Raw genomic sequence first — 72089 nt, 5'->3', positions numbered from 1 at the left:
GGTATTATTCCATTTTGCCATATTACATACTCGTACATTCCACGTACTGATGTCCATTTGGACCTGCATTATTTCATGATACAGAAACAGGTTTAAGAGATCATCAATAGGCGCACCATTGAGGATCTATTCACACTCAACTTATTGGTGAGTCTTCCCCTACATTCGGAGGACACCACTTATGTTATTCTTGCGTTGAGTTTAGTCTTTTTCATTCTGATTTGAGGTAGCCATGAACCTATCATTGACACCAATTAGATAGTAGTGATAGAGGCTTCATAGACTAGATAGTGATTATAACACCCCGAATTCTTTTCCGCAAAGACTCAAACATTTCTTCACGTGTGTGTAGACTCGAACCGAAGGACTTGTAATTTTATATATGAGTTAGGATTAATTTATAAGTATTTGAAGGGTATTAGATGTGGTTTAGGGTTATAAGACATCTCTAACACCAAGTTGAATCCAAAGAATTAGTCTCGACTAAGTTTTCGAGTGAGTTCGTATAAGGGTCAACTTCCAACAACCATATCTCCTTGAATATAACGAACTGGTTGTCTCCTACCAAATTAAAGGTCTTTGAGTCTTCTTTCCAACGTAACCAAGATTGTAATTTTTGGAGTTTGGAGTCAAAAGTTATAACCCTTTTTCTACAGACTAGTACTGCAGAAATTTCAGGCCTGGGCGATCACTGCAGGAATTTCAGGCTTGGCGCCGTAGTGGCGCCCGACGCCACTATAGCGCCAGCAGAATTTTTGCCCAGTTTTCCAGATTCTTTATGAAGGGCAATTTGGACATTTTTCCTAAACATATATACACTAATATAGGACGTTTTGGGGGAAAATTTTCAGTCTTCTCATTTCCCAAAAACCCTAATCTTCATCCCCTCTTCTCTCAAAATCATCTCCAACAAGATTTGCCCTCAAAAAATTTCAAGGATTCAAGCTTTCCATTGAAGACCCAACAACAAGGTTTCTTCAAAATCTACTCTAAGGTATGTAAGGCTAACCTAAAATATGGATTGAGTCCTTCCATATGCCCCATAGATGTGTTAGATGAAAATGGTGAAAAGCTTGAACCTCCCATGGAGGTATTCTTGAATTTTTCCCAAAATTATAGAAAGATTTTCTTTTTACTATTAATTGATTGATGATTTTCATGACTTGAATTACTAAATAGTTATCTTTCATATTATTGACTACAAATGAATTCTTGTATATAAATTCATATGTATTGATGGTGTTCTTGAGTTGAGTTTTGTTGAGAGTCTGGATTCATATATTCATTCACATGAACCCAAGATGAGATTTCTTTTGTCATAATTGTCTTGAGGTTGAGATTGATGATTTTTGTGTATATGTATTGATTGGAATGAAAAGAATGAATTGGGATAGTTATGAATGTGAATGACATAAAAAGAAATGAAACCTTGGTAGAGCTAGAATGTCATTTTTGTTTCTATGAATGGAATATATAATTTAAATAAGAATTTTGGAGCAAGATATTTGATAATGATGTGAATGACGATGTTTGAACTAAAATGGATTGGAGTCTAATGTGACTACATGATATGTGATTTGCAAAATTTGATTTGTTTGGAGTCATATGTGTAACGCCCCTAATTATTTAAGCTAATTTTTCGCATTAAAGTGGGTAATTCTTGATGATATGATCAACTGCTACTGACTCGAATTTTGTTACGGGAAAAAAAATGTTTTTGTTTAGCTACATTTTCGGGTGATCGGACTTAGGGAGGCCATAAACCCTTTATAATTTGGAAATTTGGGAAAGCTTATAAAATGAAAGTTCTAGATAATTGAAATACCTTTGCAACCATAGGTCGTGGTCTTATAGGCGACATCGGGATAAAACGTTATGGACGTTTTAACACAGAAGGGTCAAGCAGGGCGATGATTTTGGGCCCAACCCGAATCCAAGTCGGGTCAGGCCCATTTTCTTTGACATTTAAAGGATAATTTCAGCTTATATCTTCCATTTTTAGACCATAAATTTCTAGAACATCATAGAGAAAGAGAGAAAGAGAGATCTTCTAGGCTAAGAAGCCATTTTTCTATCCAAATCCGAGTCCCGAATTCTGAAGCTCGTGAAGAGGAAGGCGTTGCACGTTACGTTGTCTTCACTTTGTGCTAAAAATCAAATAGTAAGGAGTGTGTTGTCGTATTTGCTGCACATCTAAGGTAAGATTGAGGTTCTTTTTCTTGTTAACAAGCTTGTTTAGAGATTTAATGGATTAAAACGGAGGAAATAGCATTGTAAACTTGTTTGTTGCTTTGTTGAGACTTATGGATTAGGGGCTGTTTTGGTTGGATTAAATGAGTGGAATTAGTTAATTTATGATGTGTAATGATTGTTGATATTGTTGTTGATGTTGTTGATAAGTAGTTGTTGTCGAAATTGGGGGAATAAACTTTGTTTGCAAACCCGTTTTTGGAGGGTACTGCCGTTAGTGCGTTGATGATATCGTTTTGTACAAAATGAGTTTTGTGTTGATTTCTTTTGGATTGGAAACTTAAGACATAGATCTAGATGTTTTGTGAAGGGAATAAAATCCAGTTTTTCCGTTTTCAGGTTGCAAACTTAGATACAACCGGACAAGTGTGGCTGTCCAGATTCTCATTTTTAAGTAGCTGTTAGTATTTGGATGATATCTTTTTGTACAAAATGAATTTTGAGTTGATTTCTTTTGGGATGGAAACTTAAGAAGTATATCTAAAAGTTTCATGAAGGGAATAAAGTCCAGTTTTGCTGTTTTGAATTTCGAAATTTAGATTCAACCTGTGGTACTTGACTTTCCGAATTTACTGTTTTAGTAACATAATTCGGGTCGAAACATTCTAGGCTTATTTGCAATAATAAATCTTGTTCTATGTCAATATTATGGATATTATGGAAAGTTAAATAAGTCATTTAATGGTATTTTCAAGGTTGTTTATATCGTGTGCAAGTTGAGGAACTTGAGACATTTGATGGCCTACGGTTTGAACTTTTGAAGTCATGTTGGATTGTTGTATGCTAAAAGGCTGAGGTTTGTGTATAAACTCTTGTTACCTACTAATATATTGAAAGCCTATCTTGGTATGGTTGCTATTGTCTTGAAATATGTCTTGTCATGTTGGTATCTTGGGAAATTTGCAAGACACTTGCTTAACTCGCCCACTTGTACGGATTGCTAGATCACTTGACATTCTTGTGGACCTTGTCCTTCTTGTGGCTGTGACTTTGTCACTATTGGCATGCATCTTGTTTCGGACCCTTTGCCATCTTGATTATGGATTTTTAGTTCGTCTTAAGTATGGAAGTTGTCCATTTTAAGTACGAATTAGGAAGCCATTTTTAATATGGTTCTTGGTTCTCTTGATTATTGGGTCTTTACCCTTCTTGATACAAGGCTACGGTCCTTCTTGATACTTGATCATGTTGGTGTGACGGCATGACGTACATATTGGGCAAAACTTGGTGCTAAATCTTGTAAATGTACTTCTATGAATTATTTACACTTAAGCTTTTACATTTAGAACTTGATACTCGTGATATAGTTGTTGCCTTGATTTAATTATTATTGTACATTGGTGCGGCTCATGACTTGAAAAGAATATGGTGGAAACCCAAAGGCTTCAAACTTGTAGTTTTGCACCACTAAGCTTTGTGCTTAGCGATAGTTGTTTCTATCGTAGGAAATGTCCGAGAAGATGCTTGAGGTTGGTCATTGGAGCTAAAGTTTTTGGGAGCTTAAAGGAAGATCACATTTGCATATAGACATCTATATTTTGTAATATGTTGGGACATGTATATGATCTATGGGGTGCTTGTGTATATGATTTATGGGGTGCTTGTGTATATGTATTTATGCATTTATTTGTGAGGGTTGATCCCGACATGACACCACGGGTTGTAACTTAAAATTGGTTGCTTGTTTGGTTATTTTGGGGCATGTAAGTTATCAAGTCTGATGTACTAAATTTCCTTTGGAGTCAGAATATTTGGATGAAGCATGAGTTAGCTAACCTTGAGTACTTATAAGTTGGTAATAATTTATATCATGAATTGTGGTGATAAGAAATAATACATGAATGTCTCGTAAGTTAGTTTCTTAAATTATTTTGAAACGTCACCCCCTAAGTTGGAACTTTTATTTGATTTAATTGACATCAAAGAATTTTAGACTAACAAAAAGAAAAAGAAAAAAAACTTACACCTTTAGATATATATTTTTTTGTGTGTCACGAGTATATATATATATATATATATATATATATATATATATATATACATTTTTTTTTGTAGCATCCTCCCTGGAGGGTCGCTACAATATGAGTATAAATTATTTTTTGAGGAGGAGTTTTAAATAAATGATTTGTGAACATTTTTATATAAACTATTTATACACTCTTTTGAGTTTTTAAAAAAAATGATTATTTTCATCTTTGATTTAGAAAGAGTTTAAGCATGATTTGAGTTTGAAAGGTCTCTCAATTATTATTTTGAGTATGAGTATTTGAAATATAAACGAGTTGATAATTTTTACATGAAAACATCTATTTTGAGATTGTATCAATATTAAAGAGAAGAGTTTGATGGTTTGAGATGAGTTGATTTGAAAGAAGGTCCAAAGAGGTCAGATTTGATTGAGTTTTGAAAAGAGTCCAATGAGACTAAATGAGTTGATTTGAAAATAAGTCCTAAGAGACTAAATGAGTATTTTGAGTATTTTACTCACTTGATAGATATGTGCATATTGAGTCTTGAGAGGAGTATTGAGCACCGAATTGGGTAAGAATACAGTCCAAAATCGAATCTCATAAACTACGCCACCAACGTAGGAAGGGATTAGACCGTTAAAGTCGTATGTTTCCCATTTTATTGTCCTGAAATGATAGGACTTGATAGATTGATGGATCCATGATTGGTTGATTCGTTCATGCCCTATCAAGGTATGGACGGACGTGGCAATGACGTGGCTCGTTTTGCATCACCTACTTATAGGTGGTGGGATTATTGTCGGTTAGAGAAACTCCCAAATTGAGTAGATTGTGCATGATATGATTGGTTTGATTGAGATTGTGATGATTGAGTTGGATTGTATAACATTGCTAAATTTTAAATTTCATACCTATTGAATTGAGTCCTTTGACGTGATTGTTGGGTTTATTGTATATGACTGGATTAGATTAGATGATATATGATTGGATTGGGTTAGATGATATAGGATTGGATTAGATCGGATTGTATATGATTGGATCGGGTTGAATGATTTGATTGAATTGTATTGTACATGATAGATTGGATTGGATGGTTTATGATTTCTCTCTGTCGAAACTGTGTTCTTACTTTAGACTTACGACACCTTGATTGAGTCTCCCTTATCTTTCTGATTTGAGATATTCAAACTAACATTATTCTACCTTGAGGTATGTTTCATTCTGCCATATTACATACTCGTATATTCCATTTACTGACATTTATTTGGACCTGCATCATTTCATAATACAGAGACAGGTTTAAGAGATAGTCAATAGGAGCATCATTGAGGATCTATTCACACTCAGCTTATTGGTGAGTCCTCCCCTACATTTGGAGGACACCGCTTATGTTATTCTTGCGTTGAGTTTAGTCCTTTTTATTATGATTTGAGGTAGCCATGAACATGTCATTGGCACTAATTAGATAGTAGTGATAGAGACTTCATAGACTAGATAGTGAGGGATCGATTGAGTATTTTAATTCCTTGAATTATTCTTGTCAAATTATTTAATGACATAGATTGGAGATTAATTTGTTGGCCCATGGACTTTCTTCATTAAGTTAGATTTGTGATTTTAGTTGCCCACTAAATCATTTCCTTATTTTTAAGCCTTCCGCTGGTTGATTGATATGAACGGATGTGTGATTGGATCAAGTGGTTCGCTTGGGGACCAACAATGGTCTTCGAGTGCCGGTCACGTTTAGAGTACCCTCCCGGGGCGTGACAGTGATGGGTCGATTGAGTATTTAATTCCTTGAATTATTCTTGTCAAATTATTTAATGACATAGATTGAAGATTGATTTGTTGGCCCATGGACTTTCTTTCTTGAGTTAGATTGTTGATTGGGATTGTCCACTTAATTATTTCTTTATTTTAAGCCTTCCGCTAATTGATTGAATGAATGGATGTGTGATTGAATCAAGTGGTTCACTTGGGGACCAGCAATGGTCTTTAAGTTCCGTCCACGTCTAGGGTACCCTCCCGGGGTGTGACAAACGTATCAGAGCACAGAGTTCAAGAGTCCTAGAGAGTCTATAAAGACGTGTCTAGTAGAGTCTTTCTTATGGGTATGTTGTGCACCACACTTATAATTAGGAGGCTATAGGACATTGGAAATTGTTTCACCTTTTTCATATTCTGAATTAGTGCGATAGAGTTTAACTCTATAAATGTTCTCTTCTAATTCGTGTGTTGCTCAAATCCTTCAACTACCCCTCATACTCAAGGTGGTTGGAACAGTAAATATGAGATTCTTGTTGATAAGTTAAGATAAAGTCTTGAGGAAGTGAAGAGACTTCACAAGGCTTGAGAGGAGCCGATTAATGTGCTTAACTCTATTGATTTGAAAGAATGAACTCTTATTCATATAGATCGTGCGTTGAGCTATAGCAAGATGTATCCCAGAATCTCATCTCCAAAATTTCATTTGAATGTTATGTTTGAGAGGGAAGTTGTGTATCTAAATGATAAGTCTCACCATCCAATGGAATGTGATTTGAGGCATGGTGAGCTATGGTTGGTAGAATGATTGTAGAGTTAGAAAGAGGAAATTAGAGGAGTAGAACTCAAATAGTGAGAATGGTGGTTGATTGAGTCCTATAACTAGAGTGAAGTATCTATGAGGTGAGTAATAAGGTGTAATGAATGATTGTGATAGTGCTAGTTTTAAGATTCTATTTAGTAGGCTTGACATGACGTATGCGAGAGATTAAGATATTAACTTGCTGGAGTGTGTGTTATGAATGGCAGGGGTATGTGACCCTCAGATGTAAATACTAAATTGAGGCTAAGTCATTGGTAAGAAGAGGCTTAAGATGTGTATATGAGATAGTATAGAGTTGTATAAGGCTCTAATTTTATGAGTTGCTTTGGGTGACTAGTTATTCTCCTTTAGTTGTTGCCTTTGAACTAAGGGGGAGATGATAGGGTAATGAACCAAAGTAGGCCTGACAATTCTTAGATGTGGTTGAGGTGGTTAGAGTGATAGGATTGAGTGTGTGGTTGTCGCTATGAGAGTGATGGTAGTAGGCTATTGATGACTTTTGGGGGAATGATTGTATGTACATTAAGGGTGTTATGAGGTTCAGAAAGAAAGGGAAGTTTGGGCACTAATATATTGGCCTTACGAAATTGTGAAGAGGATTGGGGATGTCACTCATGAATTGGAGTTCGATGGTTGATGATGTAGATATTTGAATGATTCGGTTGGTAGAGTTTTGATGTTCTATTCGTGCCTAATGATGAGAATGTTGAAGGTAATGTTCCTACTTTTGACTTAAATTGATTTGGCTATTCTTGAGTCGGAATAGTTGATTGTTTAGAATTCTTGATTTGGTTGATTGGTTGATTTGAATGAGTCTCGATTGTTATTCATTCCTCGACTCCAACTTTGCTTGATTTTCATTCGAGGACGAATGATCCCAAGGGGGAGATAATGTAACACCCTAGATTTTTCTTCGCCAAGACTCGAACCATTCTTCTTATGCGTGTAGGATCGAACTCGATGATTTGTAATTTTATATATCAGTTAGTATCAATTCCTAAATATTTGAAGTGTATTATATGTGTTTTAGGATCATAAGAGATCTCTAACACCAAGTCGAGTCCAAAGAATTCCAATCGATTAAGTTTTCGGATGAGTTAGTATAATGCTCAACGTCAAATGACCATATCTCTTAGAATATAATAAATTGGGTTTCCTATGACATATCAAATTAAAGGTCTTTGAGTCTTCTTTCCAACGCCACAAGGATTGCAATTTTTGGAGTTCAGAGTCAAAAGTTATGACCATTTTACTATAGACTATAACTGCAAAAATTTCAGGCCTGGGGCTACAGTGGAGCCCGACACCACTATAGCGCCAGGAAATGGTCTCTTTAGTTTGGTCCTTGGCGCGATGCGCCACTATTAGGCTTGCAGGTTTTTGGACTCATTTTTCAGATTTTTCTTGAAAAAAGGGCATTTTGGACCTTTCCCACCCATCCTATATTAAACCAATACAGTAGGGTTCACCATTTCCTCCCCTCACATCAATTTCTAAGGGTTTTCTCTCCAAAAAACACCCAAGAATGTTGAGAAGAAGAATTGGAGAAGAAGAAGAAGAAGAGTGAGGTTTCAAGCCATTCCTTCACGTCTTGATTTATTTCCAGGTATGTAAGGCTAACTTAAAATATGGATTGAGTTCTTTCATATGCCCCATAGATGTGTTGGATGAAGATTGTGAAAGGCTTGAACCTTCCATGAAGGTTTTCTTGAATATTTCCTAAATTATAGAATATATATTTTTATATACTATTAATTGATTGATGATTTTCATGACTTGAATTACTAAATAGTTATCTTCATATTATTGACTACAAATGAATTTTTGTATATAAATTCAGATGTATTGATGGTGTTCTTGAGTGGAGTTTTGTTGAGAGTATGGATTCATGTTTCATTCACATGAAAACCAAGATGAGATTTCTTTTTTGGTCATAAATTGTCTTGAGGTTGAGATGGATGGTTTTTGTGTATATGTATGGATTGGAATGAAAAGAATGAATTGGAATAGTTATGAATGTGAATGGCATAAAAAGAAATGAAACATTGGTAGAGCTAGAATGTCATTTTTGTTTCTATAAATGGAATATAGAATTAAATAAGAATTTTGGAGCAATATGTTTGATAATGATGTGAATGATGATGTTTGATGATGATGTGAATGATGATGTTTGATGATGATGTGAATGGTGGTTATTTAACATGGGTAGAATGATTGATGAAGAGGTATGTTGATGATGATGTTTGAGGTGAAATGGATTGGACTCTAATGTGACTACATGATATGTGATTTGCATAATGTGATTTGATTGGAGTCATATGAGTATAAATAATTGTTTGAGAAGGAGTTTTAAATAAATGATTTGTGAATATTTTTGCATAAACTATTTATACACTATTTTGAGTTTAAAGAATGATTATTTTCATCTTTGATTTAAAAAGAGTTTAAGCATGAGTTGAGTTTGAGAAGTCTTTTAATTATTTTTGAATATTAGTATTTTGAGTATAAACGAGTTGAGCATTTTTACATAAAAATATCTATTTTGAGTTTGAGTTGAGGAGTTGAAATTATATTTTAAATGCATCTAATATTTTCTGCATTCATTGAGTTGAGATGGTATCAAATATTTAAAAAAAGAGTTTGATGATTGAGATGAGTTGATTGTGAATGAAGGTCCAATGAGATCAGATTGAATGAGTTTTGAAAAGAGTCCAATGAGACTAAATGAGTTGATTTGAAAATAAGTCCTAAGAGACTAGATGAGTATTTTGAGTATTTTACTCACTTGATAGATATGAGCCTATTGAGTCTTGGAAGGAGTATCGAGCATCGAATTGGGTAAGAGTAAGTTCATAGTCAAACCAATAACTACGTCGCCAAACGTAGGAGAGGATTGGACCGTTAAAGTTGGATATTTCCTAAATTACTGTCCTGACATGATAGGACTTAATTGGTTATGGATCCATAATTATTGATTCATTCTTACCCTGGCAAGGTATGAACGGATGTGGCAACAACGTTGGCTTGTTGTACTATTACTTGTTCATATAGTGATGGTTGTCGGTTAGAGAAACTCCTAATTGAGTGGATTGTGCTTTATATGATTGGTTTGATTGTGATTGTAGATGATTGAGTTGAATTGTAAAGCATTGTTAAATTTTAATTTGCATATCTATTGAATTGAGTCCTTTGACTTGAGATGAGTTAATTGTATAAGATTGAATTTGATTGGATGATATGTGATTGAATTGGATCGGGTTGCATATGATTGGATTGGATTAGATGATATGTGATGGATTGGATTAGATGATATGTGATTGGATTGGATTAGATAATATGTGATTAGATTGGATTAGATGACATGTGATTGGATTGGATTAGATGACATGTGATTGGATTGGAATAGATAATGTGTGATTGAATTAGAGTTGATGGTATATGATTGTATTGGATCGGATTGTATATGATTGGATTAGATCGGATTGTATATGATTGGATTGGACCAATTGTATATGATTGGATTGAATCTGAATCGGATGATACATGATTGGATTGGATCGGATTATATATGATTGGATGGGAAGGAATTGTAAATGATTTGATTGAACCGGTATTATTTCATTCTGCCATATTACATACTCGTACATTCCACTTACTGATGTCCATTTGGACCTGCATCGTTTCATGATGCAGAAACAGGTTTAAGAGATCATCAATAGGCGCACCATTGAGGATCTATTCACACTCAGCTTATTGGTGAGTTTTTATATCCCGCATTTTGGTATTTTTGGATAATTCGAGAAAAACCGCGGGAAATTTAAAACAAGGCCATATTTTTTTCGTTTAGCACACAAGTTGCTTATGAAAATTTTGAAGTGGAAATATCAAGAATGGCTACGGGCAAAAAGGGAAATTAGCAATATGACTCATGAAAATATGGAGGAAGACTAAGGGCAAATTTAGAAATTGGAAAATAAAATTTTCATGAAGTGCAAAAAAAAATTAAAAAAAATGGACTTGATCACCACTTGGGCCTAGGTGGCCATCCATAGTGATGGCTAAAGCCCATATGGATTTTAAAAAAAAAGAAAAAAGAGAAAAAGGCCCAAAAGATGACTTATTAGTCATCTTGGTTTTTTTTATTTTCTAGAAGCTTCAAAAAAAAAGAAGAGAAAAAGAAGTAGAGAAGTCCAAAGATGACTTAGTAGTCATCTTATTTCCATTCCTAGAACTTTCAAGAAAGTTGGAGAAAGAAAGAAGAGAGAAATTAAGAGAGGAAAAATTGGCATAGCTAGGGATTTCATCCCTTGAAATCTTGTTTCAAAAATCATTTCTTCTAGTATTCCAAGCAAGTTGAAGGCCCTAATCAACATAGAGTGATTGTTGGAGCAAGAAGACTATTCATTCTTGCAAGGCACAATTCTAGCCAAGTTGAAGAACTAAGTGGGAAAGGTAAGGTTTCAATCTTCTTTATATGTTATGGATGGTTGGTATATGTTGTAGAGTGAAGAAATGGATGAAAATTCATAAAAATATGCATGTAGTTGTGTGGAAAAATATGGGGGTGGTTTGACAAGTTATGGTGAATTGATTCTATTTAGTATTTTAGTTGTTGTTATGGATTCTATGTTGCTAATAAAACCTTAAGGATCCTTATAAAGTTGTAGTAGTTGGAGACTTGTTTTAGAATTTTGTAAATTTAATATAATGTTCTTGCATATATGGAAGCTAATATTGTTAGTATGATGTGGTTAGTGTGTAAATTATTGGGTTGTGGTAATTGAATTTGAAAGAAGGGATTAGATTGTTATTGTTCTTATTGGAATTGGAAGGTCTTGGAGAAAGTAGTATATTGATTTGGTATGGTTGTTGGTAAATTGACTGAGTTGAAATTTCGGATTGTTGTTGATAAAATTGGCCGAGTTAGATTCTCGGGGATGGTGTATTTACAGGGGAAGTGCTGTCGAAATTTCGGTAGACAAAATGTTAGTTTAGAATGAGGTTCTTGGATACCTATAGATAATGTTGCCATTCATTAATCTTGTTACAGATTTTGGGAAGGCCAAGAGTTAAGTGGGATTGACTAAGGAAGCGGACAAGGTATGTAAGGCTTACCCTTTTCTTTCAAGGCATGATCCCGATGCTATGGTTTCATAAGTGCTTCCATATTTTCTTTGTTTTCAAAAGTTAGGTGTCAATGGTCCCAAGGAATGACTACTTTTTCTATAACCCGTCAATGTTTTCCAAAATGTCTATAGCTTTCCAAGACAAAGGTTTACAGTATTACAAGCTTTTATGATAGTAACGATAGATATGTTTTACAATGACATTGATGACGTCGAGAATGAGAATATGTTATAATGGTTGTGATAAGAACGGATTCATGTCTAAAGGGTTCTCGATATTACTCTCGTCTTGATTTTTAAATAATAGTCTCATCTTATAACAATTGTTCCTTCAAGGTGAGACAAAGCGACCATGATTAATCCATAATATAATTGGAGGTTACCGACCTTCCGTCACTCCGATAAATATGCGACTTTTGTTGGGCTCTCGTACATGCTGTCTATATGTATATGTATATGTATATGGGGGATATGGGGAGGTGTATATGTGGCGCTATAGACGCATTCCCACCTGATCAGTTGGAGTAATTTCCATCCCGGACGCGGGACATATGTGGGCGATATGACATGTTCTATTTTCTATGTATATGAAAAAGAAATGTTTTTAAAGGAAAAGACAAGCATGCATGGCATCCGTCCTAAAAGGCACTCATATGTACAAGTTACTCTCTTATCTCACTTTATGTTCTATGATTCTATGATACGGTTGTTCATACCTTATGTTCGTTATTATGCTGATTTTCATACCTTACATACTCGGTACATTACACGTACTGACGTCCCTTTTTGTGGACGCTGCGTTTCATGCCATGCAGGTAGGCAGGCGGACGAGTTCGGTCCTTAGGAGCTCCACTAGCAGTACACCAAGAGCGCTCCAGTTGTTTCGGAGCTTCATTTTATCGGTACTACTTTTGTGTATATATTTGGGCACGGCAGAAACCGGCCCTCCTTGTGGTCACATGTATCTTGTTTAGAGGCTCGTAGACAGATATGTACAGCTAGATGTTTTGCAACTTTGTTCGTTGCTGTGTAATATGTTAGCAAAGTCTGTTGACGCATGGTTATAATTATGCTATTAACAATGGTATCTCTCATTCGGCCCACTCAGTAGTAAGAATAGGATACGTCTAGTAGGTGCTCGGAATAACACCCTCGGGTACTCGTCGCGGCCCTAGTTGGGTCGTGACATGAGTCCTCCCCTACATTCGGAGGACACCGCTTATGTTATTCTTGCGTTGAGTTTAGTCTTTTTCATTCTGATTTGAGGTAGCCATGAACCTGTCATTGGCACCAATTAGATAGTAGTGATAAAGGCTTCATAGACTAGATAGTGATGGGTCGATTGAGTATTTTAATTCCTTGAATTATTCTTGTCAAATTATTTAATGACATAGATTGGAGATTAATTTGTTGGCCCATGGACTTTCTTTCTCGAGTTAGATTGTTGATTGGGATTGTCCACCTAATTATTTCTTTATTTTAAGCCTTCCGCTAATTGATTGAATGAATGGATGTGTGATTGGATCAAGTGGTTCGTTTGGGGACCAGCAATGGTCTTCGAGTGCCGGTCACGTCTAGGGTACCCTCCCGGGGCGTGACAAAAATACTATTGTACTCAATCTACAGTCAAGAAAATAAAATATTCCTTCAAAACACATCTGGTCTTGCATTCTTATTATAATGAGAATGTTAAAAATTATACATGTTCGAAAAAGTTTCAAGGAAAAGAATGAGAACAAGGAGTCATACATACATACATACCACTAAAGTAATTTGTTCGAGAACAAATAGTAATTCAGGATTGAAAAAATTGTATGGAGAACAAAGAGTCATACACACAGCTAAAAGTTCCTGAATGAAAATAAATATCCTAAAAATTGAAAACAGACAATCAAAGAAGTAGAGACAAGAACGAGGCAAAAGTAGGGGAAGAAGAAAAGGATGAGCCTAAAATATAATCATGAGAAGAAAAGGCCACATTTTGAACAACATATAAAAAGACCTTTTTGGGGATAAGAATAATGTGAACATGGCTGATCTCATGACACAATGTATAAACTCCAACGCTCCCTCTCTTTCTTGTATGTCTATAAAATGCAAAGAATGAGAATTATATTCCACAACAAAAGAAAGGAAAGCTAAGAGAGAAAAATGAGGAAACAAATACTTTGGGTTTTAGGTGTTGGGTTGAGTTTAATGATCAATAATGCTATTTCAACTCATTTGGGTAAACAATAACACATTGAACAGATGGAACAACCATTATCTGGAATTCAAATCCACAAGACTGTTCTTGCACTAACTAAATCTGCCTCCATTCATATTGAAGGACCTATACTTCTTGGCTCTATGGTAATTATTATTCATTATCTTCTTTTCTACGAACGCGGCGGATTTTGTGAGTTCAATTGAACAAGTACATTACTTGAGATTACGCTCTTTCTGAATCTACTTACTCTACTCAAAGAAATAAAAACAACAACATTGATAGGGGATCTTAATTTCATAGATTGTGATTTTGAAACATATAGAAGTACTATTACTTATATATTTAGTAGTTAAATTGTTTTGCTAAAAAATCTATACTATATTTTAAAGTAAAAAAAATATCTTTTTTGAACAAATTCAAAATTTCATGAGAAAATATTCGACCAAAATCTAAATTTTTGGTAAGTTCTATACGTAAATATTTAGATAATAGAGTAATATTTGAGAAAATATTAGACCCAAATTTAACGTTATATCGTTTATGTTTGCACAACTTATAGAAATATAAACGGTGGCCTAATCGTCCAAGATATATTAGTCCGACTAATTCAGATAAACACTATTATTTGTTTTGCTTTTTTGGAGGGATATTTTATGTGAAATTTGTGATTATGATATATAGGGTGAATATGTTGATGCAGGACTATTTGATTTTCGTTTTTTCTTTTTACAGTTCAAATATGCAAATTACAAAAATGCTAATTACACAAAGACTGGGAAAACTTCACTAAAATTCCAGCTAATTAACCAGCGTGGGGATTTCTCATTTGCTTTATTCTCTGGAGGTTTGTCAAATGTAAGTATATTTCCATGCTCTGCAAATTCTGTTTTTTTTTTAAATTAAAAAAAAATCCGCATTCATATAGGGTTTGGAGAAGGGGCGATAGAGAGTAGAGTACTCTATTTCCACTAAACTTTGTCATAAGTGATTTTTCGAAACATAATTTTTATATAGTAATAGTTTGGAAGGGGAGCCTTGGAGTAACTGGTAAAGTTGCTGCCATGTGACCAGGAGGTCACGGGTTCAAGCTTTGGAAACAGCCTCTAGCAGAAATGCAAGGCAAGGCTGCGTACAATAGACCCTTGTGGTCAGGCCCTTCCCCGGACCCCGCGCATAGCGGGAGCTTTAGTGCACCGGGCTGCCCTAATAGTTTGTGTTAGACCAAGGTTCGAAAAGTACTTTTTGAAAAAAGTTACTTTTATCGTCTTCCGAGAGACAATTTTAGCTAGGCCTTGGTCCCAATTAATAAGTTGAGACAATTATATGAATCATCATTTCTTCGTTTAAGCTCATATCATCATCATACTAAATAAAATAAAAGTGAAAAGCACGTTATATATAATTATAATAAGCACTTTTTTCCTATGAGCTTGCCCAAACACCTCAACTTTCTAAAATAAGTACTTTTGGCTTTCTAGAATCTTGGTAAGCAAAAACAAAAAGGTCACCCGGTGCATTAAAGCTCCCGCTACGTGCTGAATTCGGAAAGTGGCGGAGCCAGAAGTTCCACATAGGGGCTCAAAATCTGAACAAGTAAGTACATGAACTAGTCGAACGGAGTTCGACATCTACTATATATACATAAAAAACAATATAATATTTAACCACGTATAAATAATATAATTTTCTACCGAAGGAGGTTCGGATGAACCCCCTGACTTCATGTTGGCTTCGCCCTTGGGTCCAGGAAAGGGCCGAATTACAAGGGTTTATTGTATGCAGTCTTACTCTACATCTCTGCAAGAGGCTATTTCCACGACTTGAACCAGTGACCTCTTGGTCACATATGGTAGCAACTTTACCAGTTAATCCAAAGTCTTGGTAAACAAGCTATAAAAATTAATGGATATTGCAATGATTCAAACGGTAATTGTTTATATAAATAACTTCAGCTTCTCCAATTTGGTGCAAGTTTTGAGTATTGTAGGATATTTTACTTCATGCCAATGATCATTATGGTTTCTGTTTTCCCTATGTTTTAGAAGGAACTCTGATGATACTTGTATATGGACTTATAGATTCATTGTATGTTACAGCCTCAGTTGATATCCGTCTCAAATAACGTTGCATATTCCAATCCAAAAGCACCTCTTTATCTGCGTCTTGCTCTTGGGAAGTCATGGGATATTGTAAGTTTTTCTTTTGCTATATGCATCTATGATCCTTCAATTTAGAAACATTGTTAAATTGTTAAGTTTTTCTCCTAGATGACGGTTACTTGGACTAGTGGTTACAACATAGACGAGGCTGTTCCATTAGTCGAATGGGGTTGGAAGGGCCAAGAGCAAAAGCGTTCCCCAGCAGGGACACTCACATTTCATCGGAATAGCATGTGTAGTATGAGGATATTCTGTTGGTGTAGGCGTATCTTCCAAGATTGAACGATAGGAGAAAAAGACAATAATTTTTTGCATTCTTTATGCATTTACATACTGAATAATGTTATGAACGCGTTTGTAAGAACACCTGCAAGAACTGTGGGATGGCGCGATCCTGTATTCATACACACAAGTTTCCTCAAAGACATGTGGCCAAACATGTTGTAAGTTTTTCTAGTGGCCAAATATCTTTGACATGCCACACCGTGTTTTGAGCTCTTATTTTGTGAAATTTCAGGTACCCATACAAATTGGGTCACATATTAAACAATGGTTCAATTGTTTGGAGCAAGAAATATTCGTTTAAGTCTCCTCCTTTTCCGGGGCAAGAGTCACTACAATGCGTTGTGATATTTGGAGACATGGGGAAGGTAATCAACTAATGTTATCTGCTCTTCACCACAATACAAATGCTTTGTGTCCACAGAATTTGTTGTGAACCAAGCTAACTCCGTAAGGGCCTATGGACTAAAAATGGTGCATGAGACTGATTCAGTTGTAACTATTGGGTCGAGTACAATATTATGTCAAAGCTTTGGCTTTCTGATATCTCTCATCTCCCTTCTATGGTCTTCTATCTCATCCTCTTCTGGTTACTTCTTTCTCTGTTAATCTCTCCTTAGTTGATGTCTTATTACTTTGTTGTGCGTATTCTATGTTATAACTTGTATTCAGTGATTATAATATATACCAGTTCTTGTGTTGGAAATCGGGTTTGTTTCAGAATTCATGACATGATCTCTCTTAATTCTGTTTGTTTGTTGTTTCAGCAAGAATGCGATGGTTCAAATGAATATGCTAATTATTAGCCTGGATCACTTATGACAACTGACACCCTTATGAGGACCTTGATAACATTGACGCGGTTTTCCTTATTGGAGATCTCCCCTATGCAAACGGATATATCTCACAATGGGATCAATTTACAGTGCAAGTAGAGCCAATAACATCGAGAGTACCTTTCATGATTGCAAGGTCTGTTCATCATCAAGATTGCTTGCTTTTACATATTTGATACTGATAGTGCATCACATATATATATATATCTGCTAACAGAATTTGTTTTGCAGTGGTAATCATGAGAGAACTTGGGAGAACAGTGGATCATTATTCAACGGTCTAGACTCGGGCGGAGAATGTGGTGTACCAGCTGAAACATTATACTATGTTCCGGCAGATAATAGAGCTAAGTTCTGGTATGTGATTCATGTACTTTAATTTATCAACACTGAGAATCTAACTGTCTGCTTCCTTTCAAAGCCCATGTCTTTCAGTATATATTAGATAGTGATAGTATAAACAGTAAGACAAACTGGAAGGTAAGAGTATTGCACACTATTTTACGTGGAAAACCTCTTTGCTCAAGAGAGGAAAAACTAGGACCTGACCCTCAAGATTTAACTGTCAATCTTCACTAAGGTGCAAGAGCAAAGTAAACTATTACAACATATTGTACCTAGTTACTAACCCTCTTCACCCCTTTGCTTGTAACACTGCTATTACAAGACTTGAGTCTAAGCAATATCACTATTGCCCACTATAGAACTGCTTCTCGGTAATGTAGACTTTCCAACACATTCCAAAACTAACTCTAGCAATGAAGTTACAATAAAGCAATACAACTAGAAATAATTAAGATTCCTTTATGCAATAGAAACTGATTTTACAATGTCAAACATAAGACTCAACACTACAACAAAGCTACAAAGAAGAATATCTTGAACAACTCTATCAGGTCCCGTGCAACTTTTGTTGAATTTTTTTTTCTTGAGAGCTTGATTCCTTTATGCAATAGGAACTGATTTTATAATGTTACACATAAGACTCAACATTACAACAAAGCTACAAAAAAGAATATCATCTTGAACAGCTCTATCAGGTCCCGTGCAACTTTTGTTGAATTTTTTTCTTGAGAGAACACAAAATCCCATTCTTAATTGTCAATTCTTCAAGAGAGAAAACCCAAAAAACTTTGTTGTCCACGGTTTTAGTATTAACGTTAGAGACACACATCCTATGATTCATCTGATTGGCTGTTAGGTCTGCTGCATCTGCATGTTCTACCAACCACAACAGAGGATGACAGCTCTACAACTAGCTAGTCTGCAACTTGATTTACTCATGGGACCAGATCCGTGTATCAGGTTCCATAGTTTGTTGATCATCAAAACTAAATAACATTTCCCCTCTTTTTGATGATGACAAACTATGTAAGTCAACAAATGTTCCCCCTATCAACATTATGTGTTATTCCAACAATGTTAGCTAAAATATTCATAGTTCCCCATGCGTTTTTTCCCCCCTGCTTCTATTCCAACCAGATCGTCCTAGCAAAAACTTCTCATCCCAAGATGAATTACACCCTTCCCCCTTTTGGCATATAAAAAAGAAATATAGTAAACCAAACTAATACAGTATACAGGCAGGTAAATTCATGGCCACTGGGGCAACATTGAACATGAGTAAAATCATCATAAACACAACAAGCAGGCAGTAGAATAAATAACCAACATAGTCATATTAAAAAAGGACAATATTACATTATACTGAAGAAGAACTACAAAATATTAACACATAAACTGCTAACGGAGGAGAGAATAACAAGGGGCTAAACTGAGGAATTATGAGGAGGAGGATTTGGGAGTATGAGTATTGCTGTCAACATGAGCCTGAAGTAACTGTTGAGTTAGAGTTTTAATTTCAGCAGTAAGATTTGTATTTTAAACTTTCAACTCAGTAATTTCACTTGAATCAGGTCCCTCTGTCTGAGCGAGAAATAAATGGGCATTGAGACATGAAATCTCAGTATCTCGTCTTTCCAGGGTCACTGTCATTTCTTCCAATTACAACTTCAATTTTTCCTGCTGCTCCAGGAGATCAGACATCTGAGACTTTGCCTTGTTGTCGGTTCGACCTTCAACATATTCACACTCAAGAAGGGTGGATTGGGAGAACGCTTGCTTAATAGTGCCCTTAACACCCTTGCCCATATCAACTCCAAGAAGCTGGAAGACCAGGTTGAGCAAATACACATAACACAACCCATGTTTCCCATCTTTCACCGTCATTGTTTTATGATTATGCTCCAGCATAATGGCAGGAAGGTTAATAGGTTCAAATTTGCTAAGTGTTTCCATCAGAAACAAGTCAACTAAAGATGCAACAGTCCTCCTTTCTGATCTAGGCAGAAGAACCTTGTTCACAAACTCAAAGTAGAGTTGATATTGGCCTTTCAAAAACTCTTTAGGGACACTTGCACACAAACTTGGTAACTTACCAGCTTCAAGGATAAAGTCATGTGAGGGAACCATTTTATCCACTAAGGCAACCCCCTCCCTTGGAACTCTAAGAATGTTCCCCAAAATTTCTTCAGAAAGGTGGAACATGATGCCACCCACTATTGTGTTGAGACTCCATCATCGGCAAAGTCTATACTACAGTAGAACTCATGTACCTCATTTTCATGAAGAGTGGGAACAAGCCTCTCAAATAAAGATGTCCACCCTTGAATCTCAACTGCATCGACCAGGTCCCTCATTCCTGGATGATTACAAACTTCTGGATCAAAAACTCTACCACTCAAAACCTTCTGAGTGCGCAAAATTTTGATTCTCTCAGCCATGCTCAAAAGATTATCCACTTTTTGCCTTTTGTTGGGATGACCTGATCCCTTCTCAGGAGCATATGCCTCCATAATGATAGGCTTCTTTTCCTTAGTAGTTTCTTTGCATTTCTTTTGCCCCCTCTTTGGACACAGTAACTGAAACTTCACGTCTCCTCTTCTTTGATGCAGCAATCAGTCATCAAAAATGATATAACTATCCTTAGCAACTTTAGACATATCAATTACTTGATTATTTGGAACAATGTCTTTGTCAGTCATCGCTCGATGCGAGTTCCCTTCTCTGCATGGTCTTTGATTTGCTTGCCTTAATTGCATCACTAAGTAACTTCTTTTGAGTGCTTCGAGTAGCTTTCCAAAGAGGCTCAAAATGGCTTCCTTCCCTTTCTTAGACATCTCCATGAATTCTTTAGGGACTACACTTTTTTCTGGAACCTTATTTTCTCAACCCAATTGATAACTCACAACAGTTTCTTGATCAGTTGGACTCCCTTTATCTGCCATTATTTCTTTGTGCTGAGTTGTCCTTGTAAACCTAGTCATAAGAGGCATCTTATCTTCATCCTTGTCTTCTTCGCCAATTGATGCCCTAGGTAACTCTTGCATTGGGGTCTAGTCAAAGATGGGCTCCAATCCTACAACGGGAGCATTTGGTGATTTTTCTTTCTCATCAGAGAAAGGTGGTTTGATTCCATATACTCCCATCTAAGCCAGACTTTGGACAACCCATTCCTCCCCTACGCTAGTATGTTTGACCCAGCGGTGCATTCATCAGGTAAATCTCCATCAAAATGGCATTCAGACATATTTGAGGATACTAGACCAGGTTGAGATGAGGAAGTATTATCAACTGGAGGCTCATTCTCAGGGTAATGAAGACTAGTCTTGGCCACAGAGTGAACGAAACTCTGGGGCAACAACTCTTGAGATTTAAAGATCATAAGAGTTGGAGAACAAATGAGAGTACTTTCATGTAGAAGAGAGGATGGAGGAGATGTATATATGCAAAAGGTGATCGGAATTTACCTCGAAAAGTGAGCAATTTCAGTTTTCAGCATGGGTTCACTCATCAGAGTTTGAGAGTGAGTCTCAAGTTCAGACATTAAGGGGGGTTTCTAAGGGGGGTGGATCACCAGACATGCTTAGAGAGAAGAAACAAAAAGATAAAAAGAAGATTATATTATTTTTGAGAGAACTTGATGAGTTTGATTTGAGGAAGAGAGAGAGAGATTTGAAGGAGAATGGGCAAGAATTTGAATTTGGCAGGGGTTATAATGAGAGTAAAGAGAGGTGTCTGGTCCCTATGGTAGTTTCACTTAAGTGTTCAACTTGAAAAGACAACGAATCAGATTAGGGGTGCTTGACACGTGGCAGTTTTAGAATATTCTAGAAAGTAGTTCAAAATCAATATATAGAATGCTAACCTTTGAGTAGGGACCTGGTCTCTCTCAAGTTTGAATGTCAATTGTTTAGATCTATCCTGCCATTTCCTTCCATTTATTTGATCGACCATGGGTGTATACCAGCACAGGCATAAAACTGAATTTAGACCTCATGTATATAGTAGGAGTAAGGATACCTGTGTCCTGAATCTAGTCAATAAGAGGGAGTGAATGAATCACTTAGTTGTTCAGTTTGGTTTGATCATTCCAAGCTTTAAGAGATTCTTTTCAAACTGGTCCCTGCTGAACGCCTTTGTGAAGATGTCAGCAATCTGATCCCCAGTCTTGCAAAACTTCACACATATATTTCCTTTCTCGACATTATCTCTCAGAAAATGATGTATCACATCAATATGCTTTATTCTCTTGTGTTGGACCGGGTTCTTGGCCATTTTAAGAGCACTTGTATTGTCATACATCAATGAAAAAGTATCAATGAGTACTCCAAAATCCTCCAACTGTTGTTTGATCCACAACAATTGATTTCAGCAAGAGGCAACTGCAACATACTCAGCCTCTGCAGTTGATAGAGCAACTGAGTTTTGTTTCTTGGTTCCCCAAGAGATCAAGGAGGATCCCAGAAAGTGAGCCATTCTTGAGGTATTTTTCCTATCAACCAGGTACCCTGCATAATCAGTATCAACATATCATCCAGATTGAATGAGTCTCCAGCCGGATAGTATAGGGCCAGGTCCTCAGTTCCTTTTAAGTGCCTTAGAATCCTTTTTACAACCTTCAGATGGGATTCTTTTGGACATGCCTGAAACTTTGCACATATTCTCACGCTAAACACAATATCAGGTCTACTCGTTATTCAGATATAATGGAGACCCAATAATTCCTCTGTACATGGTTTCATTAACTGTAGGACTAGGTTCATCAGCATTAAGTTTTGAATTGGTTCCCATAAGAGTATTAATTGGCCTTGATTTTTTCATGTGGAACCTCTTCAGGAGATCCTTGATGTACTTCTCTTGGCAAATAAAGGTACCATGTGATGATTGCCTTATTTGCAATTCCAAAAAGAATGTTAATTCACCCATCATTCTCCTCTCAAATTCACTGACATAAGGGTAGTAAAGTCCTTGCATAAGGAACTTAAATTGGCTCCAAATATTATGTCATCTACATAAATTTGAACAATGAGCAATTCTCTTCCGCTTGCCTTCAAGAAGAGTGTGTTATCGATCTTCCCTCTCTTAAATCCGTTATCAAGTAGAAATTTTGACAATCTCTCATACTAGGCCCTGGGGCCCTATTTCAGACAATAGAGTGCTTTGTCAAGCTTGAGCACGTGATTTGGCTGATCAATATCTTCGAAACCAGAAGATTGTTTGTCATACACTTCTTCTTTCAAGTATCCATTCAAAAATGCACTCTTGACATCCATTTGAAACAACTTGAATTCTATAAACATGAGAAATGCAATTAAAATTCTAATTGTTTCCATCCTAGCAATGAGAGAAAATATGTCATCGTAATTGATCCTTTATTCTTGATTGTATCCCTAAACTACCAACCTTGATTTGTTCCTGGTTATTACTCTATTTTAATCTATCTTATTATGGTACACCTATCTGGTTCCTATAATGGTTCTGTCAGAGGGACGAGGAACCAGGTGCCATACTTTTCTTCTCTCAAATTGATGAAGCTATTCTTGTATAGAGTTTACCCAATCCGTATCCTTCAGTGCTTTCTTCACATTTTTAGGCTCAATGATAGACAAAACTGCTGAAAATGTCATTAGATTTCTAGTCTAAAACCTGGTATACATTCCAGAATCCAATGGTGAGACAAGATTATCCAAGGGATAGAAAGATTGATGCTTCCACCATGGATGATTTCATGGTTGTTGATCAGTAGAAGTATTCGTCCCTTCATCATCAGAAAAAGTCTCTTCAGATTGAGCTTGACTGTTAGCCACGTTGTCAATAGGCTGAACTGGTTCTTCTTCTCCTTGAGTTGAACCAGGTACCTTCTCTAGTTCCTTGTCTTCATTTGTTTCATCATCATTTTCAATCTCAATAGCTTGAGCTTCATCACTTGCAACAACATTGTCTCTTTGAATCTGAAGAAGCTCTTCAATCTCAGAATCATGTTTATTTTTGAGATTGTCTATTTTGCTAGATTTGTCAAAAATAACATGGACACTTTCTTCAATGCATAGTTTTCTCTTGTTGTACACTCTATAGGCTTTGCTGGAAGAGGAGTATACAACAAATATCTCTTCATTGTTCTTGGGGTCAAATTTACCCAGATCATCATTCCCATTATTCAACACAAAGAACTTGCACCCAAAGGCTCTAAGATAACTCAGCTCAGGCCTTTCGTTGTTCAGCAATTCATATGGAGTTTTGTTGAGTATCGACCTGATCATGCATCAATTAATTACATAGCAAGTTGTGTTCACTACCTCAGTCCAGAAATTCTTTGGCAGTTCAGAGTCTATCAACATAGTTCTTCCAATGTCAACTAGGGTTCTGTTCTTTCTTTCAACGACCCCATTTTGTTGTGGAGTTCTAGGAGCTAAGAAACTATGATGTATTCTCTGTTCTGCACAAAAGCTTTCAACCCTAGCATTTTCAAACTCTGTTCCATGATCTGACCTGATCCTTACTATTCTGTAGTTCAGCTTGGTTTGGATCATTTTTGCAAAAGTTATCAACAAATCAGCCGTCTCATTCTTGATTTTAAGAACATTGTCCAGTGAACTTGGTGAAATCATCAACAATGACAAAAAATTACTTTTTCCTTCCTCGACTTTGTATCTTGACCGGTCCACACAAATCCATGTGAATGAGTTCAAGAGGTCTGGTGGTGCTTACCAATTTCTTTATTTTGAAAGAAGTTCTTGTAACACCCCTCAAAAATTTTCTCTAAGATTCGGACCCTTCTTGTGTACGGGTAGGGTCGAACTCGAGTATTATGAAGTATATGGATGAGTTAAGATGCGTCCTTGGGAAATTAAGCAGTGTTAGAGGTGATGTGGGGTTACAAAGGACCCCTAGGACCAAGCTAAGTCCAAAAGATTCATCGTGACTAAGTTTTAGGATGAGTTCGTATAAAGGATCGACTTCTAACGACCCTACCTTTTGAAAGATGACAATCTGGATGTCCCACGACTAATTAAATAAGAGGTCATTGAGTCTTCTTTCCAACACCACCAAGAATGTAATTTTTGGAGTTCGGAGTCAAAAGATATGACGATCCTAAGACGAACTACCTCGACAGGAATTTTAGGCCTGGGTTGCAATTACTGGGAATCTGGGCTTGGCGCCGCAGTGGCGCGATGCGCCACTATCGCGCTAGGAATACGCCTCAGTAGTTTGGTCCCTAGCGCGGCGCGCCACTACGAGATGTGCAGGGTTTTCAAGCCTATTTGCCAGAACCCAGAAAATATGTCCTTGGCGCTGTAAGGGGGCGACGCACCACTATCACTCTAAGAACATGCCTCAGTAGTTTGGTCCTTGGCACAGCATGTCACTAACAGATGTGCTGGTTTTAGGCCTAATCGACCTGGCGCCGCAATAACATGATGCGCCACTATCGCGCTAGGAGCGTTTTCAGCCTATTTTTCAAAATTTTGGAGAAAAGGCAATTTGGGAATTGTCCTAAATTATATATACTCGAGCCTTGGGCATTTTGGGACCATTTTCAGCCTCTTCCTTTCTTTCTAAAAAGCCCTAGAAATCCCTCTCTCTTCTTCTTCTTCTTCTTTTTCTTCTTCTCCTCTATTTCCAACAAGGAATTGTTCCAAGAGCTTCAAGACTCCAAGTTTCCATTGAAGACCCAACAACAAGGTTTCTTCAAGAATCTATTCTAAGGTATGTAAGGCTACTCAAAACATGATTTGAGTCCACCCATGTGCCCTACACTTTCTTTGAGGTTAAATGTTCATAAGAATGGAGTTTCTTGATAAGCCTATGTCCAAAGGAGCATTGTTATCCATTAATATGATTCTTGTTGTGTTGATGTTGTTGAGCTAAGAAATTTCTAAAATCTTCTTGTTAGCATGAGTCGATGAAGATGAGTTGTTAAACATGCTTTATTGATTTTTCTTAACTATGTGAATTATGACAAAAATGCTAATTTTCTTAAATATGTTGTTTATCTTGAATTGTTGATTTAAAACCTTGGAGTTGTGGTGAGTCCCAAAAGATTTGTTAAATGAATAGAGGAACGATTGGATAGATTTGTATGTTGTTATAAATACATATTTAATCTACTCTTGAAAAATATGATTGAGATCGATCGGATTTTATGATTGGGAGAGGTTTGATTGTGATAGAGTTTATGAGTTGACAAGGTTGTAATAAGACTTGTCGATATGATTTGATTGAGTTGATTGGATGGAGTTTTATGAGTATTGAGTCTTGGTAGGAGTATCGAGCACCGAATTGGGCAAGAGTACAGTCCATACTCGAATCCAATAACTACGTTGCCAAACGTAAGAGGGGATTGAACCGTTAAAGTCGGAAGCTTCCCCAAAATTATTGTCCTGACATTATAGGACTAGGTTGGATTAGATCCATGATTGGTTGATTCATTCATACCCTGGCAAAGTATGAACGAACGCGGCAACAACGTCGGTTTGTTGTACTTTCACTGGCTCATAAGTGATGGTTATCGGATAAGAGAAACTCCCACATAGGTCTTGGTAGTACTCCAAGTCGGATTGAGTTGATTTGTATATGATTTGGTCCCGTCTAAACTATATTCTTTCTTAGACTTAGGGCGTTGTTGAGTTGTGTTTCCTTCTGAGTTAATATTCTCGAGTTGAATTGGTTCCTTCTGATGTTATTTCATTCGGCCATTTACAATACTCGTACATTCTATGTACTGACGTTATTTGGCCTGTATCGTTTCATGATGCAGAGACAGGTACTATAGATCATCAACCGGCGCACTGTTGAAGATCCACACATATCCAGTTACTTGGTGAGCCCTCCTAGTTTCCGGAGGATGCCAGACTTGTTTTACCATTTTGTTTGCTTTCTTTATCTTGCTTGTTGGTAGCCATGGACTTGTCATTGGCACCTCCTAGATGGTTATAGAGGCTTCATAAACCAGTGTGTGGGAAGGTTGGACTGTTATATTGAATAGCTTTTATTATACTTGTTTTGATGAGTTGATAGTGTTTGGCCTTCGGCCCTTATAATATGAATAGTGTGCTTATGATTGAGTCCCCCACTGAGTGAATGTGATTGAATGAAAGTGTGTCTGGACCAGGTGGTTCGCTTGAAGGCCAGAAATGACTTTCGAGTGCCGGTCGCACCTAGGGTACCCTCTCGGGGCGTGACAGTTCTGGTTTTCTTCCCTTTGACACACGCATCACAAACTCCGTTGTTAGTAAAGTTCACCTTTGCAAGTCCTTGAACTAGGTCCCTGGTTACAAGTTTTATTCAGCAAGGATGAACTAACATACCCCAGCCTCCTATTCTATAATTCTGTACTTTCATCTTGAACTCTGAGACATGTTAAATTATCTTCTTGAGTAGAGTTCAAATCAGCTATATACATGTTCTTACACTATTTTGTAGTCAAGATTATTTTCTGCGATGACAAATTTATGACAATGCATTTCTCAGAAAAGAATCTGACTTCATTTCCTTTATGACAAATTTGAGATATGCTGAGTATGCTGTACTTCAACCAATTTAGGTAGTACACATCTTTAATTGAATGCTCCAGTGACTTTCGAATTCTTCCAATGCCAAGAATATAACCTTTTTTTCCATTTTCAAAAGAGACAATTTCACCTTGAATAGCCTTTAGAGAGAGGAAATTTTCAGTCCTTCCAGTCATGTGCTTCGAGCAATCATTATCTATAAAGCAGCACTAATTGTTTTCTCTGGACCTTTCCTACACAAAAGTTATTGATTAGGTTAGGGAACCCATCTAAGTTTAAGCTCCTAGTATGCAGAAAGTGGTGTAATCAAGGCTTTCCTAGTCCAGTAAGGCAGCATCATCTTTCTCATCATCTTGTTTGGACCAGGTGCCTTCTTTTGACTGTCTTTATGCAAGAAATAATTTGAGAAATTTTCCTCAGACCTTTTCCAAGATCACAGTCCCCTTTTAGATGACCATTTCTGCAATAATGAATGCATAAAAAGTTATCAGATACAGACACATACTTGCTATGTGGATTGAAAGGAGGCTTTATCATTTTCCATCCTATACCCTTTCTACCATTGTATCCTTGATTTGTCAGATTTTCTATATTTTGGACGATGTAGTCCACTTGAGAGATTTACTTAACTCTTCCATAACCCGAACCAGGTCCTTCTCTAGTTGGATATTTCTTTTTAGGGCCATGACTAATTTTAATTCAGAGTTTTTAAGTCTTTCTTCAAATTCAGCTCAACTCTATTAGCCTTACCCTTCATCTTGACATCTATTTTAGGACTACATTCTAGCATTTTCTTGACACTATTATTCTCAGCTTCCAACAACATAATTTTTTCTTCTAATTCAGACATTTGGATGACCAAACCAGTTTTTCATCTTGAAAAATATCAATGCTATTATTCAGGAAATCCTTTTCAGAAGTTAATTCACATAATGAATCAATCAATACACAAGCCAGTTTCTTGAGTTTCCTAAAGGAGTAGGCATTGATATTTTCCTTAAGGTGAAGAAAGGTTACCTCTTCGTCTTCTTCATCATCAGACTTTGCCATAAAGGCAAACATAGAGTTAAAAATATCATCATCATCATCATCATTCACACCCAGCATAGAGGTATCTTCTTGGTGATCAGATTCCTCTGAGTCACTTGAAGAGTTTCCCCAGACAGCAACTTCACTACATAGTCAGCTGCAGCTCTTCTTTTTAATTTGTCCGAAACCTGGTCCCTTCGTTTGTCTCTATCGCCTCCAGTCTTGCCATAGTTTCTGTATTCTCTTTTCTGCATGAGACAATCTCTAATGAAATGTCTTGGTTTTCCACATCCATGACATAGGTTAGTGTCATTTGCAGCTCTGCTTATGTTACCCTTTTTCATGAACCCTCCATGCTTTCTCATAATTTTGTGAAATCTTTTGGTTAAGTATGCCATATCTTGATCTTCTTTATAATCTTCACCCGGAGTTACATTAAGATCTAAAGATTTGTCCTTCTTCATGTCTTTCTTAGAGTAGTCTTACTGCTTATTTAACTCATGAGTTTGAAGATTTCTAATTAATTCATCCATAGTATGAATCTTCAAATTATTTGCTTCTGTGATGGCATCTACTTTGCTTTCCCAGGACTTAGAAAGAATCTTGAGAATTTTCCTGACCTATTTGCTGGGATAGATGGGTTCACCTAAATGCCGAAGTTCATTAGTGATAGAGGTGAACCTGGTATGCATTTCCTGAATAGTCTCCCCTTCCCTCATAGTGAAGTTTTCATATTGAGTAGTTAGCATGTCAAATTTTGACTCCTTCACTTGAGTAGTTCCTTCGTGAGCAGTACTTAGGCAATCCCATATTTCCTTGGCAAATTCACATGCAGAAGTCCAGTTATATTCATCAGGTCCTATTCCACAGACCAACAGTTTTTTTTGCTTTGTAGTTCTTTTCTATCTTCTTTTTGTCAGTTTTATCATATTCCTTTCGAGTTTTGGGTATAACTCGAGTAACTTCTCCTTCTTTGACCTCTCTTATAGGAACGTATGGTCCATCCAGAACAACATTTCATAGTTCACTATCCTCTGCCATGAGAAAGTCGTGCATGCCAGTCTTTCACCACCCATAAAATTGACCATTAAATCTAGATGGCCTAGTAACAGATATTCCCTTTTCAAGATTAGGTGGAGCAACCATCTTTCAGTTCAGAGGATCTTCTCTCAGTGTTAACCATATAAAAAACATTTGCTCTGATACTAATTGATAGTTTTGCACGAGTCCATCATTATGCCAAAGGACCTGGTCCTTTGACAGATTATAAATAGTAAGACAAACCGGAAGGTAAGAGTATTGCACACTATTTTATGTGGAAAACCTCCTTGCTCAAGGGAGAAAAAATCACAATCTGACCCTCAAGATTTAACTATCAATCTTAACTAAGGTGCAAGAGAAAAGTAAATTATTACAACCTATTGTACCTAATTACTAACTCTCTTCACCCCTTTGCTTGCAACACTTCTATTACAAGACTTGAGCCTAAGCAATATCACTATGGCCCACTACACAACTGCTTTTTAGTGATGTAGACTTTTCAACATACTCCAAAACTAACTCTAACAATGACATTACACTAAAGCAATACAACTAGAAATAATCAAGATTCATTTATGCAAGAGGAACTCATTTTACAATGTTACACATAAGACACAATACTACAACAAAGCTACAAAGAAGAATATTTTGAACAGCTCTATCAGGTCCCGTGCAGCTTTTGTTGAAGTTTTATTTTTCTTGAGAGAACACAAAAACCCGTTCTTAATTTTCAATTCTTCAAGAGAGAAAAGCCAAAAAAAATGTTGTTCACGGTTTTAGTATTAACGTTGGAGACACACATCTTAGGATTCATCTGATTGGTTGTTAAGTCTGCTGCTTCTGCTGGTTCTACCAACCACAACAGAGGATGGCATCTTTATAGCTGGCTAGTCATCAACTTGACTTACTCATGGTACCAGGTCTGTGTATTAGATCTCATAGTTTGTTGATCATCAAAACTAAATAACAGATAGGAAACAGTAGTTAACATGACAAAAAGCTTTTTACATGTAGAAAATTTGATCCTCCGTGATGTCATAAGATTTGTCCCTTGCAATGAAAGTTTGGGGTCAGCTATATGAATTCTTATTGTCCATGTTCATGTGTTTCTTTAGTGACAGTGCTTTCGTTTACTTTTCTTTATGTGAGCTGCACTTTAACTTAATCAACGTGTCAATTTTTACATGTATCTTGTTGATAGGTATGCAACTGATTATGGAATGTTCCACTACTGTATAGCAGACACTGAGCATGATTGGAGAGAGGGATCTGAATAATACAAACTAATCGAGAAATGCTTTGCGTCAGCCAATAGACATAAACAACCTTGGTTGATTTTTGCTGCTCATCGTGTTCTTGGTTACTCGTCCAATAACTGGTATGCTAAGGAAGGATCATTTGAAGAGCCCATGGGAAGGGAGCACTTGCAAAAGCTCTGGAAAAAGTATAAGGTTGATATGGCATTCTTCGGCCACGTCCATAGCTATGAAAGAGTTTGCACATGTAGCTGTACTTGAAACTATAAATCTGTTTTACTAAGAGTGAATAGGTTAAAACTTTGAAACTATCACAATTTTGCGAGTTTCATTCTTCAACTATCAAGTATTCCCATTACATAACTAAACTATCATCACCCTGTATATTAAAACACACCTCATTGCTTAGTTGGTCAAATGTTTGAATTAACTACTTGTTTGTCAAAATGTTGTATGGACAGAATCAATGTGTGAACAAGGAGACATCTCACTACTCCGGCGTAGTGAACGGGACAATTCATGTTGTTGGTGATGGAGGAGGAAGTCATTTGTCATAATTCACAACCATTAACACCACATGGAGTGTGTTCAAAGATAATGACTATGGATTTGTCAAACTCACAACATTTAACCAATCTTCCCTTCTCTTTGAGTACAAGAAGAGCAAAGATGGTAAAGTGTATGACTCTTTTACAATCTCAAGAGACTATAAAGATGTCTTAGCTTGTGTCCATGATGGTTGTGAACCAACTACTTTGGCTAGTTAAACTCAATGTGTCTACAAGTGTTTGTAGCAAAGAATAAAGTACTTTCAACTTCTTTTTTCCATTTTAGATTTAATCATCTGATATCTAATGCTTACTAGCCCGACTAATTTAGATTCGTATGAAATCTCTCATTATGTTTCTTTGGTTGTCTTATTAAGTGGATGTAAACTACTAGTTGTTGTTGATTTCAAAATAAAGAAGAGGGACATAATGGATCTATTTTGTCCAAAAGCAACAATCACATCATTTAAGTTCTAGCCGAAAACGAGAAATTTGATTTAGTACTTTTTTACAAATTTATTTTTAATTTTATATTTTTTTTACAAGAGATCTTCATAACCCGTAACAGATTTGAAAAGATTATCTTCTTTTTATTTAATTTATAAGTGGCCGTAAGAAATCATGTCCTCGCCATGCCATATAGGTGTCTGTTTTAGATGGATATAACAAAGTTATTCAGTTTTTCACATTCACTTTTAACTTATATATAAGAAGTAACATTTACAAACTCCTTCATACTTGTAATAAAATGCAATTTTTCACTATTATCCTTTTGATTATTCTAAATTATTATCTTTTTGATTATTCTAGAAAATTTTAAGTAGTTAAGAACTTCATTAAATGAAGGATAATGATGGAACAAAATTCAGTAATTCTCTGGAACTTTGAACAATTTATTTATTTTGGATTATGAAAAAAGTCTTAATAATTCACTTAATATGGACTCGAGAGTATATATCGATAAACTAATTCAAACTTACAAACCTTTTTATGTACCTTGTATACAAAATGAGTAAATTGTAATAAAACAAAAAGGAAAGAACTTAAAAGTGAACAAAAAAGAAAAAGAAAAAAAATTGGCTCGTGCAAAGCACAGGATACACTATCAAAGCTAAATTAAAAAGAATATTAAAATATCACCATGAAAGGGACTTATTAGCAGAATACATGTGAATAGTCACAAACTGGTCCATTCTTTGTAATTTTCAAAAAAAAAACATGTGAATTGTCACAAACTAGCTCATTCTTTTTATTTTTAATTTTTTTTATAAAAAATCCTTTAATATTTGTACAGACAAGTTTATAATATAAATATAATATATCAACTTGAATAAAAATAATGAAGTACAATTTGCAATAGTCAATATTAAACTAACGTGTATACAAAAACTTCTTGAATGTGCGCTGGACAAGTGGGGCTGCTTATAGCTGCAGCCGCCATTAAGATGTTATCTATTTTTATTTAGCTACGATTTTTTTTTAAGTACTACATATTTAATGAGGAGAAGAGATGCATCGGTCTTGTACATGAATGTTAAATGAACGGGACGCAGCCTTACCTTGCATATCTGCCAGAAGCTATTTTTAAGGCTTGAACCCGTAACTTCTTGGTCACATGGCAACAACTTTACCAGTTACTCTAAAGCTCTCATTCAAAAAATATATCCTATAATTCACCCAAATTTAATTTGTGATAAACTAAGCTAAAAATCAGATTGAATTATGACCCACTTAATCTAAACAATATTGACATACTAGTGTAGTTCATAAAAAGAAAAGAGACCAAATTCGCGTAAAGAAAATTCAAAAAATAAGAGACCCGAAACTCGACTCAGGACTCAAGACTCAAGACCTAGGACCCAGACCAAGAGAGTGACCTCAACCTCAACACGAGACCTAATTCGAGATTTGGAAGATGACCCCGACCCAAGACTTGAGCTCGACTCGATATCCGATTTCGATCCCAACCCGGACTTATGCCTCGAGATTGACCCGAGAAGCAACCCTGAATCGAGCCGAAATTCGACCCTGACCTAAGAGCCGAGACCCAAAATTGACCTCAACTCAGAACCAGAACCTGACACTGACTTGAGATTTGATCCCAATATGGGATTCGAGACTCGATTCGAAACTCAAGATCCGACCCCGACCCAAAACCCCATTCCTATCCTGATCTAGAACTTGAGATCTGTCCCTAATTTGGGACTCGATCTCGACCCTAGCCTCTATTTAGGACTCGAGATTCGACCCCGCCCCAAAAATCAAGACTTGATATGGGAATTGGGACTCGAGACCTTACCCAAAGCCTAATCTGGGACTCGAGACCCTATATTGACTTAATCTGAAACATGAGACCTGACGTCGACCCCAATTTAATGTTCGAGATCCGATGTTGATTTGGGACTTGACTACGACTTGAAATTCAAGAAAGCCATAAGACGAGGTCGAGAATCTGTGATCGACCACTCCCAAATACGATGATGCTCCCCTTTCATACTACAATGAGATTCTTATAGATTTATGAATTCAGTCAGCTAAACTCCATAAAACTCCTCAATCTATAATATTAACAAGAAATCGTGACCGCTTTAGGTTTGATTTACTCTAGTTGAATGTAAACTAAAATAACCGACGCTTATTCAAACAAAGAGAACCAATTCAAGACCCGATCCCGATTCGTGAACCAATATCCGACCTTGACCTGATCCAATCCTACTAGACATGATGAAAAATATGTGGATAAAATCTGTGATTTATAAATACAGAATGCAGGTTGAAATGAGTTCAATATGACACCCCCTAGCCCCATTATAAACCGTAAAAGTTATAATAGTTGAATTGTAGTCTCTCTTTTTAAGTAGTTGAATTATAGTTGAGCTTTTAAAATTTGTTTATTTTGAAAAATACATTTTATTAAAAAGAGGATTTCAAAAAAGTATTTTTGAGCAATTTGTATTTGACCAATCAATTGAAAAAACACTATTGAAGTAACAATTTGTACTTGACCAAGGTTATGAAAGTGCTTTTCGACTTTTTTTAAAAAAAATTTCAGCGACAACTTATGTTACTGTTCAAAAATAATTATTTGTTTTTGTTAAAAACTTGATCACGTACATATCTCAACTCTCTAAAAAAGAAAATCGACTATTAGTATTTTACTACAATCAGAGATAGAGCTAAAATAGGAGTTACGGATTTGACTGAACCCCTCAGCATTAGTCTAAATCCTATGTTCATCTTAAGAAATTTCTTAAGTATATACAGATTATTAATTTAAAACTCAATAATTTAAAAAGACCAAAATCTCAAATCTATAAACTTCAAATCTTAAGCTCGCCCCATATTAAAATATATTAATAGTAGAAAAACTCTTTCATCATTTTCTCTCTACCTCTCTTTCTTTCTTGTTTTTGTCTATAAAATCCAAACATATCATTCTCTCTCTACCTTTCTTTCTGTCTTGTTTATGTCTATAAAACCCAAACATTCCACATACCAAATCCTGCCTCACCCCTCAAACAAAGAAATAGAGAAAAAAGTATGAGGAACCAATTGTATTTGTTACTTTTCGGTGTTTTTGTGTTCATCACTTTGAATAAAAGTGTTCATATTTCAGCTCAAGAATACATTAGTTTGAGGAAAGAAAAACATAGACATGATGATATGCAACAAATGGAACAACCATTAGCAGGAATTCAAATCCACAAGACTGTTCTTGCATTAACTAAATCTGCCTCCATTCATGTTGAAGGACCTATGCTTCTTGGCTCTATGGTAATATTTTCTTGTTTCTCTTGTTGCAATTTCATATTAAGTCAGAAATTTCGTTAATGAAGTTTAAGATTTGATATATATATATATACTTAACTAGCATTCAGTTATATATTTTGGGAGTAAATAGTTTTGAAAATTTATTTTCAAATATCTATTTAGTAATAAAATTTGATCAGAATTTGAAAACCTGATCTTCAAAATCAGTTTTTGGGACTTCCACTCACAAAACTTTAATTCTTTTCAAGTAAAATATATGTCCAAACACAATTTTAAACTCCCCAAATCACAATATCAAAAGCTTAAATTTTCAAATTTTAACTTTAAATTCTATCGCCACACATGAGCTTAGCTTCCTCCATCTATCGCCTGCAATTCTCACTTGGAGATAAAATTCCTTATTTATAAAAAAATGGATGGAATAATAGTAATATTTGATCTTTATATATATATATATAACACCTTTAAAGTTTTCTGACATCTTCTTTTTTGAGGAATACAATTAATCATTCTAGTATTATATTATTAACTTTTAAATCTATAATAGTAAATGTTTTGCTAAAAATGTGCACTTCATGTTATGTTTTAAAACTTAATAAGATAAAATTTTCAAACTGCACCAAGTTTCTTTCATTAATAATGACATTAGATGTTCAACAAAGATTATTGGACATACTATATCTAGTATTATTTTATGTAACATATTTTTTTTAATTTTCCAAAAAAGAATGATATTCTTTATATTAGAAATAATTTAATTTTAAACTTTACATATAATTTTATAATGTGTATAGAATAACAAATTTTAAATATCAACTTTTTTTTTGGTTTAAATCTTTATTCAATCAAATTCTATTTATATAAATTGTGATAGAAAAAGTATCTTTTAAAGTAAAAAATAAAAACAAATAAAATAACGCTATGCTATTTTCTTAAACGAGGAATAAAAAGGACAAATAAAAGGTGAGAAAATCGAGAAAGGAATGAAAGAAAATCATTAGTAGTTTCTTGTACTAATTATTTAAATATGTTACTTCCAAGAAAAAATAACGAAAATTTGTTTGCTTTATTCCTCTCATCTACCAAATAAGATGAAAAAGTAGGTAAAGTTTATTTACACGCAGTATTAAGATCAAATTAATAAATACATAATATATTTTTTAGAGTTTGTTTTCAAATGCAATGATTTATGGAGGGGCTAGATAAATCTCATAGTATTAAGAGCTAATTACATTCTATCTCTATTCTTTTTCAAATTACAAAAAATCCTTAAATTTGGTGGAATCAGAATATATCCCAAAAATTCCTGATGCATCACGTAAAGTGATGTATTTGACCAACAAATTGCGTAAAATGATTCATCCAATATTTTGACACATTATGTAAAGTGATATATCTGACTGATACATCACATAAAGTGATGTATTTGATATACATCAAAATAATATTTTTTTTACGACGACTCATTAATTTTTGATAGATTACACATAACTATCATGTAATTATGATTATTTAATGTGTATTTTTATTTTATTATTTTACTTAGCTATAGTAATTTTAATTAATTTAACGTAAATAAGTATTTTAGCCAAAGAATTCTTTTCTCTCTCTCTCCTTTCTCCTTTTTTTTTCCTTTTCTTTTTCATTGTAATTATAAATAATATATGAATTTTGAATGGTGATATTATAGGGTGAAGATGTTGAATGGGTTACAATAAACCTATGGAATGCAAATCCTACAAATGATGATTGGGTTGGAGTTTTTTCTCCTGCAAACTTCAAGTAAATCTCTATCCCTTTTAGAAACTCCATCATTTTATTTTATCTTAAAAAGTTTTTTTTAAAATATCAGTCGTATTTTAAAATATAAAAAAACGTGAAAAAGATAAAAATGCACAAGATTCACGATATTCGAAAAGGTAGCAAATTCATGTCTTGCATAATGTAGAATGATTTTTATTAAATAAAATACTTTATGATTCTCTATTATGAAATTCTCATAAAAAGTTTAATCGACCCCAATGCAACTATTAAATAGGACAGGAAATAACAAAAGAAATAATAATAATTTCTAATGCTGACTTTTAAAGCACTATTATTAGAATTTTTTAAGGTCCCTATGGTCCACCATAAGTTGATTTTCTTAGGTTCTATATGCCTAGGCCATACCTACCAAATATTTTTAAAAAGAAGGAAAAAGATAGGTGAGCCTACATAAAATTGATGATTTGTTAAGATGAGTATAATTATTATTATTATTATTATTTATTATTATTAATAATAATAATTCCGTTTTCATTTCACTAAAAAATGTTCAATAACTATTTTCTACAGATATTTCTGTGAGAGTTTATTTTTCACAATGTATTTTAAGCTAGTTCAATGAAAAATGAGTAGAAAAATCATATTTATAGTATAAATTTTTTATTGATATATAGAAAAACTTTTATTTTTAGTAGTAATTAATCTATTTTACGTGTTCATTAATATCTCTTATTAAAAGTTTATTTGTGGAGTATAATTCTAACTTTTTGCTATATCATTCTTTGGATATGCTGTCTTACTTAACTTTACATTTTAATCTTCTTTTATTTTTATTTTAATTTAATAAATAAAAACCAATTAAAAGAAAATTGATCCAACTAAATTTTTTAACCTTTCTATGAGTGATGATCCACTAACTTTACTACCTTCAAACATATTCAAATGATGCATTCTACACGTCCTTTTGTGAGTTTAAAAATATTTTTCATTTGAAAAGTGAACCAATAATTTAGATGATAAATTAAAAAAAATATGAAGTGCACGTTAATATAAAAAGCTGCGGATTAAGACAAGAATAATATTATATAAAAAGCTGCGGATTAAGAGAGTGTCATTACACCTAATGTTTCAATTGCAGTGAATCCATTTGTCCCCCAGTTACCATCGATGAACAACAATTTGGAGCTCCTTTTTTATGTACTGCACCCTTAAAGGTATATCTAAATTCATTTCATATATGTTTTTTTTTCTTTTTGTTTCTTTGTTAAATTTAAGTAATAAAACTGTCACTAATTAACAATTTTTACACCGTCAAGTTATTTTTCGTGTTGAAACATGTACTTCTTGAATTTATGTAGTTATACTTGATTTTTTATTTTTTATTTTTTTGGTGTTATAGTTCAAATATGCAAATTACCAAAATGCTAATTACACAAAGACTGGGAAGACTACACTGAAATTCCGTCTAATTAATCAGCGTGGGGATTTCTCCTTTGCCTTCTTTTCTGGCGGATTGTCTAATGTAAGTTAATTGGTAGTTGACCGTCCTCTCGCTATCGGTATTTATATTATTCTTCTAGTTTTTTTATTCTTTTATTTTGGCTATTATTCATGTTTTTTTTTCTTGCTTTGGTTATCGTATATTTTGTTGTTATTATTGTTCTTTTTCCTCTGTATGTTCCTCTCCACTTCACATTATTTTATTGTTGTTATTGCTCTCAATTCTGTATTCCCTTTTTCAAACTACTTAGAAAGGCTTTATTTTAAGTCAATGGTGTATCAGAAACAATCTACCTATCTCTATGAGGTAAGAGTAATGTCTTCAAACACTCCAACCTCTTTTGACCTTACCTGTGGGATTACATGTGTCTGATACGACTCGAATCCCTTTACATTTTTGAAAAGTCCGAGCAACATGGAGTACAAATACTTGAGCTTGTATTATATATGTGTGTATTATGATTTTTATTTGTTCTATGTATTAAAAGGAGCTTTGATTGATATGTATGGACTAATAAATTCATGCTTGTTACAGCCTAAGTTGATAGGCGTCTCAAATTCCGTCGTATTTGCCAATCCGAAAGCACCTCTTTATCCGCGTCTCGCTCTTGGGAAGTCATGGGATATCGTAAGTTTATCTCTTGCTATTTTTAATACATCAAACCAAACAATGTAATACACACTCTTGAATATAATGTAGTAGTGTGTCGAGTTGATCAATTCCTTAAATTGGAGAACGATTCGTTATTTTGAATCCCTGCTCTGTCACTCCCCTGCATATTGGAGATTCGTGTTCGTATCATGACATTAACTAATGACTCTTTTTCTCCTAGATGACGGTTACTTGGACGAGTGGTTACAACATAGACGAGGCTGTTCCATTTGTCGAATGGGGTTGGAAGGGCCAAGAGCAAAAGCGTTCCCCAGCAGGAACACTCACATTTCATCGGAATAGCATGTGTGGTATGACGACTTCTACTAAGCTACGACTGTGTGGTATTCTGATTAAAGTTGAAGATAAGAGTAGAATTGTTGAATAGGGTTATGAGCGCGTTTGTAGGAACACCTGCAAGAACTGTGGGATGGCGCGATCCTGGATTTATACATACAAGTTTCCTCAAGGATTTGTGGCCAAACATGGTGTAAGTTTTTCTGTAGGAGCGAGTTACTTCATCGTAGACATGTCACACCCTGTTTTGATCTCTTATCTTGTGAAATTTCAGGTACACATACAAGTTAGGACACATGTTAAACAATGGTTCAATTGCTTGGAGCAAGCAATATTCGTTTAAGTCTCCTCCTTTTCCGGGACAAGAGTCATTACAACGTATTGTGATATTTGGAGATATGGGGAAGGTAATCTACTAAAAATATCAGTTGTTCCAACACAATAGATATCAAATGTATTAACGTTGACGAATGTGGTTTTTCCCATATTTGTTGTTTCAGCAAGAGCGCGATGGTTCAAATGAATATGCTAATTATCAGCCAGGTTCACTTATGACAACTGACACTCTTATTAAGGACCTTGATAACATTGATGCGGTTTTCCTCATTGGAGATCTCCCTTATGCAAACGGATATATCTCACAATGGGATCAATTTACAGCGCAAGTAGAACCAATAACATCGAGAGTACCTTTCATGATTGCAAGGTCTGTTCATCATTGTGATTGTGGATAGTCTATATCACCTTTTCACATAGTTCTTGTTCTGACTGTCTGCGAGGTAAATTTGTTTTGCAGCGGTAATCATGAAAGAACTTGGGAGAACAGTGGATCATTATACACCGGTCTAGACTCCGGTGGAGAATGTGGTGTACCAGCTGAAACATTATACTATGTCCCTGCAGAAAACAGAGCTAAGTTCTGGTATGTGATTCATGTCAAACACACATATATTCATATTACTACTGATGATAATATAAGAGCATCGTGTAATTAAGGTTAAAAAAGAAACTTTAAAAATCGAGTCCTTGCATATTGTTGACAGGTATGCAGCTGATTATGGGATGTTCCACTTCTGTATAGGAGACACTGAGCATGATTGGAGAGAGGGATCTGAACAGTATAAGTTCATCGAGCAATGCTTCGCATCAGCCAATAGACACAAACAACCTTGGTTGATTTTCGCTGCTCATCGTGTTCTTGGTTACTCATCCAATGACTGGTATGCTAAGGAAGGTTCGTTCGAAGAGCCAATGGGAAGGGAGCACTTGCAAAAGCTCTGGCAAAAGTATAAAGTTGATATGGCATTCTTCGGGCACGTTCATAACTATGAAAGAGTTTGCCCTATTTACCAGGTAAACATTATATTTCTAAAGTTTTCACTTATATATATTTGAGAACCATTCATTTTATTGTTTGTCAAAATGTTGTATGGACAGAATCAATGTGTGAATAAGGAGACATCACACTACTCTGGCGTAGTGAACGGAACGATTCATGTTGTTGTTGGTGGAGGAGGAAGCAATTTAAATAAATTCACAACCATTAACACCACATGGAGTGTGTTCAAAGATTATGACTATGGATTTGTCAAACTTACGGCATTTAACCAATCTTCCCTTCTCTTTGAGTACAAGAAGAGCAAAGATGGTAAAGTGTATGATTCATTTACAATATCAAGAGACTATAAGGATGTCTTAGCTTGTGTCCACGATGGTTGTGAACCAACTACTTTGGCTAGTTAAACTCAATGTGTCCTGAAGCTTGCTAGAATAACTAATCTAGATTCGCATTGAGTAAGGGCGAAAAGAGTACTATCAAGTTGGTTCTAGAGCTAGTGGTATTTACAGCATGTATTTCTTTTCTCTCTCTCTCATTATGGTTCTAAGCTTTCATATTGCCTCCTTTTAAGTGGATGTAAACTCTCAATTTTCTGGGTATCAACAACAGTAAACTAGCAGTTTTTCTTAGGATTCATTTGTAAATTTTTTTTTAATTTTTTTTGAAAATTAGTATTTGGCCGTAAACAAAATTAAAAAATATATAAAAACATTCAAAATCTAACCTGTAAAGAAACATAGGGATGAAAATTGATATTATTCCTTGGAGCATTGTTATTACTACAACCTTATATAACCATACCCAATCATGAGGCAAAAAGAAATAGTTTAATTATCAAGATAATTCACTATGAATAAGTGAAATCACCTTTCTACCATCCAAAACTCACACTCAAAGATCATGGTGAGAAGAATAAATCTGAAGCAAGAAATAATTAAGTATCCTTGTCGAAACATGACATTTGCACTTTAAGAGTCATGAGACGCGTTTGATTCATTTTTCTCACACAATCTTCGATTAATTGTGAGTTTTGGAAGATAGAAATGTGATTTTACTGAAATATAGTAAATTATATATTGATAATTAGACTATTTGTTTTTGGGGCTTCATGATTGGATATGATTATATAAGGTTGTAGTAATAATTATGCTACAAGAAACATTTTGAAAAATTGAGAACTGAGCTGTTGAACTTTTTTTCTTGCCTTTGAAAACTTGACAAAAGTAAAAAAGGACATGGGATGTATTGGGTCATATGGGGGTTTCCTTTTTATAGGTGTATAATAATTGTACTTTCTTGGTCTAATTGGATGCATGTTTTTTCTGTGATTTAACTAGTTTGGTACATGAAAAAAGTTGAGTTCTTATCATCAGAGCAACACATTAATTTTGTGAGTGAAATATACAGTTCATTAGAAGTTGATGAAGTAAATCATTAAAGTAATAAAATGAAAGGAAAAACACACACTATTATAATTTTGTGAGTGAAATATTTCATTAGAAGTTGATGAAATAAATGATTAAAGTAAAATGAAAGGAAAAACGTACACTATTATTGGTGTTTGACCATGTTTCATTGTAATTTTGTGAGTTGTTTTTAGATTTTTGTGAGTAATTTCTAAAAAAAATTGAAAAAAGAAAAAGTATAATTTTTCCGAATTTGATGGCTAAACATGATTTTAGAAATTAAACTCTAGAAAAAAATGAAAAATTTCATGACCAACCAACTGCAAAGGTCTGCTGCAAACTTACCAAATGTGTGTCTGACTTTGTAAAACAAGTGGAAAAGTTCCATGACTTGTTTTTGAAAAAGGTTAAAATTCAATATATATATATATATATATATATATATATATATATATATATATATATATGACGGAGTCAGAATTTTGATTTAGGAGTTCAAAATTTGAAGAAGTAGACATATGAACTTGCCGAAGGGGTTTCAACATCTACTATGTATACATAAGAAATAATTTTTACCATGTATAAATACTATAATTTTCCACTGAAGGGGGTTCAGATGAACCCCTGAGTAACTGTGGCTCCGTCACTATATATATAATTTTGGAACACGTGTGTGACACTCGTATTTCATGCTAATTAATATAAATATTTTCAAATGATAATAATAGTATTGAAATATGTATGTGATGAGTTGCATGCATGAAATTTAAAAAATGAATATACAAGCGTTAATTGATGAATCGTGAGCGTATTTTGATTGATATTTGTTGTCTCCTAAAGTGCAAATGTATTAAAAACCAAATTATGAATTTGAGGATAACCTTATTTTTTTGAGATGAAAGTCGATTTTCGAGAGAAAAAAATGTTTTTTTTCCTAGTATAAGTATCTTTTTACTACGGACATAGCTGCATACATTATACAATCAATAAAATTTGCGTGTTTTTTTGTTTACCAATATATACTATTTTATTTGTATCATTTTTGTTGTTTTGATGATAAAATATAATGCAATTTGTTAGTACGACTTCAATCATATAAATTCTGTAATACATAAAATATTTAATTTGACAATTTCATGTCTTCGATATATGCTTCAATAACATATAATTTACATTTCATTATAAAAACGACTGGCTATAGTTGCAAATAATTCACTACTAAAAGTTTTTGTTTTGGTTAAAGATAGTGTAGCCTACTTTTACCAAACACATGCATACCGAAAAATTGTTGTGGAATGAAAGTAATATTTTGTAAAAGTTATACACAAATGTTCCATCAACCTATGTATTTTGTAGATTGGTAGTAAATGATTGTCAAATTCATGGTATATATCCGATATGCAAAGAAGTGATAATTATATGTCATAGAGATACTTAATAGCAACTGACATTAGAAAGTTTAATTAATATATATTAATAATAATTGCACATATATATCAACTTCTAATGACAAGTTAGGCTTATTTAAGTGGTTGAGCATTTTTAGTATCAATCGATAGATTTTAACAGTTCAAGTCACGTCAAAAGATAAGTGAAAACACTACTGATCTTCCTAAGAGAAAAAGAAAAAAATATTAAAATAGTAATTATATATGAAGGAAGTGAATTTCTTGCTTAATTTCATTGAACTTGGTCAATATATACAAATTACAAGATATGCTAAATACAAAGATTGATACTAATAGTTAAATCTAAGGAAACTAAATATATGCTTGCTATAAATACAAATGTACAATATTAATTAGAATATATGCAAAATATATTATTAAAGGCATAATATATTTTAACATATTCTAACATATGTTTGCTATAAATACAAAAGTACAATATTAATTAGAATATATTCAAAATATATTATTAAAGGCATAATATATTTTAACATATTCTAACACACCCCATCAGTCAAAGCGGGAGGTTCTCGTATGCTTAGACTGTCCCGGAAATCAATAAATAAGATGTGTAGAAGTCCTTTTGTGAAAATATCAGCAATTTGATAACGGGACGACACATGAAGCACACGTACTTCACCACGAGCCACTTTCTCACGAACAAAGTGAATATCCATCTCAATGTGTTTAGTGCGTTGATGTTGAACTGGGTTGCCGGATAAGTATATCGCACTCACATTGTCACAATAAACTAGGGTAGCCTTTTGAATGGGACAATGCAACTCTAATAGTAGGTTTCGAATCCAGCATGAATCAGAAACAACATTAGAAACACCCCTGTACTTCGTCTCAGCACTACTACGGGAGAGAGTAGGTTGCCGTTTGGAAGACCAAGAGACCAGATTATCCCCAAGAAAAACACAATACCCAAAAGTGGAACGACGGGTGTCAAGACACCCACCCCAATCAGCATCTGTATAAGAGATAAGTCGATTAACTGAGGATTTGTACAAATGCAAATCGTAGGTTAAAGTACCCTGAAGATAGCGTATAATACGCTTGAGGGCACGCATGTGCTCATTAGTCGGAGCGTGCATATGAAGATAGACCTGCTGCACGGCATATGAAATGTCTGGCCGAGTGAATGTAAGATACTGAAGAGCACCTGCAAGACTACGATACATAGTCGGATCATCATACGGAGTATATGCGGTTGCACTAAGTTTGGATTTAGTGTCAACAGGAGTAGGACAGGGACTGTAGTTAGACATTTCGGCATGTTCAATAATTTTTGTAGCATATTGTGTCTGAGATAAGAAGACACCGTGGGTGTTACGGGTGACAGCAATACCCAAGAAGAAACTCAGATGATCAAGATATTTCATAGCAAATTCAGAAGACAAGAGAGCCATAATATGCTTACGAAGATGGTCAGAAGAAGCTGTAAGAATAATGTCATCCACGTATAACATAATATAAGCAATAGCAGAACCATTCTTGTAAACGAATAAAGAGTGATCTGACTTACTATGAGAGAACCCAATGGTAGCCACAAAATCAGCAAATCTTGGGTACCAAGTCCGAATAGCTTGTTTTAACCCGTACAAAGACTTTTTCAGAAGGCAAACATAGTCTGGAAATTATTTGCTATGGAAACCCGTGGGTTGATGCATATAAACTGTTTCATTGAGACGACCATGTAAGAAAGCATTCTTGACATTCTTTTGATGAATGGGCCAAGATTTAGAGAGAGCAATGCTTAGAACTGCTCTAATGGTAGTTAGTTTAACCACGGGGCTAAATGTTTCATCACAATTAATGTCCTGCTATTGTGTATTTCCGTTACCAACAAGACGAGCTTTGTAACGCTCAAAAAATCGTCATAATTATTTTTATGACAAAAAATCTACATAGACCGAATAACATTCACCTTAGGTGGCCTAGACACTAATTCCCAAGTCTTATTTTCAATTAAAGCATTAAATTCATCTAACATTGCACTTTTCTAATTATGATCATGAAGCACACTAACAGAATTTTTTGGGATAGGAGATATATCAGTAGTGATCATAGTGTGGTAGTTGGCAGAGTATTTGGAGTTGGGTTTAAAAATACCGTTAGTGTCACGACCCAAAAACTGAGGTCATGATGGCACACATCTCAAAACCCAATCTGATGTGTAATCCTAAAAATAAAACTCATACAAGACTCTCAAAGGGGAAAGTGATGCCACGATTTAAATAAAAAGAAAAAAAAACAATGAAGAAATTATCCCAAAATCTGGTGTCATAAGTATAAAGAGCATCTAATACAAAGTTCGAATCTGAAGATACAACATAAGTCTCTGAATGATACAAAAGACTGAAAAATAAAGATAGACTAGTGACGATCCAAATTCTGGGACCTCACCACTAATCTGAGAATACACAATCCGCTAGAATATTAACTGCCACGTGGGGTACCCCAACTAGTATCTGCATCAAAAAGGGACATAGAAGTAGGAGTGAGTACAATTCACATGTACTCAGTAGGTTTTAGCTGACTGAGTATAAGGAATTAACCAAAACTATGAAATAAACTAAGGAACGCATCCACCTGCATACAGAAAAGTCCCACTTGGGCATCGGTGCCGCCAGTTTATATATATAGTGGCACGAGTAAAGTAAACCCATAATAATAACTCATAATCACAATTAATCGAATAATTCAAGCAGCACAAATATCAATGCAATGCAATGCAATATAATGATGCAATGATGTGGTGGTACGGTGGAATCAAGACTGTCGCACAGCCTGTCGTATACACCTGCCGATCTGTGCTACCAAGCAGGACCCATGGGGGTCTCGCAGACCATATACCTCAATCACAATATCTCATTATCCTTGCCACCTCCTCATGGTCAAGGGATCACAATGCATCCACTACCCTGTCGAAAAACTGCCTCGGTCAGGGACTCAAGATACAAAGGTTAGGATCACAATGCATCCACTACCCTGCCGGAAAACTGCCTCGGTCAGGGACTCAAGATACAAAGGTTAGGATCACAATGCATCCACTACCCTGTCGGAAAACTACCTCGGTCAGGGACTCAAGATACAAAGGTTTAAAGGTGTTTTATTTTCTTTCTCAAAAAGAATTTCCATATTTCTCAACTTCCCATGTTTCATGATATGATGAATGAGGATGAATGCATCAAATCACATATGCATGGAAGTAATAATCAACTCACATGTGGTATAAGGTTCAAAGTTCTCAAAACTTAACATACACATGATATTTACCCTCAATAAATAGTAACGGAAAGAACACACTTTCATTTAAATATTCACCACTTTCTCAACAATATTTCAATACTTAAGTATGCTCAAAACCCCCAACTCAATCTCTCAGGCGGCATCACAAGTCAAATAATATACTCAAGCCTCTCTCTTAGGTAAATCATAATTCACATGCTCTCAAAGCAAATAAGATAACAAATAAGGCCCCCACACGGGCTATGTAATACAAATAAACCCCGTCATGGCAACACATTAATAAATAAGCCTCCACACGGACATCACAATATATATAACATTCTCAACTCATACTACAACCCCATCCCAAAGTCTATAACATATGAATGACTAATTACCCCATCTCAATCTCAAAGAAAGATAGCCAAACCTACCTCAATTGCCGAAACCGCACTCGAATACCTCCACCGGACAAGCAAATCTCGAATTCAGCGCTCAGAATGACAACCCACTATCAACAATGAAACATACACGTCACAAGGAGTCCAATGACACCCATATTGATAGGTTTCAGAATTGGGGGTAAAATGGTCCAAAAATTAACTATTTTCGAAAAGGGTCAAATCTGGAAATTTATTGAACAATCTCATTCTATTGGTAATAAGGAACTCATGGTTGAAAAACCCATAAAAATAGAGCTCAAAACGAGTTGGAAATCACAATTTTCCTTAAATTCGGATTAGGGAAGAAACAAAGATTTTTGGGGTTTAAAACTAAAATTTAAGAGTTAAAATTGTCAAAAACTTAATGAAAAAGGAAGGTTTTAGGTCAAAAATCACTTACCCAACACTTTGCCTCGAAAATCTCTTCTCAAATCACCTCAAGGAGTTCAAGAACTCAAACAAATGATGAAAAATATTGAAATAGGAAGAAAGGGGCATTTTCTGCCCCAAAAATTACTGTTCACGCGTGTTACTGTTCACGCGTGTTTTGTACAAATTTTCGAAAATCACCCTCAAGGTCATTACAGTTAGATGCATGAGTGGTCATGCGGTGTGAAATGGGGTTAGTAGGCCTAGAAGTGGTGTGAGGAAGGGTCAAGATAGCTGGGTTAGGTGCAGGAGAAGCAGTATGAGGTGAGGTGTGATTTGAGCCCGTGTGAGACTACGACCTAGATTGAGAAAGAGAGGCCGAATTTGTTTTGGGCTGCACATGTTGGTCCGGTTGATTAGGTGGGTTAGTTTGCAATGTAGGTTTAGTGGAATTTTGTGATAAATGATATATTAAATGGGAATTAATAGTGTCACTAAAAATATCATAATCCGAATATTTTATTTTGTGAAGTTTGGAGAATGAAAATTCAGTTTCAACAAAATGAACATGACGACATATTATGATTTTACCACTCAACATGTCATAGCATTTTGAACAACAATGATTAGGAGCCGGACCTAAATAAGCACAAGGAGTGGTCCTTTCTTATAATTTATGAATAGTAGATGAGGGGAATAATGAGAAACATAAGCAACCAAAAATACGCAAATCCAAATAATCCGAATCACTTTGATATAAGATTTGAGCGGGTGATTGGTTATTCAATACCTTGGAAGGAAGGATGTTGAGAAGATATGTGGCCATGGAGAGTGCATGATGCCAAAAGGATAGTGGCATGGATACATGAGCAAGAAGAGTTCAGATGATATTATTGATGGATTTTATGTGTCTTTCGGCCTTGCCGTTTTGAGGAGATGTATGAGGGCGTGAAAGACGAAAAAACATGCCATGTTTCTCAAAAAATTCCATAAAAATTCCATTTATGTATTCCGTACCATTGTCATACTGAAACGTCTTAATATTATGGTCAAATTGGGTTTTGACTAAAGCATGAAAAACTAAGAAAAGGTGTTTGACTTGAGATTTCTTGGCAATAGGAAATGTCCACAAAAACTTACTATAGTGAAAGAAGTCCAAAGATCACTATGAATAATATCGAACGGAAGAAAAGTATATGAAATCGAATCATAAAAAGGTAGCTTAGAATGTTTCCCAAGAGGAAAAGAAGAACAAAAAATTTTACAAGCCTTATTACAATCAATAAACTTTTTACTACAAAGAGACTTAAGTATATTATCTCCAGGGTGACCTAGACGATTGTCCCAAATATTCGAAGGAAAAGCAGTAAAAATAGATTGATTGGTGAAAGAAATGGTTTGAGAGTTAGAGAAAAGTGGATATAAGTCTCTGGTGCTATCACATCTCATTAGTTTGTTTCCCGTCTGTAAGTCATTAACAGAGAAACCAAAAGGGTCAAATGATATAGAAATTATATTATCTGTGGTAAACTTACGAACTGAGACTAGATTTTTGATGAGTTTTGGAGCATGTAACACATTGTTTAAGGTAAATGGTGAATAGGGTGGGGGCAAAATAGTGTGATCGTAACCAATAATTGGAATTAAATGACCACTACCGACAACAATGTTATGATGTTTATTGCTTGAATTAAAATAAGAAAAGAGAATACCTGCATCCGCCGTCATGTGAGATGTAGCATTGGTATTCATGTAGTAGTTCCCATCGGGTTGAGACAAGGAAAGAGCATGCATAGCGATCTCAATATCGGTGGGTGTGTAGCTAGGAGCAGTAGGTGAAAGAGCATTAAAAGATTGAGGTCTGGGCCCAAGTACACCTAGCCCAAAGGTTGAAGGGCGTTGGGCCTTGGATTGGGCCTTGGCTACCACTGGAATGCAGGAAACGGGCAAGAAGGCACTGTCCAACCTCTCCAACTAGGCTGCCACCTCGGCTGCCACTTTGGTGGTGGGCCTTGATAATGTGGCTGCCACTGGTGATGCTGATGTGGCGGCTGACTTAGACTGGATCCACTTGGGCTTTATTGAGTTGCCTTTTCTTGCCATTTAATTTCGAATTATTCCTATTTTTATTATTGTTGTTTCTTTTGTTGCTAGCAGAGGAGTCATTCGAAGAGGAAGAAGGTGCGGCAACCATGGCAGCGCTATCGGCCCGACGCTTCTGCGGGTGGAACCAAATGATCATAAAGATCATAAACCCTAGCAAGATTGATGAACAGAGTAGCCCAAAAATGATACAAGCCTTGCTCATTGTCTAATACTACGGGTATGAGAGACTTAATATTAGTGACGGTTAGAGCGGGATGAAATTTGGGTGAATCTTCCATGAGAAGAGATGAAAGGAAATAGGAAGAAGAAGAGATGAGGCTAGGATTAGGAGATCGTACTAGTCTGATACCATGAAGGAAGTGAGTTTCTTGCTTAATTTCATTGAACTTGGTCAATATATATAAATTACAAGATATGCTAAATACAAAGATTGATATTAATAGTTAATATTAAGGAACCTAAATATATGTTTGCTATAAATACAAAAGTACAATATTAATTAGAATATATGCAAAATATATTATTAAAGGAATAATATATTTTAACATATTCTAACATATGCTTGCTATAAATACAAAAGTACAATATTAATTAGAATATATTCAAAATATATTATTAAAGGCATAATATATTTTAATATATTCTAACAATATATATAAAATTATAATTCTTGTCAATTGTAGTTTGACAACAGGTTATATATGTCCCTGAAAATATTTTTGTTGTTTTGTGTCATGACCTGAGTCTACACCCTAGTCAAGATACAATACTCAGAACCACGAGTGATCCCAAGCTAACCCTTGGCATAACATATGAAAGCATATCATAAGGAAACTAAAGTGGAAGCTAAATGCATAACAAAAGGAAATCCATAACTTGAACACTCATGTCTGAAATAAGTCATTACTGTCTTATAATGAAAGAATAAGTCTATTAGAGCATGGCCCAGCTATCTCAAAAGTGCAATAACAACATAAAAAAATGCTACCAAGTAAGTCCTATGGAGTCCCCAAATGATTAGGAGGCTCAACAAAAGTTGTCCAGAACTGATGCAACCTCACTAGCCATGAGTTTGAGAATGAGTGCTGAAATCTCCATCATAAAAGGATGCAACGCAGAGAAAGTATGTGGCAGTACGTGAATGTACTGAGTATGAAAGGGACACTAACATACTCATATAGAATAACATATGGAGGAACTATGAAACAAGGTTTCTAAAATCATAACTATAATAAAGGAACTGAAGAGAAAACAATTGGAACCCATACATATATAAGTATTAGTTTTAAACCTTCTATCAAAGCATATGTATAAAAATGAGTTTAAATCAGTAGCTAACCTTGCATAATCATATACATTAAATAACATATTTAAAATGAACCATAAGAGTTAATTAAGAACATATCATAAAATTGCATAACTGGAAAGTTTCTTATAACCAACATATACAATGTGAGCTCATGATGTCCAACAGTTAACCTAGTTGGGTGTCCTGCCCTATACCTTGTCAGGGTATAGGACCATATTATATATATGTGGATCCACTAGTTTATGCCTTTCAGAGCCATATGGAGTTGTTCGACAAAGCGGTATACTCAAGTCCTGCGATGACACGTAATTATGAAATTTAGATATTGCTACTAAAGGTCCACAGACGTTAACAAAAATCTTCATCGCTAAAGTCCACCTATGAAATTATACTAGGCATGTTATTGTACCAAAAAGTAGTTCACTTACTTAAAAAAGGTGGGGCTAGGGAATATAACTTATTTAAATTAAACTATCTACACACGTGCAACGGCTCCTATCTATTTATTATTAAAATGGTAAAATTTTAATTGCAAGTAGTCACATAATATTTGAACCATCAAATTAAAGTTGAATAATAAATTTGTTAGGTACTTGTTAATAGTGAAAATTATTGCTGCGTCAAAATGATTTAAAAAGATCTATCAAACTCTTATATTATTCTTCGAACTTGATCATAGATGGTGTATTATTGATTATTTTTAAAATTAAATTACAAAGCATATTATTTTCATGAGTATGAAAATTAATATTGTTCTCGTGGAATTATTATTACTACAGCCTCATGTAACCACACCCAATCAGGAGACTAAAGGAAATAGTCTAATTATCAAGATAATTTATTATGAAAAAGTGAAATAGCCTTTTTATAATCAAAAACTCTCACTCAAAAAAATCGTCATACTGAATTATCTTGATAATTCACTATGAAAAAGTGAAATAGCCTTTTTACCATCCAAAACTCTCACTCAAAAAAGATTGTGGTGAGAAGAATGAATCTGAAGCAAGAAATAACTAAGCATCCTCACATTTCCTTGTCAAGACACGATTGCATACTTTAAGAGCCTTGAGACGTTTTATATTCATTCTTCTTACACAATCTTCGATTAATTGTGAATTTTAGAATAAAAAAAGCGATCTTAATGAATCATATTGAGTTATCTTGATAAAAATTAGACTATTTGTTTTGGTCTCATGGTTGGGGTGGTTACAAAGTGGTTGTAATAATAATGCTAAAAGAAACATTTTGGAAAATTGACAAGTGAGCTATTGAACTTTTTTTTCCTCATGGTTGAGTCATATGGAGAGTTTCTTTTTTATAGGTGTATAATAATTGTACTTTCTGGACTAAGGTGGATGCTTCTTGTTTTCTGTGATATAACAACTTAGTGTCATGACCCGCCACTTGATCATGAAGACGGGGGAAAGATCTAGAGTCTTGGAGAGGTTAATAGAAGGCTCTAGAATGTCCAAGAGAATTCTAGAAGAAGGTAGAGGAACCTAGAGTCTTGGAGAGGTTAATAGAAGGCTCTAGAATGTCCAAGAGAATTCTAGAAGAAGGTAGAAGAACCTAGAGTCTTGGATAGGTTAGTGGAAGACTCTAGATTCTTGTAGAAGCTTGTAGAGAAGTCTTGAAAGACTTGGAATTCTCTAGAGTGTGTGGAGAGTTCTAGAGTAGGGACTTCTTTGTAAATATGGAAGGACTTGTATAGTAATTTTTATTTACACTTAAGCCCCTTAGGAGTAGTATAAATAGAAGGGGCCATTCATTTGTAATCCAGCCAGAAATCAAGCAATCAAGTATTCTTCCAAGCAATACAAAAGCCTTCTTCATAAAAGCTCTCTTGTCTTTCTTACAATCTAGCGTTCCCTTAGCGATCTAGTCTTAAAGGCTTACTTGAGCTTACAAGATCGTGAAAGATTCGTGAGTAAGTTGTCAAGTGTCGCACAGAAGTCTTAGTGTGAAGTCTAAGTCCGTGACAACGTGGTATCAGAGCAAGGTTCTACTAAGGGATATGGCAAGTGAGGGAGACATCAACGCCACTACCGCCACCAACGTCAAGCAAGATGTTGGAAGGAAGCACCGCAAGGGAAAGAAAAACTCTAAGAGAAATGAGGAGGTGCCGCTGGAGCCTACACCAAGCGAGGCCCTAACATCCTACTCACCCTCGGCCACTGAGGTGAGTGACGATGAGCGAGGCGAGGAGCCCGTGGATGTCACACCCGGCATGGAGTGGATTGCAAGGGTGGATGCTGCCCGGCAAGCAGTGAAGATATTAGGCAAGCACTTGAACAAGGTCGACGGCAAGTTCAAGTTTCTAGAGGAGTTCACCCTTGAGGAGAACGACAACATCCGGAAGGAGTTGGAGGTGCGCAAGGCTGACGAGTACGAGATGAAGGAGGTGATCACTTCCTTGAAGTGTCGGCTCATGGACGCGCTAAGCACGGTGGAGACCATGAAGGCCAAGATGGCAGCACTCAAAGGAGACATAGATGCTGGGAGATGCATGACGTCCAGCGCGGACCGGGAGGCCAAGATTGAGGCTCCCAAGCCACCAATGTTTAAAGGTGCCCGTGATGCACAAGAGGTGGAGAACTTCCTTTGGCACTTGGAGAATTACTTCAAGTGTAACAAAGTGAAGAATGACGAGACGAGAATCAACACGGCCGTGCTATACCTCTCAGAGATGGCCATGTTGTGGTGGAAGCGCAAGGAGTCTGAGATCGGGAAGGGTCTTTGCACAATCAACACCTGGGAGCAGTTCCGGAATGAGTTCAAGAAGGCCTTCTTCCCCAACAATGTCATCTATGAGGCCAAACGCAAGTTTCGGGAATTGAAGCAAACGGGTAGCATACGAGCCTATGTGAAGGAGTTCACTACTCTCACACTTCAGATTCCCAACCTCACGGATGAAGACATGCTCTTCCACTTCATGGATGGACTACAGAGTTGGGCCAAGACAGAGTTGGAGCGTCGCCAAGTCAGCACCATTGATGAAGCCATCACACAAGCCGAAGCTTTGACAGACTTCAGGCATGACAAGCATGACCGAGGAAGAGGAGACGAGACAAGAGGTAGTCATGACCAAGGTGGGGGAGATTGTGAAGAGAAACAACCTCATCCCAAAAACTACGACTACTATAAGTCCGATGGTAAGAAGGCTGGACGACAAGGCGATGCCGACAGAAAGGCACAGAATGCGAAGGGGAATGGATGCTACATATGCGGAGGGCCGCATGGCTATGCAAGGTGTCCTGAACTGAAGAACCTTGGTGCCATCCTACGGGAATGGAAGGGGAAAGATGCACAAGGGCAAGAGCAAGGTTCAGACACAACGCAATTGGGCCTGATTGGACTATGCGGAGCTATTGCAAAGCAATCAGGAAAGCCGAAGGAGTACGGCACACAATATGTAGACATCATGATCAATGGACGACCCGCTCGTGCAATGGTTGACACAGGTGCAGAGGCCAACATAATGACCAAGTCAGCAGCTATGAAGTTGGGGCTAAGTTACAGTCCAAGTGACGCGTGCCTCAGGACGGTTAATGCACCCCTTACACCTGTGTGCGGAGTCGCTCAAAGAGTAGACATCACATTGGGCAAGTGGCGAGGTAAGACCAACTTTACCGTCGCTCTCTTAGATATCTTTGATATCGTCCTTGGGCAGGAGTTCTTCCAGCAATGCCATACGGTGATCGACCCCTACCTCCAACAACTCGTGGTTATGGAGCAAGAGGGATCATGTATGGTGCCCCTAGTCAAGGTGCCGAAGACGGAAGGACCAACCCAACTTTCGGCCATGCAGCTTGAGAAGGGCCTAGAGGTGGGAGTACCGACGTTCATAGACACCATTGCGAGTTTGAGTGAAGACAATGGTGCTAGAGAGGCATTGCCATCTTACATGAAGAAGGGCGTGATGCCGAAGAAGTTGCCAAGACACTTGCCTCTAAAGTGCCAGAAAGAACGGAAGCCAGTGTTGACTGAACCAAGCAGGAATAGGGACAACAGCCCACTGTCATTTTCCTCGTCCACTAGAAGGGACAATCTCTGGAAGAGGCCACATAAGAATGGCATGAAGACTTGTGGCAGTTTCAAGACCAAGTCTGGAGGCTTTTGTAGCAGCAGTGCGCCGAGGTCGTCGCCATATCAGGTGGGGGAGAGTGTCATGACCCGCCACTTGATCATGAAGACGGGGGAAAGATCTAGAGTCTTGGAGAGGTTAATAGAAGGCTCTAGAATGTCCAAGAGAATTCTAGAAGAAGGTAGAGGAACCTAGAGTCTTGGAGAGGTTAATAGAAGGCTCTAGAATGTCCAAGAGAATTCTAGAAGAAGGTAGAAGAACCTAGAGTCTTGGATAGGTTAGTGGAAGACTCTAGATTCTTGTAGAAGCTTGTAGAGAAGTCTTGAAAGACTTGGAATTCTCTAGAGTGTGTGGAGAGTTCTAGAGTAGGGACTTCTTTGTAAATATGGAAGGACTTGTATAGTAATTTTTATTTACACTTAAGCCCCTTAGGAGTAGTATAAATAGAAGGGGCCATTCATTTGTAATCCAGCCAGAAATCAAGCAATCAAGTATTCTTCCAAGCAATACAAAAGCCTTCTTCATAAAAGCTCTCTTGTCTTTCTTACAATCTAGCGTTCCCTTAGCGATCTAGTCTTAAAGGCTTACTTGAGCTTACAAGATCGTGAAAGATTCGTGAGTAAGTTGTCAAGTGCCGCACAGAAGTCTTAGTGTGAAGTCTAAGTCCGTGACATTAGGTACATGAAAAAAGTTCGAGTTTTTATCATCGGAGCACACATTGAAAGGAAAAAAAAAAAAAATATTGCAGGCATTTGACCATAATTTGTTGTAAAAAATAGAAAAAACAGTTTTTTATTTTAAAGTAAAAAAATGATATTTAGATGATCAAGTTATGTTTGGACGGGGAATTATGTAGAGTTGTTTTTTTGAAATTTTGAGTAATTTTGAAAACAGTGAAAACAACTTTTTATTTTTTGATGCAAATATATTTTTTTGCCAAAAAAAATAAGAACAATTCATGATCAAACACCACTGATCTGTGCGTGCAAACTTTTTAGCAAATTGTGTCTGACTTTGTAAAACAAGTGGAAAGTTACCGGACTAGTTTTTTAGGGGAAAAAAGGCTCAAGGACATTTAAGCCATTTTAACCAAAAAAAATTATTTTTTTTTTATAATAAAAGATTTATTTAATAAACATACAAAATAGACTAGTTTAGACAACATAGTGCCCATCTTTTCTCTATCAAATACAGGAATAATAAAAGCAGGGAGAATGAGGTACATAATCAAGCTTCGAAAAATATCTAGTTCGCATCATTTTTTTGCTAATTGGTCGGCTACTTCATTAGCTTCCCTGAAAACATACTTGATTAATGCTCTTCTTACCTTAGTTAGTAGGTATTGCAATCATCAATCAAATTTTGGTGGGAACAAAAAAAAAAAAAAATTACCGTTGACAATTTTTTTTTTACTTATCACCACTTTTTTTACCCCACAAACAAATTGCTTATTATCACTTTATCAGACTCTAACGCTTCCATCCAAACACGTAATTCTCATTTACAAAATCAGTTTTAGCATTAACACTTAATGCTTAACAATTATGTAAACATTAAAATTATATTGAATTTAAATTCGTAAATTAATTTAGATTATATTAAATTCAAGAAAATAGTTCAAATGATGTGGCAATTCAAGTCAAATAAATGATCCACTAAAAGCACACCATGTGTCAAAGTTATGTGACAATCCAAGTCAAATTAAATGAGCCATTAAAATCACACAACATGTCAAATTTATATGGCAATCCAAGTCAAATTAAATGAGTCATAAGAATCATGTCATGTGCCAAAATTATGTGGTAATCCAAGTCAAATTAAATAAGCTAATAAAATCATGCCACGAGTCGAAGTTATGTGACAATCTAAGTCAAATTAAATAAGCCACTAAAATTATGCCACATGTGGAAGTTATGTAGCAATCTAAGTCAAATTAAATAAGCCACTAAAATCATGCCACGTGTCGAAATTATGTGGCAATCTAAGTCAAATTAAATGAGCCACTAGAATAATGCCACGTGTATATGTGACATGTTCTAACCAATCAAATTAAAACTCTTCACGAAAGAAATCTGATTGGTCAGTTCAAACCAACCAATCAAATCACACCCTTATACCACTCCCTACAACTATAAATAGGGGTCCTCATTATTCCGAGAGAGGTTTTTTTTCCAAGAATAAGAAGCAAGAAGAGAGCTCGTGGATCAAAGACCGCAAATTCTCTACAAAGCTACAAAGTTCAAATAATCAAATTCAAGTTCAAGTTCAAGATCAATTTCAAGATCAATTTCAAGATCAAGAACGAAGAAAAATATCAAAAAGATCAAGATCAAGTTACTTGTTAATATTTACTATTCGTCATAACCATACAAGTGTTCGTGACGAATAATTCAAATCCAGATTTGAAGACGAAGATTCAAGATCAAGTTATTCAAGCCCTTGACTCTAAATCAAATTCAAGTTCAACATGTTTCATATTATTTAAAAAATCAGAGTATTATCATAGAGATTGTAACACGCACAACATTTTGAAATCAAATATTACACTTTGTTACTCCAATTTTCCGGTTTTGATTATTTATTTTTTTCGGCTCGAAAATTTATTGTATACAAACTACTTTTAATCAACCTATCCAAACAAGCTCTTTGTTACAAATGGTTTAATTTGCTAGTGCCAATCAGAGTGAGCATATAAAGATTAAAAAAAGACATAACCACTCTTGGTATTTACACCAAATCACATTCACCCAATGTAATATGAAAACTCAATACTTTACCACAATAAATAGAGGTAATGATATATATTAATTAACTATAGTTAGTGATAAAATGCATATGAAAGATGTAATGATGGTGTATACAATGATTTGCCATAAACACCTTGGGGTGTGTTTGGTACGGAGAACCCAATGTTTTTCAATCTTTCCATGTTTGGTTAGTTTATTTTTTTTGGAAAACTTTTTCTTTAGAAAAATAATTTCCTGGAAAATATGGAAAATAATTTTCCTAGTGAAAATGGGTAAAACAAGTTCCATAAATAGCACTCCACTTCTCCCCATCCTCCAACACACCCCATTCCATCCCATACCCCCACCTTCATAGTGTTCACCTAGATTATATATAAATATTTTTAAAAACATCTTTTGTCTACTTACCAAACACCAAAACATAAGCAACAAAATCACTCATTTCGCTCTTAAAACATTTTTTGTATAAGGATATGCTCGAACCGGACCACATCTCGATTTGCACATGGATAATTTGTTGCCTCTTTCTCCCCTTACCTTGGTCAGAATGGCATGAAGCTTACCTGAGGAATAAGGAAGATGATCCTGGCTATGCATGAAAAACCAAGAATGATCAAAGTGGTTATGAAAGAGACATAACCAAAGTCTAGTTTGGGAAAAAACTATGTTTCCGTGTGTCTGATTTAACTTAATCCACTGATAGATGCTAAAACATTACCAATTACTTCCAAGGATTTTCAACAACACATCATCATTCCGCGTTTGAACGCTCCTCGACACTACTACAATGGCATTGCTTGTCATAAAACATCTGAAAACCTTTCTGATAACAGAGAGAGTTATAATGTTCAAATTATTGGGTACATATACTATTATCGGCCTATGGGATGTTCTAGTAGGTTTCTCATTTTTTGGGTACATTTACTATTGTCTCATCTTGAGACAATAGTATGTTGCTACCCTTCAAATGTTGTTACCGTCTTGAGACAAGAGGAATCACCTTTATCGTTGCACTGGCAATAACGTCTATCAACTACATACACAGAAACACATCCATGTTATAAGTTAAATAAACATAAAAACTAGTAGAAGATTGCACTCAGTTAACTCATCCTCATCAATCAATAGATTCCATATTAAGTTCCATAGACCTACTTACCCAAGCAAGGCCAATGCACACAATGCTAAAGCCAGGATATGGAAAAGGAACCTTTTTTTCTTGAAAGGAATAAGGCTGAAAAATATCAATTCGACTTGCCGGTCAGAGGACTACAAATGAATGGGGAAGAGAATGTTTGCTATAGAACTTATGCTTGAAATGCACCCTTGAGCAATTTCCCTAGTAGAAGAACAAGAAACAACGTAGTTGTCAGGATACGTTTTTTCAAGAAATTCAAATTTGATGTCAGTTTGCTGTATATCCAACCATTAATTAGTCTAATTCTTAGAATAGTTCGACTAATCACCTGTTCACTAGGCCCAATCTGTTTTGAGACAATGCTTTGAACCTATAGTTATTTAACATCCATCAACCATCATAGTAGTAGAGGAAAGAAAAAGAAGAATATTGAAAGTAAATTTGAGAAAGCTCACCGAGGGTTTCACGAGGGAGGTGAAAATAGGCAGCAATGCAACATTATAAGTAGAGATCAAACTCTGCTTTCTCCAAAGAAGAGCTCATCAAGTTAATTGGAGTTGAACATTAGCCTCTTTCCAACCCCAAGGAAAAGTCTATAAAGTTACCTACTCCGTGACGTGTTTTGAGGAAAAGTGGTGATACCTCATACTTGGTAACTTCTTCCTTTGATGCTAACATTTTAGCAAAATCTCCATAATTCACTTGCTTACGGCTGGAAGATTCTACCCTCTGTTTGGGAATATGCTGAGACTTCTTCTTCGGTGTTGAACCAGATCAAATATTATAGTTCCTTACTGCACTATGATTTATTTTAGTCATATTCGGTTGTCTGTTTCATACATAGTAGCTAGCTTTGTGTTTCCTCCTTGTAAGAAACATGGTATGGTATGCAAATATACGGTGGAGGAAGTTCCACTTTATGACTCGGCTGAGGGTGAATTTTTTTCCAACGATCTCTGGAACTAGTGGAGGAAATGAGCTTATTAAGATATCGAATGATGGTGAGAAAAGTAATAGCACATGTAGGAATATCTGGTTCAACAATGAAGAAGAAGTCTCAGCGCATTCCCTGGTTGAAGGTCAAATCTTCCATCCATAAGCAAGTGAATGAGGGATATTTTGCTAAAATGTTTGCATTGAAGGAAGCACGAGAAGAAGCAAGTATGAGGTATGATCACCTTTTCTTTGTAACACATCATGGAGTTAGGCTGAGAGAGGAAGTGGAACTACAGATCAAAGAATATGAGGGCTGCTCCTAGCCTGCACAGAACGAAATCATTAGTAAGCCACGAACACAAATATTCTTGAACAAACCTATATTTTAGAACAGTTCTACTTTACGGAATTGACTCAATATGAGCAAGATTGATCCCAGGAAAGGTGAACGGAGAGAAGAAACAAATGGACACTCGTAAAGTAGTAGATTCAGGAAACAATTTGTCATAGGCCTCCAAGCTGATGATTCATCTCAAGAGCGTGGATGAGGGAAATGTTTTGGACTCAAAAAGATACATCACAATAATCTGGAATTCAAATTTCTTCTTTTAATCATTTTATTTCCATTGAATTGATATTCCCACGGTATCCTTGGCACAACATGGAAAGAAGTACAAAAGTTTATCGAAGTTTAATTTCTTTTTTTTTCTTCCAAAGATTGGTTTATGAATGTTTTATCTTAGAAGTGAAAACAATAGCAATAATCAATACAGAAACCATGTAATCAATATGCAATCCACAACTTTGATTTGCATCTCTAAGAACTTTAATTAACAGGTAGCTTAGAAATTTCTCAAAAGCAGTTTCACTCGTAATCTTATTGCCGCTTAGAAATATCAGAAATTTAGAGGAAAGTATGAAAGAGAAGTCTATAAAGTTTCCTACACCATGAAGTGTTTCAAGGAAAAGTGATCATACCTCATACTTGGTAACGTCTTCCTTTGATGCAACCATTTTAGCAAATCTCCATCGTTCACTTGCTTACGGCTGGAAGATTTGACCTTCTGCTCGGGAATATACTGAGACTTCTTCTTCGGTATTGAACTAGATCCAATATTATAATTCCAGCTTAAAAGTGATCCTAAAAGTACATGCAAAGAGAAGTGTTTGAATGTACTAACCAAAACTGAATGTACACCAGGATACTGTCACTGTGGTGAAAAATTGCAGGAATAAGATTAATAGATGATTCGGTTAATTAGTTGAACATTTCATTCTCAACAGAAAGTAGTTCTAAAATACCACCACTTTCACCACTTCCTCAATCTGATATAAGTTTAAAAATCGATAAGACCATTGTAAAAGGACAGTTCGGTGCACTAAAGCTCCCGCTATTCGCAGGGTCCGGGGAAGGCCCCGACCACAAGTATGTTCAACTAATTAACCGAATCATCTAAGTTACCTGATTTCTACAAGTCTCACCGAACTGACAATATCTCGGTGTTCATTCATTGTTGGTCAATACATTCAAACACCTTTCTCCACACGCATATTCAAGATCACTGGCATAATATATACTTGCATTCACAAATAGCAATGTCTTCTTCTTGCGGTCTCTTATGTCTGTAAGACAGTAGAAAAAACTAATTTTCTGTTTAAAAACAGGTAAATGTTTTTAAAAGTTCCCTTCACACAGGTAAATGTTTTTAAATATTCGATAAAATCAGAATTCACCATTAAAACCAAAAAGATCTATACGCAAAAAAAATCTTGAGAAAAAAAAAAGAAACAGGTAGAACAATCTATGCTATAAAAACGTTTAATTCAATGTGGACAAACATGAACGATAGAAAAAAAAAAGTAGTTCAAAGTCCTATACACTGAGGTATCAAAAAGAAAAGTAGTTTGTTTCCGATAGATCTTAGCTGAAAAAATAGTCTAAAGAAGTAGAGAAAGAAATAAATAAAATTACCGCAAAATGCTATAGAGAAAAAAAAATCAAATGAACTGAAAAAGGAGTAAAATTGAGATTACCTTTGCCGCAGAGAAATAGGGTTCTGTGAAACCTGAATTATCATTCTTCTCTTTGTATATATACCCATATAGAAGAAATCAGATTGTCTCAATTCTCAAAGTCAAAGATTTTAAGGTAACTGACAATTTTTGAACTTTTATTGACCAAATTCTGAAGACTGTTAGTTTCTTTCATCTTTAATTTAAATAGTTAGTACTTTTTCGTCCTAATTTATGTGATACAGTATAATTTAAATTTTGAGAATTAAATAATTTAATTTTGACTGTAAATTCATGCCTGAAATTTTTAATTTTTTTGAAATAAAATTTATATATTCTGAAATTACGTAAAAAATATCGTAAATCACAATAATTGACAATTCAAGATATGTAAAATATATATGAAAAAATTATGATCAAATATAGATTTATATGAATTTTAAAATTCGAAGGTGCCCCATAAATTAGGACAGGAAAAATATATGAAAATGAAAATATAATAATTTCATAGACATCTCCTCCTGTTTCATTTCATAACAAGTTATATTAGATATCAAGCCTTTCTTATTTTAATTTTATGTAATTATTTGAAAGATCGCTTAGCTTATTTTTATTTATCTTGGTGATGGATAAATTGACGTGGTATATTCAAGGAAAGATGTCACGGTATATGTTATTTATGAACAACATAATTTTGATTGATGAGACTCGATGTAGAGTTAACAGCTAGAGATTTGGAGGCAGACCTATGAGTCTAAAGGGTGTTCAGGTTGAGTAAAATCAAGACAAAATACATGGAGTGCAAGTTCAGGTGATGTGACGTCTGAGACTGGCATAGAAGTGAGGCTTGATACACTTGTCATTGTATTTGGATCTATTATTAAGAAAATAGGGAGATTGCCAATGATTTCACAAATCGTATTGGTGTCGGGAGGATGAAATGGAGACTCGCATCTGGAGTCTTGTGTGATAAAAAGGTATTGGGTTTAAGTGAGGCGTAAATGAGAAATAAGAATTGAGAAATGTGGGAAAACTAAATAAAGGGAAAATGAAACGTCATTTCTCCCTTATTGGTAGAAAAAATGAAATGTTTTGTTCTTATATAAAGAAACAGTTCCTTTAACTCTTAAAAGATAAGTAGAAGGTGCCCCCTCACATCGTCGTCGTCGTCGTCGTCGCTCGGCTTTGACTTTGGCTTTGAAAAATGATTTGATTGATAATTGTTTAGACAAAATTTATTTATTAATCTCATTAATTAATTTCTTTTTTATGAATATTAATTTTGAATTGTTGATTAATTAATTAATTAATTTGTGGATTAATTTGAGTTAATTAAATTCGTGTAATCGAATTAACTAAATTAATTGGCACAATTGAACTTCATTCGGAAAGGACCTATTCCTTCCGAATAGATATCTCTTTTCCCAAAAGACATCATGCCTATTTTGAATAGATGAGACTGTTTTGAACATGTGAGTTCGCTCCCTTTGTTGGCTATAAATAGAGAGACTTCCTCTCAATTTTCGATATCAAAATTTCTCCCTCTTCTGCATATATTTTCTTACAAACAAACTTGTGTTTTTTTGTGTGATTTTGTTGCTGACTTTTGAGTTCGCTGGAATTATCAAAGTTTGAGGTACCGCTATTTCTTTAATAGTTTATCCATTTTATCTTGAGAGGAAATATACCATAACCTCAGGTAAAGTGAGAGAATTAAATTCCTTAAGGACACACAATTAATTCTGTGGACTCGGATACTATTTTTCTTTTCTTTTCATCTTTATTATTTCTGGTTTGCTAACTTTGATACAGGAACAACAAGCTTAAGAAATTTATTTTATTTTTTCCTGTATCTAAGGTTTTTAGAGATTAAAACCTTTCTGATTTTCTACTCTGTCTGAATCTGATACTGGTTCAAACAATATAAAACCTTCATCACTATTTAAGGTTCATTCGGTTAACGATTAGAAGATTATTAAAACTTCATTGTTAAACTAGAAACAAGTTGTATAAAGATTGAATCTTTATTGTTAGTATTCTGAAATACTAATTGATCTGCCTACTTTTATTTGTATCATCTGCTTCATCTTATATTCTGTTTGAGGGCTGGAGAATAAAATTGAAAGACTTTCTACTCTACTGATTAGTTTGGTTCGAAGAAACAAAATCTTCATCAAGTTAATTAAGTTTTTATTTTTCTTAGTTTGAAGAATATAAAAACTTCATCGAGTTAAAAAAAATTTCTATTTGGTCATTTTGGTGTTTAAATACTATTTTTGTCATGTCAAACAGAATGGGAGATACCAATGAATATATTTTTGGAGTAAATACAATGACTTCATCTAGTTGACCAACATCTGTACCTGCTTTGACTGCTGCAAAAAAGTCAGGCAAATTTTGTGGTGTTGATTTTAAAATATGGCGACAAAAGAGTTTTTTCTACATAACCACTTTGAGCCTTCGTAGGTTCATCACTGAAGATGTTCCAGTCCTATCAGACGAAACTCCAGGTAGTGAGCACTTTCTGGTAATAGAAGCATGGAAACATTCTGACTTTTTATGCAAAAATTATATTCTGATTGGTCTGAAATACTGTCTATATAATGTCTACAGTGTGTGTAAAATTTCAAAAGAGTTGTGAGATGCGTTGGAGAAGAAATATAAGACAGAGGATGCAGGACTTAAGAAATTTGTGGCAGTTAAATTTCTAGAGTTCAAAATGGTAGACAGTAAGACGGTAATGTCTCAAGTGCAGGAGTTGCAAATCATTGTGCACGGTCTCCTCACCGAAGATATAATCCATGTCAATATTTTCTTAAAATAATTGATTGTGGAATTAATAATAATTTTATTATTATTGAAGGGATGGTCATCAATGAAACTTTTCAAGTAGCAGCCTTCATTAAAAAGATGCCTCAACAGTAGAGGGACTTCAAGAACTATTTGAAACACAAACGGAAAGAGATGACTCTAGAAGATCTTATTGTTAATCTCAATATTGAAGAAGACAATAAATCCGCTGAAAAGAAGATAAATGGTAAATCGACAATTATGAGAGACAATATTGTTGAAACTGCTCCAACAAATTCGAAGAGGAGAAAGAAGTCTTTTGGGCCATAAAATCTCCCAACTAAGAATAAGTTTAAGGGAAATTGCTACAATTGTGGCAAGGCTAGACATATGTCTGTTGATTGTCGTACTCCAAGAGAGAAGAAGAAGAAAGGCCAAGCCAACATGGTTTACATAAATGGGGATGTTGAAAACTTATGTGCTATGTTGACTGAATGCAACCTAGTAGAAAATACCAAGGAGTGGTGGCTTGATTCTGAAGCTACCTCACATGTTTGTGCTGTTCGAGAAGCCTTTGCAACTTATTCCCTTGCTGCACCCGATGAGACCATCTACATGAGAAATTATGTAACAACAAAGGTTAAAGGCTATGGAAGAGTATTCCTAAAGATGACCTCTGGTAAGGTGGTGATTCTGAACAAAGTTTGTCATGTTCGAGAAATGAGGAATAACTTGGTTTCTGCCGATCTTCTAATTAAGAATCGATTTAAGTGCGTTCTAGTTTCTGATAGAGTTGTAGTTAATAAGAATGAAATGTATTTAGGAAAAGGCTATCTCACTGAGGGCCTTTTCAAACTGAACGTAATGGTTGTTGATAATAATAAAGTTCAAGCTTCTTTTTACTTACTTAAGTTGAATAATTTATGACATTCACATTTGAGACATGTTAATTATAAAACCTTATGAAAACTGATCAACTTAAATGTGTTGTCTAATTGTGAGTGCAATAAACCAAAATGTCAAGTTTGTATTGAATTTAAGTATGTTAAGCATCCTTATAAATCTATTGAAAGGAATTCCAATCCCTTAGAGTTGATTCATACTGACATTTGTGATATGAAGTCAACAGAATCTTGTGGTGGAAAAAAGTATTTCATAACTTTTATTGAAATTTGCACTAGATATTGTTATGTTTATTTGCTGAATAGTAAGGATAAAGCAATAGAAGCCTTTAGGCAATACAAAACTAAAGTTGAAAATCAGTTGGATAAAAAGATAAAAATGATAAGAAATGATAGAGATGGAGAGTATGAATCTCCTTTTGCAGAAATATGTTTGAAAAATGAAATCATTCATCAAACTACCGCCCCTTATTCACCTCAATCTAATGGAATTGCAGGAAAAAAACCAAACTTTAAAGGAAAGATGAATGCCTTACTTATAAGTTCAGATTTACCACAAAATTTGTAGGGGAAAGCCATCCTTAAAGCAAATTAAATACTTAATAGAGTGTCCTATAGCAAAACACAGTCTATTCCATATGAGAAATAGAAAGGAAGAAAACCCAATTTGAAATATTTCAAAGTGTGGGGATGTCTAGTCAAAATACAAGTTCCTAAACCTAAGAGATTTACAATAGAATCTAAGACTGTGGATTGTGTTTTCATTGAATATTCTACTAACAATAAGGCATGCCAATTTCTAGTTCATAAGTCCAAACATCCAAATATTCATGAAAATACGATGATTAAATCATAAAAGCTAAGTTCTTTGAATAAATCTGTCACGCCCCGGGAGGGTACCCTAGGCGTGGCCGATACTCGAAGGCCATTTCTGACCTTCAAGCGAACCACCTGGTCCAGTCACACATTTAATCAATCACATTCTCTTAGCGGATAACTCAATTAAAGAAATACTATTCATATATAGGGCCGAAGGCCAAACATTTACAACCCAACAAGACAATAAAATAAGACTTCTCAAAATAATCGTTCGACCTCCCCACACTCCAGTCTATGAAGCCTCTATCACAGTCTAAGAGGTGCCAATGACAAGTCCATGGCTACCAACGATCAAAGTAAAGGAAATGTCAACAAAACTATACATGAAGGCTCAACATCCTCCGGAAACTAGGAGGACTCACCAGCTAGCTGAGAGTGTAAGTGGATCTTTAACGGAGCGCCGGTTGATGACCTCTGGTACCTGTCTCTGCATCATGAAACGATGCAGGCCAAATGGCGTCAGTACATGGAATGTACGAGTATGTAAAATGGCCGAATACAACGAACATTAAGGAAAAAATTATCAACTCGGAAGTTCAACTCAAGAGGAATACCAACTCAATCAAATGCCCTAAGTCTAAACAATAATATGATTTAGACGGGACCAATCACATACAATTCAACTCAATCTGACTTAGAGTACTATCAAGACTTATTTGGGAGTTTCTCTTATCCGACAACCATCATTTATGAGCCAGTGAAAGTATAATAAACCAACGTTGTTGCCGCGTCCGTTCATACTTTGCCAAGGTATGAACGAATCAACAAATCATGGATCCAATCCAACCAGGTCCTATAATGTCAGGACAAATCTCTCGGGGAAGCATCCGACTTTAACGGTTCCATCCCCCCTACGTTTGGCGACACAGTTATTGGGTTCGAGTATGGACTATACTCTTGACCAATTTGGTGCTCGATACTCCTCCCAAGACTTAATGCTCATAAAACTCCATCCAATCAACTCAATCAAATACATCAACAAGTCTTATCACAACCTTGTCAACTCATCAACTCTATCACAATCAAATCTCTTCTGATCAAACTATCTGATCAATCTCAATCATATCTTCAAAAGAATTTAAATGCACATATATAGCATCATCTAGATATAATCAATCATTTCTTTCATCCATTTGAGAAATCTTTGAGGCTTATCACAATTTCAAGACTTTAAATAGACATTTCATATTGAGCAACATTCTCAAGAAAATAACATCATTTATCATAATCTACATAGTAAGAAGATAAATAGAACATATTTAACAACCCATTTTCATCAACTCATACTCACATAGAGGCTCATTTTGGGAACTTCTTAACTCAACAACATCAATACATATAGAATCAATTAAATAGGGGACAAAACTATTTAAACTTAGACCATACCAAGAAACTCCATTTCCATGAACATCTAACCTCAAAGCAAGAATAGGGCACATGGGTGGACTCAACCCATGTTTTGGATAGTCTTACATACCTTAGTGAAGACTTGAAGAAACCCTTGTGGTTGGGTCTTCAATGGAAACTCAAACCTTGAAGCTCTTGGAAATCTTCTTGTTGGGGAAGGATTTGGAGAGGAAGAAGAAAAGAGAGAGAGGAGAGGTTTCTAGGGCTTTTAGAGAGAGAGTGGGGGCTGAAGAAATGATACCAAAATAGTCTAGGGTCATACATATATAATTTGGGGCAATTCCCAAATTGCCCCTTCTCAAAAGTTCTAAAAAAATAGGCAAAAATGCACCTGGTGCGATAGTGGCGCATTGCGCCATTGCAGCGCCAGGCTGAAACACGCCTAAAAACTTGCACACCTCATAGTGGTGCGCCGCGCCAGAGACCAAACTACTGAGGCATGTTTCTGGCGCGATAGTGGCGCGTCGCGCCCTTACAGCGCCAAGGCCAAATTTTTTGGGTTCTGGAAATTTGGCCTGAAAAACCCTACACAACTTTTAGTGGCGCGTCACGCCAAGGACCAAACTACTGAGGCATGTTTCTGGCACGATAGTGGCGCGTCGCGCCCTTACAGCGCCAAGGCCATTTCCTCAGCAGTTGCTGCCCAGGCCAAAAATTAAATTCCTACCGTGCTAGTTCATCTTAGGATCGTCATATCTTTTGACTCCGAACTCCAAAATTTACATTTTTAGTGGCGTTGGAAAAAAGACTCGACGACCCTTAATTTGATAGGTTGTGGGCCACCTAGATTGACGTCCTTCAAAAGATAGGGTCGTCAAAAGTCGACCCTTATACAAACTCATCCTAAACTTAGCCACGACAGATCTTTTGGGCTTAGCTCGGTCCTAGGGGTCCTTGGTGACCCCACATCACCTCTAACACTGCTCAGTCCCTCAGAGACTCATCTTAACTCACGAATATATTTCAAGATACTCGGGTTCGACCCCTCCCGAACACAAGAAGGGTTTGAATATTTGGAAAAAGAATTTGAGGGGTGTTACAAAATCTATCTATATAAAACTAGACTTGAATTATCTAGTGAAGGGTCTAAACGACCTCGTGAAGAACCAAAGGAGAATGTACCTAGTAAAGAGATTCACGGGCCTAGTAAAGAGATTCATAGGCGTAGTAAACATCAAAGGACATATACTTCCTTTGAGATTGGTTTCATAACATTTCTTCTTGAACATGAGCCTCAAACATTCAAAGAAGCTATGTCCTCTACAGACTCATCCTTTTGGAAAGAGGCTGTCAATAGTGAGATTAATTCAATCTTGAGCAACCATACCGGGGAATTGGTTGATCTTCCTCCAGAAAACAAATATTTAGGTTCGACATTGATCTTCAAAAGGAAAATGAAAGTTGATGGAACTATTGACAAATACAAAGCATGACTTGTCGTCAAAGGCTTTAGATAGAGAGAAGGCATTGACTATTTTGACACATACTCACCCATAACTAGGATTACATTTATTTGGATGTTAATTTCACTAGCTGTGATATATGGCTTTGAAATCTACCAAATGGATGTGAAAAAAACTTTCATGAATGGAGAATTAGAGAAAGAAATTTACATGGAACAACCCGAGATCTTTGTGATTTCTGGTAAAGAAAAGAAAGTGTGAATATTTGTTAAGTCACTATACGGACTAAAATAAATACCCAAACAATGGCATGAGAAGTTTGACCAAACCATGTTGGCAAATGAATTTAAGATTAATGAGTGTGAAAATGTATTTACATTAAAGACACTCCCAAAAAGTTTTTATTATTTATTTATATGTAGATGGTATGCTAATAATGAGTGACGACATTGCTAATATGAATGCTACTAAAAGTATGCTTGCTAAGAAGTTCTATATGAAAGATCTATGAGTCGTTGATTTGATATTGGAAATTAAAATTTACAAAACTCCTCAAGGTCTAGCACTGTCTCAATCTCATTATATCCAAAAGGTAGTTGAAAAATACAAGTATTTAAACTTCAAAACTGTAAAAACACCAATTGATGTGAACCTTGATATTGCTAAGAATAAAGGTGAAAGTCAGTCTCAATTGGATTATGCTAGAGTGTTGGAAAGTTTGATATACATCATAAATTGTACAAGACCAGACATAGCTTGTGCGATAAGTAAATTGAGTCAATACAAAAGTAATCCCAATCAAAATCATTGGATGGCAATGAAATGAGTTTTGGGATATTTAGAACACACACTCAATTTTTTTGTTTTGCATTACAACAAGTATCCAATAGTTATTGAAGGATATAGTGATGCAAATTGGATTACTTAGTCAACTGAAACTAAGTCCACAAATGGCTACATTTTCACTATTGATAGAGGAGCAATATCTTGAAAATCATCCAAACAAACATGTATAGCTCACTCTACAATGGAATCAGAGTTCATAGCCATAGACAAGGCCGGTGAAGATGCTGAATAGATCAGGAATTTTTTTGAAGATATTCTATTTTGTCCCAAACCAATGGCTCTTATATGCATACATTGTGATAGTTAAGCTGGAATAGGAAGAGTTGGGAGCATTATGTATAACGGTAAGTCTCATCACATACAGCAAAGACATAATACCATTAGACAACTACTCTCTAATATAATTATCATAATTGATTATTTATAGTCAACGAATAATCTGTCGGATCCACTTACAAAAGGCCTAACTAAAGAGGGAGTTGAGAGATCATAAAAAGGAATAGGACTATGGCTGAGGACAAATCATCGTGGAGATAACTCTACCTACAAAACTGGGGATCTCAAGATCTAGGTTCAAGGAGATCAAACAAAGTCATTGATAATGGTTCAACATTGTCAAAATAATTTTAATGGTCAATTCTCATGATGAGATAAAGACATTAAGACTTTTTAATGATTTCTAAGTTTTATACAAGATATATCAAATGGTGTATTTATGGGATAACATATTTATAAATCACCTATGTAAGTGTGAAGTGTAAGCCGCTTCAATGAGAATTCGGTAAGGCTATTTCTCTACGCACTTATGAACCAAGAAGTGTTCATGGCTGAAACGAGGAAAACCATGAGAATCAAAAACAGTTAAAAGATCGATTGTGTGACTTATGTTCCCTAGGTATACACCAAAGTTCGATGGTTCAAATATATCAAATCTACCAATTGACTGAGTATATCCGATATATGTTCACTGTGGAAAGTTCAAAGGAAAACTTACTTATCCAGATGCAATTAATCCTTACTTACGAATTACACAGTATTTCATGCATATATTTTAACAATAGCCATTTTCCATTCATGTGGAGGATTATTTAGTTTAAGTGAGGTGTGAATGAGAAATAAAAATTAGGAAATGTGGGTGCAATGACTTGTCCCAGTTGTTAGGTACAGGCCAATGGAGAAGAAATATAGGACAGAAAACTTCGGCTAGTAACTTCAGAAAATTTGAGCCCAGGCCAAACTTGGACTAATTCTAAGTCAGGTGGGGTCTAGGGTGACCTTGTCATAGGAAGGGGATCGAATCATCAATCTGATTAAGTTATCTGAGATCTAAGACAATATGAAGTCTTTACGGCTTTACGGAATCGCATTTGGGTGAGTAAAACTCCCAGAATTAAATTTGATGTGAAGGGTATGATTTAAGACATCTTAGGGAGAGGATATGTTGTGAAAGGGGAGACTTTGAGAATCCTTACGAGCTCTATGTCTCAGCCTATCTCGCCAAAGTGGGATTAGTGCCACCAGTACGGCGCAGTCAAAGCGATATGGTTCTACTGTGGTGGGACAAAACGGGGCTTAAGTCGGAAAAAACCCCAGAATGATTTATTTCATTCCCACTTCATTCATAAAAGACCAGAAGTGACCTAGGGTGATATTTTACTGATTTCCACCCAAATTTATGCCAAAGATAAGTAATTTACTCCCTAAACTTGTAATTTGATTCCTAGAACCCACAACCTATGGTGGGTAATCATTGGGGGAGGGTTTTTGCCTGAAACTAATGGTGGGAAATAGCTCTAGAATGGGGGTTAGGATCATGGGTTTGACCTAGGAGGGGAATTATGTTATAATTCATGTGAATTAGACCATTTTATTGATCCTTGGTACGTATTTACTGTTTTTAGACAAAGAACAAGCTGAACAAACCCGAAAAGAGAAAGCTCCTACACTTTAGAGTTGTTGAAGCTCGAATTCGAGGTAGGTGATGGTTTGTTTCCGTATGTGATTCATGTACTTGCTAAATTACTCTATTGTATGCATATGTGTATATGAATAGGGAAGCATGCTATAAATTGTGTGAAATAATCACTTACTGGCCTAACTTATGATGAACCTGTTCTTGGTGATATAATAGTTGACTATTGATTCTTCTTATGGCTGAA

The 72089-nt window shown here is 35.4% G+C and overlaps 1 protein-coding gene, 1 long non-coding RNA gene and 1 pseudogene across 3 annotated transcripts; 2 read left to right on the top strand and 1 right to left on the bottom strand.

The window, feature by feature from the left end:
• Positions 1-14084: 14084 nt before the first annotated feature.
• On the top strand, positions 14085-31366 carry LOC129892955 (nucleotide pyrophosphatase/phosphodiesterase-like; annotated as a pseudogene).
• A 3220-nt stretch (positions 31367-34586) lies between these two features.
• On the top strand, positions 34587-41120 carry LOC129891342 (nucleotide pyrophosphatase/phosphodiesterase-like). The gene is made up of 12 exons (XM_055966659.1): positions 34587-34921; positions 36609-36700; positions 37821-37896; positions 38082-38204; positions 38718-38810; positions 39016-39145; positions 39243-39324; positions 39406-39538; positions 39632-39837; positions 39928-40053; positions 40175-40484; positions 40569-41120. Exons 1-12 carry the CDS (start codon positions 34688-34690, stop codon positions 40872-40874), a joined length of 1911 nt encoding a protein of 636 aa, XP_055822634.1. The 5' UTR covers positions 34587-34687; the 3' UTR covers positions 40875-41120.
• A 17196-nt stretch (positions 41121-58316) lies between these two features.
• Positions 58317-61891, bottom strand: LOC129891337 (uncharacterized). 2 transcript variants are annotated; one of them, XR_008767174.1, is made up of 6 exons: positions 61725-61889; positions 61153-61313; positions 60669-60831; positions 59210-60014; positions 59083-59124; positions 58317-58955 (listed from the first exon to the last, which is right to left on the bottom strand). It is a non-coding gene; the product is annotated as an uncharacterized LOC129891337 (long non-coding RNA). The 2 variants fall into 2 exon arrangements; XR_008767173.1 differs by having other exon boundaries at positions 60669-61313; positions 61725-61891.
• Positions 61892-72089: the final 10198 nt, after the last annotated feature.

This window comes from Solanum dulcamara, chromosome 6, assembly GCF_947179165.1.
Source record: "Solanum dulcamara chromosome 6, daSolDulc1.2, whole genome shotgun sequence".
NCBI classification, from domain to species: Eukaryota; Viridiplantae; Streptophyta; class Magnoliopsida; order Solanales; family Solanaceae; genus Solanum; species Solanum dulcamara.
The sequence above is the reverse complement of the archived record's forward strand: the minus strand, read 5'-3'. Positions and strand labels throughout refer to the sequence as shown.

Excerpts from the sequence above, each read along its gene's own strand:
- LOC129891342 (XM_055966659.1), top strand. The coding sequence starts at position 34,688 with ATGAGGAACCAATTGTATTTGTTACTTTTCGGTGTTTTTGTGTTCATC. Across the intron at positions 34,922-36,608 it reads CTATGCTTCTTGGCTCTATG|GGTGAAGATGTTGAATGGGT; the intron begins GTAATATTTTCT and ends GTGATATTATAG. Across the intron at positions 40,485-40,568 it reads GAGTTTGCCCTATTTACCAG|AATCAATGTGTGAATAAGGA; the intron begins GTAAACATTATA and ends TTGTATGGACAG.